We start from the raw sequence: 72089 nt of genomic DNA, 5'->3' as shown, positions 1-72089 counted from the left end.
CGTCCCCAAGAGTCGGGCCACTGAAGAACATCGAAACAACCAGCAGGTGGATCAGGCTGCCAAGATTGAAGTGGCTGAGGTGGATCTGGACTGGCAGCATAAGGGTGAATTATCTCTAGCTTGGTGGGCCCATGACACCTCAGGCCATCAAGGGAGAGATGCAACATACAAATGGACTCATGATCGAGGGGTGGACTTGAACCTGGAGGCCATCATGCAGGTCACCAATGAACGCAAAATGTGTACCATAATCAAGGAAGCCAAGTGTTTAAAGCCTCTGTGGTATGGAGGACGGTGGCTGAAATATCAGTATGGGGAAGCCTGGAAGATCAACTATATCATACTACCACAAAGCACGTTTTATGGCAACATGGCACACCTGAAAGAATTGAGTCAGACACCGGGACTCATTTCTCAAACAACCTCACAGACACCTGGGCCAAGCAGCATGGCATTGAGTGGGCATATCACATCCCCTATCATGCACTACCCTCCAGGAAAATTGAATGATGCAATGGACTGTTAAAGACTACACTGAGAGCAATGGGGAGTGGGACTGGGATACACGTATAGCAGAAGCATTAGGTTGAATCACATTTGTCAGTTCCAGTTGGGCTATTTCTCCCTGCAAGACACTGGTTCTGTGGGGGTCTGGCTTTACCTGCATGGAAATATACCACTTGTATTTTATGGTGCTGGACTGTTGTGCTTTTCCAATTCTATAGTTGCTATCAGTAGACAAAACCCACTGCAGTATAGGCAAGCCCACAATCAGAGTGACAGTCTCTCCCCCAGTGACTCATTCAGTTTCTACTAAAATTCAATATGCAGCCAGTAGTGTTTTATTGTCTGCTTGGCAGCTTCAGGCATAATCTGGCAGGGTCCTTGCCAGATGATGCCTAAAAATTTTACTTCAGTTGCTGGACCTTGCACTTTCTGTATATTAATTTCCCAACCATGTCCTCTCATGGTGTGCATGACACTGCTCGCTGCCTCCCCAGAATCCTGCTCAGTAAGACCAATCAGCAGGATGTATCTGTTATTATCAGTTTAATGCATTTTTTTTTTTTTACCTGGACTTCTCCAAGGCCTTTGATACAGTCCCCACAGTCTCCTCCTGGAGAAATTAATGCATTATGACCTAGACAAGTGGTCTGTGCAGTGGGTGGGGAACTGGCTGACAGGCCGCACCCAAAGGGTAGTGATAAATAGCTCCTTCTCCAAGTGGCAACCTGTCACAAGTGATCTGGTTCGGTGGTTCATTCCCTCCCCCATCCCTTCCCCCGCCCCCCCGGGTTTCGCGCCTCTCGTTGTTTTCCCTTCCATTGCATTTTTGTTATGTTTTTTTTGTTTTGTTTTGGGTTTTTTGGTTTTTTTTTTTTTTTTTTTTTTTTAAATTTTAATTATTAAACTGTTCTTATCTCAACCCGCGAGCGTTACCCTTCTGATTCTCTCCCCCATCCCACCGGTGGTGGAGTGAGAAAGCGCCTGTGTGGGGCTGAGTTGCCGGCTAAATCATGACACAAGGTATGGGTGCTTATGCTGTTGCTTAGTCTCCTCATTAATGTGAATTTTAGGCTTTTCTATTTGCTCTGTGCAATGTATTTTGTCTTAGGTGAGGTTGTGGATGAGTACTATGCAGTTGTTGTTGGTGTAAGCTGTTATAAGTCTAAGCAAATCTCATTTTATAATCAGTAACACTAGATTTCCTCACACACAGAAGGTACTTAAAAGCTTTACACTTGTTTAAGTGTCTCTTCATATGCTTTGGTTCTTTCAAACATGCTGATTTTGTAGTTTGTGGCTTCTGAAAAATCTGCCTTTAATGTGTTACTTCCCCAGTGTGTTCCCAAGTTCCACTAGTTTGTCCGCTAGGTTGCTGTGTCATGCTGCTACTAGAAGGCCCTTTTATTCCCCTGTACACAGCAGCCATCACCCTCCTTCACAGCTTGATACTGCTGACAGAAGGATCAAATAAGGGTAGGGGGCAGTGAATGTTGCGAGCAAGCTATATAGAATGTGATAGGTGCTCCACTTCTCTAGAAGTGAGAAGCAGTGCGTTGATCTAGGCAGCTGCCTGCTTTGAGTTGAGCTATGAGCAGAAGCTAGGATGAGCACCAGTCTAGGTGCCTGAATACATTGTTCTAATCACAAATGGTCCAGAGACAAGCTGGTGGGGTGCCACTCTTTCTTAATAACTCCTTGAACCCCGCTCCGTTTAGTCAACAGTGTGATGTTTTTCTATGCTGGCAGAAAATAGCCAGGAAGAGAAGTTTTCAGTGATGAAAGAAGGGTATGCTGCTACTACAAAACCAGGCTCACTTACAAGGCAATGGTAAATTTTATTTGGGGGGTGATGGTGGTGGTAAGATGATGTTAGAAGAATACTCAGTAGAAAAATGAAGTAGCCTTACTGTATTGGTGGCAAGAAGCAGTGCAAGGCAACTACTATAGATAAAGCATCATTGTCTGTACTCGCATATCATAAATTCCTAGGTTGGAAAAAAAATCTGAAATAACGCTTCAGTAATGTTAGCAAACTTCAACCCCAGGAAAGGAAACAAAAGTAGAGATGGTAGCTTTGTATTTTCCTAGTAGTTAAGAATTTATGCGTAGTCATTAAAGTATTCTCTGACATGGTGCTAAAAATTTCTGTGATATCCTGTGCTTGATGTGAAGTTACTGAAGTGTCTTCTATAAAAGGCCTCTCAGTACAAACTTTGTATCTTCTAGGCAGAGTTAATCTGCACTGTCTGCTCTTCAGCAATCTATGCGGATGAAAAAGAACTCTTGAAGTGAGGAAATACTCCAGCAGGGACAGAAACAAACAAACAAACAATGTTCTAGGCATTGTGCAACAATATCAGAAAACTAAAGAGCAACTTGATGCTGAATAAATCCTTGTTCAAGAAAGTAATTTCAGAAACTGGGAAGGAATGTGCATTCTTAACTCAGGTATTCTTTCTTGACAACTGAAACAACTAATTTCCTTTATCTGTAAAAAAAACTGAATAAAGACCTCAAGAAGAAAAGGTTAAGTGACATTGTCCAGATCTTTTATTATCATTATTATATGATGTTCTTTGAAAGATGACTGATGATGCTTCTTCCAGTAAAGGATTTCTTAGCTCACAGTGAGAGGCAATTCAATAATTGTTCAGATGGTTGAGTTCTGGGAATGTTGCTGTTACTATTCAAATTGAGGAAGTTAGCTGCTTTTGGATGGAGGTGGGTATTTTATTAATCAAGGATATAGTAAAAAAAAAAATACTTAAAACCCAGAAACCTTCCTAGAATTTGTAGTCTCAGTCTCCTGCACAAGCACTTAAACAGTGCGGACTACTGAAAGGTATCCTCTTGGACTTAGCAACTAAAGTTGAATGCATGTTGGGTACCAAACAATAACTTAAGAGGCTTAAGAGGCAGGTCGAAAGCTTATGGGTCGAAAGCTTATCAGAGACGGAAGCAACAAAGGAAACCTCGTGGTTGGTGTCTACTACAGGCTGACTGATCAAGGGGAGCCTACTGACAAAGCCTTCTTCCTCCAACTCCAAGAGGCATTGCGCTCAGTCTGGTGCCATCTGCAAACTTGCTGAGGGTGCACTCGATCCCACTATGTCATTGATGAAGATACTAAATAAACTAGTCCTGGTATGGACCCCTGGGGGGCACCACTCGTCACTGGTCTCTATCTGGACATCGAGCCATTGACCACTACCCTCTGGATGCAACCATCCAGCCAGTTACTTATCCACCGCACAGTCCACCCATCAAATCCGTATCTCCCCAGTTTAGAGAGAAGGATGCTGTGGGGGACTGTGGCAAAGGCCTTACAGAAGTCCAGATAGATGACATCCATAGCTCTTCCCTTGTCCACTGATGCAGTCACTCCATCACAGAAGGCCACTAGGTTGGTCAGGCAGGACTTCCCCTTGGTGAAGCCATGCTGCTGACTGCCTTGAATCACCTCCCTGTCTTCTATGTGCCTTAGCATAGCTTCTAGGAGGATCTGTTCCATGATCTTCCCAGGCACAGAGGTGAGGCTGACAGGACGGTAGTTCCCAGGGTCCTCCTTTGTACCTGTCGTGGTTCAGCCCCAGTCAGCAACTAAACACCACACAGCTGCTCGCTCACTCCCCCCACCCCTGTGGGATGGGGGAGAGAATCAGAAGAGCAAAAGCAAAAAAAACTTGTGGGTTGAGATAAGAACAGTTTAATAATTAGAATAATTATTAATCCACCCATTCCAGCCAGGAGACACTGTCTACATATGAACTTGGAAAGATGGACCGCTGAAGGAAAAGTGGAAAGGACCCTATACTGTACTATTGAAGACACATACTGTGGTTAAGGTAGAAGGAATTGATTCCTGGATTCATTATACATGGGTAAAAAGGGCACTGAGGCCTGATCAAGATACATAGGCCTCCAACCCAACTGGAGAAGGTAGACTTCGATTGACCAGAGACCTTTGATGACCTGTGCTTAGGAAACAGGACTTGCCTCCGTAGAGACTAAGTCCCAATTTTTCCCCACAAGGATAGTTATGGAACCCCCTCGGAAAGCATTGTTAAGCTAACTATACCAACATGATAGTTGTATATTCAGTATTTACCGTCTGTAAAGGAAAATTAATCTTAGAATTTTACCCAGTTACCCAGAATCCTCAATAGCAGCAGTTTGGCTGCATGTCTTCCACTACCAAAATTTATTGCAAACCCCCTAGATTGGGGAATTTTAGTTCTAGATTTAAATCGAACTGTTGAAAACGTGATAGCTAATAATTCAGCGATGCTCGATCTCCCAATAACAGGAGGTAAAGTAATCGCATTCGGATGTTACTACATGGTCATGGGGTCTGTGCATATATAAATATAAATGACAAGGATTTGTTATTTGTTGTGTTCACACCCCAAATGTTACTGAAAATCTAGGTGAACAATTAGAGTAAATAAAACAAGAGGTGAAGTCAAGCCAGGACCTGAGGGCTTCAATGGAAATGGGGTGGTTAAACAGAATATTACATAGACTTGGATTCTCCCCTACTCGATGGTTGCAAATCTTGTTACAGTGTTGTAATTATGATTGTAATTGCTTATATATTATTTGGATGTCTTAAGAGTATGACAGTAAGACAAGTTACGGGAAATTCTGTTTATGAAAAGAAGGAGTAAGAATTATGAGACTCACGAAAAAGGTCTCATAGTCTCAAAGGGGGGAAAACTGATATCCTGCAGAAAATGGAATTTTCTGCTGAGTAATAACAATGAACCATGTGAGCCTGGCAAAACAGGATCTGGCGGTCAGAGGAGGGAGCTGAGAGATAGGGAAGCATTTGGTTTACGACTATATCCTTGAAGAAGAACTGAGAGACTGATAAAAGGGAACATCCCACCTCAGAAGACACCAAAAGCTGAGTGATAATATATGAAGTCAAGGAGGACAACAATTTGGGATGTTTTATGTATGTTGATTAGAATTAAGACTAAGTGTCCTTTAGGTGAACTATCCTCATTATAATACTAAAAATCACGCCCATAGGCCAGAAAAGTCTCTGCTCAAATAAGCCCCTTACTCACTATGCTTGTGTGGTAAATTTAAAGGGAGCTGTACCTTCAAAATGAAGTGAGAAAGAAACTAACCAATCATCAGCTGGGGAGGGAGTGAATATTAGCTGTGACTGACACACTGAACTGTATAAATATCTTGTAGTTTCTCAGTGCAGGGTGCTAGCTTTGTGGGTTACCACCTAGCACCCATCTGTGTGCAAAAATGAATTAAATAAAATACCTCCGCTCTGTGTGTAGTTTGGCGTTTTGCACACCGGGCAAACGAACCTGCTTTTGGGGAAAACAATGAGAATGTCCTTTCTGTTTGAGAAGAGAAATGATGAGTAGAGTTGTTTTCTTTTAAGAAAAATCCTATAATATCTCAAATGACCACAGTGGGGTAATCCTTTCTACAGATGGGGTCTGCACAGTGTGCTGTATATGGCTCAGTGCTCTTCAGTGCTATACAACTCAGGAGCCCAGCATCTAGAGGGATGCAAGATTATATATATTATTGTCTCTTACAGATGGACCAGCACCCCCAGGTGCAAAACATCTGCCTAATATAGATTACATGCTTATAGACAAATAGTTTCCTCTGAATCTTCATATATTAATTGTCATCAGAGGCAAGACAGTCAGGCTTGATTTTAGTATTATACTGTGATAAGCAGCCTCTGTTAAATCAAGCGTATGATGCATTTTTCTCTTGAGGAATGCATTTTTATATACAGTCATTGGTTTATGATCTCATCATTCCAGTTTAATACCCAAGTGATCTAAAATTGATTTGAATTACGGAAGGATAAAACTGAAGTCATGTTGTTATTCATTATCACTGCACTGTGTTTTGTCTGCTTAAAAATAACCAATGAGTGTTTGTCAGTCAAATGCTCTCTGAGCAGGTTCTTCTAGATATTCCACACAAGGAGGGTTTAATGATTTAATGCTAAATTTACTTATTTGAAGATATATGATGTTACATGAGATTTTGATTTAGAAAAGTGATATAGCAATATACCAAAATGACAACACAAGCACAATATAGCAATTGCAGTATACAGTTGGATCGCAATACAAACTTGGTTCCTGTTACCAATCTCTATATGCGCACCATCACGATGCTTAGTTTCCCTAGTTGCTGGGAAGGAATATGTGGGTTGAAGCCAGATGTTGTGCCTTAACCCAGCAGGCACCTAAACAACACACAGCTGTTTGCTCACTCCCTCATCCCACTGGGATGCCACAGCAGGTATACCTCCAAGGCAATTGTGGCCCAAGGATAAATCCATCTTGGCAAAGGTACACCTCAAAGTGTCTGTGGCTGTAGATAAGGCTGTGCTGCAGCAGGTACACCTTGAAGCATCAGTGGCTGTGCATGAGGTCATGCTGGAGCACCTCAAAGTGCACGGCCATGGGTAAGCCCACAACAGAGCAGGTTTACTTCTGGAGGGACTGCAGCCATGGGTAAGGCCATGTTGGAGCAGGTATAGCTCTGAAAGCATTGAGGCCCATGCAGAAGGCCACGCTGGAACAGGCGCACCTCAAAGCGACTGTGGCTCTGGATAAGTCTATGCTGCAGCAGGTGTACCCCTGGAGAGACTGTGGCTCCTGGGAACGGCTCCACTTGGAGCAGGTACAACCCTAAAGTACTGCAGTCTGTGGATAAGTCCAAACCAGGGCAGGGGCAAGGGGAGGAGTTCATTGCAATGTTAAACCTGATGGTCTGGTGCAAATGGACCAGGGGTGGAAATTGTAATGGTTCTACCTTTAAATTGTTCTAACCCAGGATTTGAGTTACATATTATGGAAATTACTGTAGCAGAAACCCCTTGTTGCTAGCCAGGCTGGGAGCAAGGGGAGGAGTTCACTGCAGTGTTAAAACCTATAACCTGGCCCAAAGGGGCCGGGGTGGAGATTGTGATGGTTCTACCTTTAAATTGTTGTAACCTGTGATTTGAGTTGCATGTTATAGGAATTACTACAGCAGGAACCACCCGAACCAATGGAGGACAAGCCTTTCAAGAAGCAGTGCAAGTGCAGCAGTGACCCGACCTGAGCTGGCTTTGGTGCCCAGTAACTCCACGCAACACACCACCTCTCCTGTCCTGAGTGACCACAAGAACAGATGGAGACCAAAGCTGTGGACTAAATGATATCTGTGTATTTTATCAAAGGATGGGAAGGTAGGGTGGACGTTAATGAGGTTGTATTGGATAGTGTGGGACCTGAGCATGATGTAAACGGTATGGAATAAGGGGTGGATACTGTCCTGGTTTCAGCTGGGGTAGAGTTCAATGACTTCATAGTAGCTAGCATGGGGCTGTGTTTTGGAGTTGTGCTGGAAACAGTGGTGATAATGTGGAGATGTTTTAGTTGTTGCTAAGTAGCACTTACACTGGTCAAGGACTTTTTCAGCTCCCCGTGCTCTGCCGGGTGCACAAGAAGCTGGGAGGGGACACAGCCAGGACAGCTGACCCCAACTGACCAATGGACTATTCCATACCATACGATGTCATGCTCAGTATATAATGCTGGGGGAAGAAGAAGGAAGGGGGGGACGTTTGGAGTGATGGCGTTTGTCTTTCCAAGTAACCGTTACACGTGATGGAGCCCTGCTTTCCTGGAGATGACTGAACACCTGCCTGCCCGTGGGAAGTAGTGAATGAATTCCTTGTTTTGCTTTGCTTCTGTGTGCAGCTTTTGCTTTCGCTATTAAACTGTCTTTATCTCAACCCATGAGTTGCCTCACTTTTACTCTTCCGATTCTCTCCCCCGTCCCACTGGGTGGGGGGAGTGAGCGAGCGGCTGCGTGGTGCTTGGTTGCTGACTGGGGCTAAACCACGACAGGGAGAGAATAGGAAAAAAGGGAAAAGTCACGGGTCGAGTTAAAGACTATTTAATAGGACAGAAAAGGAAGGTAAAATAATAATAATGATAAAAGAATATACAAAACAAGCGATGCACAATGCAATTGCTCACCACCCCAATGCCCAGGCAGTTCCTGAGCAGTGGCCGCACCCACCTGTCCAACTCCCCCCAGTTTTTTGTTCAGCATGACATCATATGGTATGGAATATCCCTTTGGCCAGTTTGGGTCACCTGTCCTGGCTTCTTGTGCACCCTCAGCCTCCTTGCTGGCAGTGCAGTGTGAGAAGCTGAAAAGTCCTTGACTAGTGTAAGCACTGCTCAGCAACAACCAAACCAGTGTGTTATCAATATTATTCTCATCCTAAATCCAAAACACAGCACTGTATCAGCTACTAGGAAGAAAATTGACTCTATCTTAGTCAAAACCAGGGCACCAGCTCAAGCCCATTGCTCTCTGCAAAGTTCATTTTGTTGGTTGTTTGATTTTTAATCTCTAGTTTGGGCTGAGACACATATACCCTTCACCCATGTTTGTCTGGCTGGCTCAGGAAGATAATATTTTCTATTGATTATTTTGGGAAAGCCATTTGCATAACCAGTTGACCCACTCAACTGATAGAGTCTTTTATCTACAACAAAGGCCACCTTCTGGTCTCCTTGGTGTTCAGATAAGTTCAGCTTCCTTTATGATGGCTGTGGCCTCTCCTGACATCCTTTTCTGCACTTCATGAGCACATCATTGTCGTGGTTTTGGCTGGGATAGAGTTTATTTTCTTTGTAGTAGCTAGTATGGGGCTATGTTTTGGATTTGTGCTAGAAACAGCAGTGATAATGTGGAGATGCTTTAGTTGTTGTTGGATCTGCTCTCTTAGCTGTGCCCCCTCCCGGCTTCTTGTGCACCTGGCAGAGCATGGGAAGCTAGAAAAGTCCTTGACTAGTACAAGCACTACCCAACAACAACCAAAACATTGGTGTGTTATCAACACTGTTTTCATACTAAGTCCAAAGCACAGCACTATGCCAGCTGCAGTGAAGAAAATGAACTCTATCCCAGCTAAAACCATGACAGTATCCGCCCCTTATTCCATATAATTTACGTCATGCTCAGGTCCCATACTATCCAATGCAATTTCAGTAACCCCTACTGGCCTTTTCATCCTTTAATAGAATATAGAGATTTCATTTATCATACCCCTAGTCTATGGACCACCCCTGTATAATGTCTGAGAAATGGCCATTGAGTTCATTTAGTCCATGACTTTGGGTTCCATCTATTGTACGGTTCTTTCAAAGAGGTGCTGCGTGTGGTGTTGGATTGTTGCATGCTGAAGTCAGTCCTCGTACCATCATCGCTGTACTGTTGGTCCTTGTTCTATCACTGCTGCACTTTGCTTGGTTCAGTGAAAGTTCATTTTTTTTTAATTAATTTGGGAGATTCCCACCATGATACCATTGATATGGCATATAGCAACCATAGTAGTGATGACATACAACGTTATATAGCAATTAACAGCATACCATTCAGTTCATTGGCTGTTTTCACCCAAAATCAAATCCCCTTGAGGCACACACTGGACTCCTCCATCCTCCCGCATCACCCACCAAGTGCACCCAGGTCCTTGAGCAAAAGCAGTCCCGCTGTTGTGGTTTAGCCGGCAATTCAGCCCCACACAGCCACTCGCTCATTCCCCCACCTGTGGGACGGGGGAGCGTCTCAGAAGGGTAAAGCTTGTGGGTTCAGATAAGACCAGTTTAATAATTAAAATAAGACAACACCACCAAAAATGCAATGGAAAGGAGAACAATGAGAGGCGCGAAACCTGGGGCAGGGGGAATGAACCACCAAAACAAACTGCACGTGATGCAGCCACTCACCACCCGCTGACCTGATGCCACCAGGCCCCAAGCAGCAACAAACCCCACGCACCAACTGCCCCCGTTAATATACTGGTTATGGCGTGATATAGTCAATCTGCCAGGCCTCCCCATACTGATATTTCAGCCATCGTCCCCCATACCACAGAGGCTTTACCCGCTTCGCTTGCTTGATTGCAGTGCATGTTTCACACTCGTGGATAGCCTGTGCAAGAGCGTCGATGATCAAGTCCACCTGTATGTTTGTGCTGGTTTTGGCTGAGAAGGGGTTAATTCTCCTCACTGTGGGGGTCGGCTAACTTTCCAGCTTCCCGCACTCTGCCGCGTGGCGGGGGGGGCTGGGAGGGGCAGGGCCATGGTGGGGGAGGCTGACCCCGACTGGCCAATGGCAGGTTCATTCCATACCATGTGACACCATGACCAGTATATTGGGGGGGAAGTGGCAGCACGGAGGCGGCGCAGCGTCGGGTCGGCGGGCGGCGAGCGGCTGCGGCGCGTGCGGTTTGTTTCGGCAGTTCGTTCCCCCTCTCCCCTCCCTTCCCCCTCCCCCGGGGCTTTACGCCTCCCGTTGTTCTCCTTTACATTGCATTTCTGTTGTTGTTTCTTTTAATTTTAATTATTAAACTGTTCGTAGCCCAACCCACAATCATTACCCTTCTGATTCTCTCCCACATCTACCGGTGGGGTAGTGAGCGAGCGGCTGTGTGGGGCTGAGCTGCCGGCTAAACCACGACAATGTTGCATCTCTCCCTTGATGGCCTGAGGTGTCATGGGCCCACCGAGCTAGAAATAATTCACCCTTATGCTGCCAGTCCAGATCCACCTCAGCCACTTCAATCTTGGCAGCCTGATCCACCTGCTCTTTGTTTCAATGTTCTTCAGTGGCCTGACACTTGGGGACATGAGCATCCACATGACATACCTTTACAGCCAGGTTCTCTACCCAGGCAGCAATATCTTGCTGCAACATGGCAGCCCAGATGGCTTTGCCTCTATGCTGCCAGTTGCTCTGCTTCCACTGCTGCAGCCAGCCCCACAGGGCATTCGCCACCATCCAGGAATCAGTATAGAGATAGAGCACTGGCCACTTTTCCCGTTCAGCAATGTCTAAGGCCAGCTGGATGGCTTTTACCTCTGCAAACTGGCTCAATTCACCTTCAGCAGTTTCTGTTACTTGTCGTGTAGGACTCCATACAGTAGCCTTCTATCTCCGGTGCTTTCCCACAAGACGACAGGACCCATCAGTGAACAGGGCATACTGCTTCTCCTCTTCTGGCAGTTTGTTATACAGTGGGGCTTCTTCAGCACGTGTCACCTCCTCCTCTGATGATATTCTGAAATCTGTGCCTTCTGGCCAGTCCATGATCACTTCCAAGATTCCTGGGCGACTGGGGTTTCCTACTCGAGCCCGCTGGGTGATCAGTGCAACCCATTCACTCCATGTAGCATCAGTTGCATGATGTGTAGAGGGGACGTTTCCTTTGAACATCCAGCCCAGCACTGGCAGTCGGGGTGCCAGGAGCAGCTGTGCTTCAGTACCAACCACTTCTGAAGCAGATCAATTCCCTTCATATGCTGCCAATATCTCTTTTTCCACTAGAGTAAAGCAGGCTTCGGACCCTCTGTATCCCCGACTCCAGAACCCTAGGGGTCAACCTCGGGTCTCCCCTGGCACATTTCTGCCAGAGGCTCCAGGTAGGGCCATTCTCCCCAGCTGCAGTGTAGAGCACATTTTTTACATCTTGTCCTGCCCGGACTGGCCCAAGGCCTACTGCATGAACTATCTCCTGTTTATTCTGTTCAAAGGCTTGTTGTTGCTCAGGGCCCCATTTGAAATCATTCTTTTTCTGGGTCACTTGATAGAGAGGGCTTACGATCAGACTGTAATTTGGAAAGTGCATACTCCAAAAACCCACACCACCTAAACAAGCTTGTGTTTCCTTTTTGCTAGTTGGTGGAGACATGGCCGCTCTTTTGTTGATCACATCCATTGGGATCTGACGATGTCCATCTTGCCATTTGATTCCTAAGAACTGGATCTCTTGTGCGGGTCCCTTCACCTTACTTTGTTTTATGGCAAAACCAGCCTTCAGAAGGATTTGGACTATTTTCTCTCCTTTCTCAAAAACTTCTGCTGTGTTGCCCCACACGATGATGTCATCAAAGTATTGAAGGTGTTCCGGAGCTCCACCTTGTTCCAGCGCAGTCTGAATCAGTCCATGACAAATGGTAGGGCTGTGTTTCCACCCCTGGGGCAGCCGATTCCAGGTGTACTGGACACCCAGCCAAGTAAAAGCAAACTGTGGCCTGCACTCTGCTGCCAGAGGGATTGAGAAGAATGCATTAGTGATATCAGTTGTGGCATACCACTTGGCTGCCTTGGACTCCAGTTCGTATTGAAGTTCTAGCATGTCTGGCACAGCAGCACTCAATGGTGGAGTGACTTCATTCAGGCCACGATAGTCTACTGTTAGCCTCCACTCTCCACTAGACTTCCACACTGGCCATATGGGACTGTTTAAGGGTGAGGGGGTCTTACTGATGACTCCTTGGGTTTCCAGTCGACGAATGAGCTCATGGATGTGAATCAGGACGTCTCGGTTGGTGCGATATTGCCACCGGTGCACTGTTGTGGTGGCAATCGGCGCCTGTTGTTCTTTGACCTTCAGCAACCCCACCACAGAAGGGTCCTTTGAGAGGCCAGGCAAGGTAGACAGCTGTTTAATTCTCTCCGTCTCCAAGGCAGCTACACCAAAAGCCCACCTGTACCCTATTGGGTCCTTGAAATACCCTCTCCTGAGGTAGTCTATGCCAAGGATGCACAGAGCCTCTGGGCCAGTCACAATGGGGTGCTTTTGCCACTCATTGCCAGTTAGGCTCACTTCGGGATCCAATACAGTTAGCTCTTGGGATCCCCCTGTCACTCCAGCAATGCTGATGGGTTCTGCCCCTTTATAGTTTGATGGCATTAAGGTTCACTGTGCACGGGGGATGTCCACTAAAGCTTTATACTCCTGTGGGTCAGATGTGCCAGGCCATTGGATCCACACAGTCCAGTAAAGTCAGTTGTCCCTTTCCTCCACCTGGCTGGAGGCAGGGCCCCCGAGTCTTGGTCATGGCATTCACAACTCACTTCCTGTAAATGGGAATCAAGAGTCTCTCTATTAAGCTCAGAAATAAAATCAGCACTTCTACTCCTCTGTCTGGGGACTTGCTCAATGGAAACTGGAGCAACAGCTTTCCTGGAAGAACCCTCCATGAGTGCTTGTTCTTCCTTGCAGCTCACGTACCCGTGCCTCTAGGGTCAAGGTAGGTTTCCCATCCTACTTCTTCATGTCCTCTCCATGGTCACACAGGTAAAACTATAGGGTGCCCTGTGGTGTGTACCTTCTCTCTTGAGCAAAGGGGAGCTTACTCCTAATGGCTGAGATACTGGTCCGTACTCGTGAGGAGTAGAACATATCCTCTTCGAGCTGCTGAACCTTCTGGGACAGTTTCTCCACAGCCGAGATGAGGGAGGAAGAAATATTTCCTTCGTACTCCCAGAGTTTATCAATCACCTCTGCTACCATTGGTGCCTCGTCATCTTTCCAGGACATAATTGCCAATGAGTTTCCATGCATCGATGGTGCGCGCCGTGCAAACTTCCGCCACACAGGTTGTGTGCACTGGGCTTCATCTGAATCTTTGGGTTACCATAAACCACCTCAAGCACGGCTAGTTCCCTCAGGTACTGGATACCTTGCTCCATTGTCATCCATTTTCCTAGGCAAAATACACTATCTTCCTTGAAGGGGTACCTTTCTCTCACACCTGACAGGAGTCGCCTCCAGAGGCTGAGGGCTTGTGCCCCTTTTCCAAATTTTTTGTCAATGCCTCATTTCCTAGAAAGGGATCCCAGTTGTTTGGCTTCCTTCCTCTCTAATTCCGGACTGCTGGCCCCGTTATCCCAGCATGGAAGCAGCCAGGTGACAATGTGCTCACCTGAATGACAGCCGAAAGCTTTTCACATATCTCAACACTCACTCAAGGATAGGGATCAGGTAGTTTCCATTTCTTGTACGAATTGTTTCTCTTCCTCTTCCTCTCCTTGTGATGGCCCTGATATTTCATCATCTCTTTCTAAATGAGTTGACTTTCTCTTCCAGGATTTCTTCTTGTGTATAGGGGCAACTGATACTGGCATGGGTTGATCCTCTGATTCAGCTGCAACGCTTGTCACAGGGGTTGGAGTAGCCGCATGTCGTGGTTCAGCCTCAGCAACTAAAAACCACGCAGCCGCTCGCTCACTCCCCCCACCCCTGTGGGATGGGGGAGAGAATGAGAAGAGCAAAAGCAGCAAAAAAACCTTGTGGGTTGAGATAAGAACAGTTTAATAGTGAAAATAAAATAATAATTATCATAATGATGATTTTAATAGTAATAACTATAATGATAATATAATAAAAAGGGAAAGGGAAAAATGGAAAAAAAACCAGAAAGCAAACAATACAACTGCTCACCACCCACCGACTGACGCTGCCGGTTCCCGAGCCGCGATTGCTGCTTCCCTCCCCTGGCCAATTACTCCCAGTTACCATACTGGGCATGACATTACATGATATGGAATATCCCTTTGGCCAGTTTGAATCCGCTCTCTTAGCGGTGCCCCCTCCCCTCCCGGCTTCTTGTGCACCCGGCAGAGCATGGGAAGCTAGAAAAGTCCTTGACTAGTACAAGCACTACCCAGCAACAACCAAAACATCTGTGTGTTATCAACATTGTTTTAATGCTAAGTTCAAAGCACAGCACTATGCCAGCTTGCAGTGAAGAAAATTAACTCTATCCCAGCTAAAACTATGACAGTGTGTTATGGATGCATCCTTTCCACAGGGTGCAGTCCTTCAGGAACAGGGTGCTCCAGCATGGGTCCCCCACGGGGTCCCCCGTCCTGCCAGCAAGCCTGCTCCAGCGTGGGCTCCTCTCTCCATGGGCCCAGAGGTCCTGCCAGGAGCCTGCTCCAGCGTGGGCTTCCCATGGGGTCACAGCTTCCTTTGGGCACATCCACCTGCTCCGGCATGGGGTGCTCCATGAGCTGCAGGTGGATATCTACTCTATCGTGGACCTCCATGGACTGCAAGGGGACAGCCTGCCTCACCACAGGCTGCAGGGGAATCTCTGCTCCGGTGCCTGGAGCACTTCCTCCCCCTCCTTCTTCACTGACCTTGGTGTCTGCAGAGTTGTTCCTCTCACATATTCTCACTCCTCTCTCTGGCTACAGTTGGCCAGGACTGGAACATGGCCAGCTTTCTGTGGGAACAGTCTCCGTGCCATTTGCACGTGCTGATTTGGTTTTGGGGCAACAATAAATGCCCAGACTGTGGGATGATCCGGAGAAGGTGATACAAACTATATGCAGCATCTTCTGCGTTTATAGCCCTACCTGAGCTGACGTGCAGCAACTATTTGACACTGTCTTTAATCCTGATGAAAGAATTAAAATCTGGGAAACAAATCACAGATCAGCCGGGTAAGCACAGGGCAGAAGCCCATGGCCAGCCAATGACCCAGGTCGGTCCCCCAAATTTACCAGCCAATAGAGGTATGCTGCAAAGCGCGAGAGGGGGACTGTTAGAATCCTTAGAACTGGCAGGAAGGAAGACTCTAAATTGGGCTAAGGTCCAAGAATGCCAGCAAGAAGATGCTGAACATTCTTCTGAATATTACGCTTGATTGGTTAAACAAGTGAGAATGTTCGAAGGGATCAACCCGAAGGGATCAATGGCTGTGTGAGGCTTAGTTGCCAGCTGGGGCTAAACCACAACAAATGTGCTAGAATAAGCTAGTTTAGTATCAGTAAGAATTGTGTAACCAAGCAAAAAGTGAACTGAGGAGGCCCAAAGACTGAGTTCAACCAGTGGACACGGTGAGGAAGACTATCGATGACCACCAGAGGACCCTGGAAGACCACCAATGAACATGAATGTGCATGCATTAAGGACACTTGCACATAATAATGAGTTCCAAGACTAGTATGAATATGGTAATTATTTCCTAGAAATCTAATATGTATATTTTGATTGCATAGAACCCCTGTAGTAGAGCAACTCGGCGCACACACTAGGTGGAGTGATCCCCTGTGCACCTGGCGCTGCAATAAAGAATGCCTGCTTTCTAAAACTACAAATTGGGTTTTAGAGGGTTCTTATATTTGCCAGCTTAGGGTATCAGCCCCACTTACCCTGAAGGAACCAATAATTTCCTTGCTAGGAGCTGCCGTGGGAAAACCAGTGTTGGAAGGGTGTTATTCTATGGCTAGGACAGCTTGGCAGTTATCAGACTGAAGAAGAGGAGCTGGAGCTTGAAGCATTTCAAATGCAACAGCCGAAGGAAAAGGTTACTTGGCAAGAGATGCTTCCGGCACTAATACAGGCAGGAGTGTCTAGGGAGCAGAGAGAGAGGGCAAGCCAACTCCTTATTTGTGGATCCTGTATAAGAAAGTAAAAGCAAGGGGGAAGGTGCAAAAGGAAGTGCAAAGCACCAGGGTTAGGAATGAGGGCCCGGTCGTGGTGAAAGTGCCTTTTTCAATCGCAGACTTTCAATCCAGTTATTTAATAACTGGAAAATAGCTGCCGGTAGCTATAGGGATGATCCTGAGCATGCGGCTAATACTTTTGAGATGATGATTAAAACTCAGGATCCAGATTGAAAGGATATTGGAACCGTCCTGCAAGTATTATTTGATAGTACAGAAAGGGAAATGATTCGTAAAGCTGCAAGAACACAGGTTGAGGGTCAGGTGGCATCAGGGGTATTGCAAGGACGAGTAGAACAACACTTTCCCTTAGTAGATCCTGACTGGGACCCTAATGATCATGGAGATAAATTGTTATTGGAGCAATATCAGAGGTTGTTTTTGGTCGGTATAAGAAATGCTATACCGAAAGCAACAAATTGGTCAAAATTATATGAAATCAAGCAAGATGGAAAAGAGTCTCTGACTGATTTTCTAAATAAATTGAAAGAAGCTGCCCGGAAGTACACGACCCTTGAGCCCAAGTCAGAAGAAGGGAGAGGTCAGTTAGTGACTTTGTTTACTGGGCAGTCTGCTGATGATATTCGGAGAAAGTTGCAAATGATACAGGGAGCAGATGCTAGAGACTTGGGTGGTTTATAGACATAGGGATCAGCAGAAAGAAAAGGGGAATGCCAGACTAATAGCTGCGCTAGGAGGGACCTATGGTCCTCGGTGAGGACTTGGGGTGGATTTAGAGGTGGTTACCGAGGAAGAGGACGTGGCAGAGGATTCCCAAAACCCCAAGTAGGAGAGACTCAGTGTGCTTATTGCAAAAAAGGAGGGGCACTGGAAGCAAGAATGTCCAGCTTTGCAGAAATCTGAGGAATCAGACACTGCCGTGATGGCTATAGAAGCTAGGGACTGAAGGAGACCGGAGGGATCTTCCCCAGCAGAGCCTCTGGTTAAGATTAAGCTGGGGGAAGATGAAACAGAGAGAGAATGTTTAGTTGATACAGGGGCAACCTATTCAGTTTTAAATACAAAAAGGCATGAATTAGGATATGATACTGTAAGAATTATTGGTGCAACAGGAAAGGCAGAGACACGGCCCTTCTTTAAACTTATGTAATTTAAAATTGTAAAGCAGTGGGTAACACATCAATTTCTGTATTTATCAGGTGCACCAGACCTCTGATAGGCCGAGATTTATTAGAAAAATTAGAAGCTGAGATAAAATTTAAAAATGGGGAAGTGGAAGTAATACTGCCTGAGTCTAAATTTGTCCAAGCTTCAATATTGTTATTGCAGGAAATTGAACAGGTGGAAAAGAAAATCCCAGCTGAAGTTGAAAATGAAGTGATAGCCATTGCCTGGGCAGGAGAGGTACCAGGGAAATCAAAGAGAGCTGAACCTGTAAGGATAGACCTTAAACCAGGATCAGCACCGATAAGAACTAAACAATATCCTTTAAAACTAGAAGCGAGAATTGGCCTAGTACCAATAATTCAGAAAATTTTGAAATACAAATTACTGGTAGAATGTGAGTCAATAAATCAGATAGTACAAGACACACATCCGGTGGTTGCAAACCCATATACATGACTAATTACCCTCACTAGTGAACAAGGCTGGTTTACAGTTTTAGATTTATAAGATGCCTTTTTCTGCATACCTCTTGATTCTGAAAGTCAGGAACTTTTTGCTTTTGAGTGGGAAAATCCTGAAGACCCAATATACCTGGACAGTGTTACCACAAGGATTCAAAAACAGTCCGACAATTTTTGGAAATCAATTAGCAAAAGAATTAGAACTGTGGAGACAAGACAATAAGAATGGGATAATGCTATAGTATGTTGACGATATACTGTTAGCTGGAAACTCCCGAGCGGTATGTCTGGAACTGACAATCAGTTTATTAAATTTCCTTGGACTTAGTGGTTATTGAGTGTCAAAGGAAAAAGCTCAGATTGCACAAGAAACTAACATATTTGGGTTTTGGAATCCTGAAAGGACAGAGACAGTTAAGTAATGAGAGAAAGGAAGCTATTTGTCATCTTCCAGAACCTCGAAATGTCCACGAACTGAGAACCTTTTTAGGAATGGTGTCGCTTGTGACTTGCTAATTATGGACTGATGGTGAAGCCCTTGTATGAACTATTGAAATCATTGAAGGGCCCCCTGCAATGGACAGATGAAAATCAGAATGCATACATTCAACTTAAAAGAGCCTTGATGAAAGCTCCAGCTTTAGAGCTGCCTAATTTAGAAAAGCCTTTTGAACTGTTCACCTATGAAAGGCAAGCCGTAGCCCTTGGTGTTTTAACCCAATGCTTAGGAGAATATAAACGAGCAGTGGCATATTTTTCTAAGCAATTGGATCCGGTGAGTCAGGGATGGCCTGGATGTTTATGAGCAGTAGCTACAACAATATTATTAATACAAGATGCTCGGAAGCTTACCATGGGAAAGAAGATAACTGTTTATGTTCCACACATGGTAACTACAGTATTGGACCAGAAGGGCGGACATTGGCTGTCCTCTAGTAGAATGCTAAAATATCAAGTGGTACTGATAGACCCAGATGATGTGACCCTAAAGACTACTGCCGTGGCTAACCCTGCTATGTTCCTCTCAGCTTGACAGGAAGAAGGAAAGCCTGAAAACGACTGCCTGCAGACCATTGAGGAAGTTTATTCAAGTAGGCCTGATTTAAAGAATGTTCCCTTGCAGGATGCGGATTGGGAACTGTACACGGACGGCAGTAGCTTTATGAAAGAAGGAAAACGAATATCAGGATATGCAGTTACCACGGTCAATGTGGTGGTAGAAGCACAAGCACTGCCCACCAAAACATCGTCCCAAAAGGCTGAACTGATTGCTCTTACTCGAGCTTTGCAGTTAAGTGAAGGCAAACGTGTAAATATTTGGACTGATTCAAAATATGCCTTTGGGGTAGTGCATGCGCATAGAGCCATTTGGAAAGAAAGAGGACTATTATCAGCACAAGGAACTGAAATCAGGCATGCAGCACAAATACAAGGATTACTAGAGAACATCTAAAAACCGATGGCAGTTGCAATAATGCATTGCAAAGCCCACCGAACAGGAAAGACCCCACCAGAAATAGGTAATCAATTGGCAGATAAAGCTGCCAAAGAGGCTGCAGAAACAGGCATCATGGCATTATTACCAGAAAAAGAAACAACTCTACCTAAGACACCACCTAAATATGATAATAAAGATGCCAAATTAATAAAGACCTTACGGGCACAGGAACAAACGGCTGATAAAGGGAGCTAGCTGAGGGGACTGCTGTCCACGCATTCTGCTTGTAATACCCTGGAGTCGGCATAATAAACAACAGGTGATGGCCCTGATAGACACCAGAGCATAAGTAACCCTAATTCATGGAAATCTGTCCCATTGCCCCAAGAATAAACTGATAAATATTAATGCATTCAGGAGAAGGAAAGAACCAGATTGAGAAGTTCCTCTTATCTTGCAACTAGAAGGATACCCACTGTTTTCGGCTTAAGTATGGAGTATGAGAGTGCCTGAATACGTCATAGGGCATAATCTGTTAGCAGGCAAGACTTTTTATCCCACTGGGGGAAAATAATTCCGTCGGTATCCAATCAGCTCGGATATGGGAGGTTATAGCAGGGAGGACTGTGGCTCCCCCTCACCAAGCCTACAGCCTTAAAACAATACCATCTGCCGGGGGCAGAGGGGGTGCACACTGACGTCTCAAACTATTAAATGGTTGTTAGAAGCAGGGGTTATCCAACAGACGTATTCACCTTTTAATAGCTCTATTTGGCCTGTGAAGAAGCCAGATGGGTCCTGGCCTATGACTGTGGATTACCAGCTTTTGAATAAAGGTGCCCCTCCCATGGCTGCGGTCCTGCCAGACACTGTCACCCAGTTAGAGTAACTGGAAACCGAGGCAAGAGCCTGGCATGCCATAACTGACTTCACAAATGCCTTCTTCAGTATTCCTCTTGCTGAAGAGTCACAGGACTAGTTTGCCTTTTCCTGGGAAGGCCAGCGGTACACATTTACGGTACTACCTCAGGGATACCTGAGGCATCTGATCTCTCCTCTCTGGTGACCAATGACAGAACCCGAGGGAACGGCAGGAAGATGTGCCAGGGGAGGGTTTGGTTGGATATTATGAAAAGGTTCTTCCCCCAGAGGGTGGTGGAGCACTGGAACAGGCTCCCCAGGGAGGCAGTCATGGCACCAAGCCTGACAATATTCAAGAAACACTTGGACAAGGCCCTCAGAGATAGGGTGTGAATTTGGGGTTGTCCTGTGCAGGGACAGGAGCTGGACTCAATAATCCTTGTGGGTCCCTTCCAACTCAGGATATTCTGTGATTCTATGATTCTATGATACCTGCATGGCCCAACAATTTGTCATGGGATTGTGGCTCATCACTTGGAGGAGTACAGCCTGTCCCCAAGGTGTAAACTGTTGCATTACACTGATGACATCACAGACTCACAGAATCACAGGTTGGAAGGGACCTCAGGGATCATCTAGTCCAACCTTTCTAGGAAGAGCAGAGTCTAAACAAGATGGCTCAGCACCCTGTCCAGACGACTCTTGAAGGTGTCCAATGTGGCCAAGTCAACCACTTCCCTGGGGAGATTATTCCAATGGCTGACTGTCCTCAATGTGAAAAATTTCCCTCTGGTGTCCAATTGGAATCTCCCCAAGAGCAACTAGTGTCCATTCCCCCTAGTCCTCTCCATGCGACTCCTTGTAAAAAGGGAGTCTCCATCTTCTTTGTAGCTACCCCTTAAGTACTAGTACATGGTCATGAGATCCCCTCTGAGCCTCCTTTTCTCAAGGCTGAACAATCCCAGTTCTCCCAGCCTATCCTCATATGGCAGCCTTCCCAGTCCTTTGGAAAGAAGGAGGACTATTATCAGCACAAGGAACTGCAATTATTGTGGACAACAAGGCCACCATTGGAAATGGGAGTGCCCAGTATGAGCAAAAAAGAAAAAAGAAAAAAGAAAAAAGAAAAAAGAAAAAAGAAAAAAGAAAAAAGAAAAAAGAAAAAAGAAAAAAGAAAAAAGAAAAAAGAAAAAAGAAAAAAGAAAAAAGAAAAAAGAAAAAAGAAAAAAAGAAAAAAAGAAAAAAGAAAAAAGAAAAAAAGAAAAAAAGAAAAAAAGAAAAAAGAAAAAAGAAAAAAGAAAAAAGAAAAAAGAAAAAAGAGAAACAAGAAGAAAGAAAGAAGAAAGAAAGAAGAAAGAAAGAAGAAAGAAAGAAGAAAGAAAGAAGAAAGAAAGAAGAAAGAAAGAAGAAAGAAGAAAGAGAAAGCCTCCCAAAAGGAACTCTCAATCCTATGGTGCAGTCTTGCCCTGCTCTATTCAACAGGGGCAGCTAGATTTCACCCAGGATTGACGGTTAGCAGGCATCTATTGTGCAGTCACTACAGCAGCCTCTGAATACAAAATATTTTTCTCCTTCTTCTTATGAGAATCTGGTCTTAAACCTTTTATTTAATGAACATAATTACCCCTGTCTAATACATACATGGGCAACTTCTTCATCCAGGCTCTCAATACCTTTTTGCATTTACTTGTGGAAAGATACAGCTAACATAGACAAGGCTCCCTCAGGGCTTCGCTGGGTCCTCCACTATTTTTCTAAAATGTTAGTAAAAGATTTTCAGAATGATGTGTTTAAAAAAAAGGATCTGTTTTTGATACAATATATTGATGAATTATTAATAAATCAAGGAATTTTGTATACCTGACACCCATGCCTTATGTCATGGTTTTAGCTGGGATAGAGTTCATTTTCTTCACTCTAGCTGGCATAGTGCTGCGCTTTGGACTTAGCGTGAAAACAATGTTGAGATAACACACCAATGTTTTGGCTGTTGCTGGGTAGTGCTTGTACTGGTCAAGGACTTTTCTAGCTTCCCATGCTCTGCCGGGTGCACAAGAAGCCGGGAGGGGAGGGGGCACAGCTAAGAGAGCGGATTCAAACTGGCCAAAGGAATATTCCATGTCATGTAACATCATGCCCACAGGGGTGGGGGGACGTGAGCGAGTGGCTGCATGGTGTTTAGTTGCCAACTGAGGCTGAACCACGACACCTTACTGTTTGCCTTAGCTGAGAAGGGCCATAGGGCTTCTCCACATTAAGTTACAATTTTTATAAGAGAAGTGTAAAACATCAGCAAGAGGAGTGGCATTTATCTGAAAACCATATTAAAGCCATTAAAAATCTTCCCTGACCAGTTACAAGAAACAAACATGAGCCTTTTTAGGAGCTGTAGGATTCTGCCAACCCTGGATAGTTGCTTTCAAGGAAATGACAAAACCACTGATACAGATTACTGCTCAAGATGCTGGAGAACCCATTCACTGGACAACAGACAAGGTAAAGACATTCAAGCTTTTGAAGCAAGCTGCACTTGCTCTGGGATTGCCAGACTACAGTAAGCCATTTATCTTGTTGTACATGAAAGGAAAGGAATAGCCTCAGGGATGTTAACTAATATGCTGAACCCTGCTACTCTACTCCCTTTACCTGGGGAAGAAACTCCACTCCACAGCTGTGTAGTAACAACCCATGAAGCTGAAAAGACTTGAGAAGATTTAACAGATGTGCCATTTCTAGATCCCGATCTGGAACTATTTGTTGACAGATCCTCATATTATCTGAATGGCAACTGGGTTATAGGTTATTCAATAACTACTGTGAATGAAGTAGTGGAGGCTTCACCACTCAGTCCAAAGCTGAGTGCACAAGCAGCAGAATTAATTGCATTAACAAAGGCCTGTCAGCCAACCAAAGAAAACACTGTAAATATTTATACTGATTCTCAATACGTATTTGGAGTATGCCACGCTACTGGGCATTTATGGAAGCTGCATGGGTTTATAACTTCTAGTGGAAGTAAAATATCAAATGCTCCACAAATTACTGAACTATTAAAAGCTATACAATTGCCAGAGAATCTTGATGTCGTTCATCAGCCAGCCCATACCAGCAGAAGGACAAAAGAAGAGATGAGAAATAGTCTAACAGATATTGCCACTAAAGCCGCAGCACGACAGCCGTACGAACCACTGGGCTTACAAGCAGTCCAATGGTCTGACCTGGTATTACCTGCTCCTGAAAAGATATGTTTGACTGTTCCTGCTGCAGAAATTGACTCTTGGAAGAGGTATGAGGTGACCAAAGGCTCCCAGAGAATATGGAGAGCAGGTATGGAAAACCTTCCTATTTTACCTAAGCAACACCTTATTCCCATAGCAAATATGCATTACCATCTAGGGCATTTTGGGACTGCTGCACTAGCCCAGACAGTGCTGAAGAATTGGTTTGTGCCAGGAATTTATGCTACAGCCAAATAAGTAACTGTGTCTTGCACACACTACCTTTAGCCTTCATGAATTCAAGAGACCGATGCAACTCCCCGGAACTTATGTACCTGCTCATGTAAGTTTATTAGCAGGAAATTAAAATGTGACCCAGTATATTTTACAGGTTCAGAAATTATTAAAATACAGTCAGGTCCAGGCACAGCTAGTACAACCAGTACCTCTAGAAGGGGCTCTGCACCCCTTCAATCTAGGAAATTATGTTTGGGTAAAAGTACACAAGAGAAAGGATAACTTATCTCCTTGGTGGGAGGGATAATTTTTGGTATTGCTAACCTTTCTCAGCAGTAAAGGTGGAAGAAAAATCTACTTGGATCCATCACTCCCACCTGAAAGCTGCAACCAGTCTAGAATTGGAACCAGGAAACCCTCCTGCCACCAAGAGAACATCCACCACTGCAGAGACAAAATTACCTGTGGCCAGGAATTTACACAGAGCTAGTGGATCGGCTGTGGACTTGCTAACCTTGCTTAAAATTTGACAACAAGAAAGTGGAAAGTAATTTGATATTTATGAATTGCCCATGGACTGAACTATATCCTTACTTAAAATTAGCGTGTAAGCAAGAGATAATTGTCTTTGTTACAGTATGCTGTTTGTTTTTTTCTTACTATTAATAGTTTTAAAAACCCTTACACAAAACCTATTATAATGAGACATCACATTGTCGATTTGTTCTGGGATGGAGTTTATTGGGCTCTGCAAACTGCAAAACAATGTTCACAGATAGATTAACCTGGTATTCTGTAGGAAGCCATAATCAAACTAAAGATAATTGTAAAATTTTGGTTTCCACTATGGGCCTATGAGAACCTGATTGCTCTGAGTCATCTAATCTGGGTCCAAACCTTACTGGTTTACCTAAACAACCAGATCCGGCACATGCTAACCCTTTTGCATGAAATAGTTTACATGATTAAGAATTATTTGAGGATTATACTACCCTATTTACACAACTACCAGGGCAATATTGGATATGTGGAGAAAGGGCATTTAAGTATTTACCCTCAACCTGGGATGAGAAGTGTATGCCAGGTGCATTAATAAAACTGCAGATAATATTGTAGCCCTACAGAAAAAGAAAATCAAATTATTATCAGAAATGGTAATACAGAATCGATTAGCCTTAGACTACCTATTAGCAGCACAGGATGGGATATGTGCATTATTGAACAATAGCTGCTGGTTTTATGTAAATCAGGACAAGAAAATTGAAACTAATATAAACAAGATAAAACTCATTTAAAAGTCTTACATGAAGTAAGACAGGAATCTCCCCTAAATCTATTTAGGTGGTGTGTGAGCCGGCACAGGCAGGATGCAGGAATAACCACAAAACCACGGATGAAATGCAAAGAGTAAATTTATTTTCGTTACCTCGCCAACCAGGGGATCCCCGAAGCAGCACCCAGGCATTGGCACACAAGCGGGGACACAGGCACCACGGAGCTCGGTCCACGCTAGAGGATCTCCAGACCTGCTGTTTTCGCCTCTTTATCAGGGATTCGCGCAGGCGTAGTTTACCACTGTGCTTTGATCTATCTCGCAGCAGGGCAGGAATCTCAAGTATGTTCGATAGGGTGCCTCTAAGTCTATCCCAGGCCTATGTGATCTAAACACAGATGTTCTACTTGTCCAACACACAAGGCTAAACAACAATTAGAATGACAGATGTGTTTTTCTACACCCCAGCTGCAAGTCACTTGAGAGTGTTTACAATCCTCCTCACCAGTCTTCCAACCTCTTGGCTCCCAGACCTAAGTATAGGACTGTGAACTAAAAGGATTTTGGCTGTTGTATTCAGTAACTTATTTTGCTTTGTAATTATATATGTCTATTTGCAGTTTTGTATTACCATATGCACTCGACTTATGTTGTGGTTTAGCCCCAGTCGGCAACTAAACACCACGCAGCCGCTCGCTCACTCCCCCCACCCATGGGATGGGAGAGAGAATCGGAAGAGCAAAAGCAAGAAAACTTGTGGGTTGAGATAAGAAGAGTTTAATAATTAAAATAAAATAGTAATGATGATAATAATAATTATAATAATAATATAATTAAAAGGGATTAAAAAACCCACAAGCGATACAACCGCTCACCAACTGCCAACCGACGCTGCCCATCCCCGAGCCACAATTGCTGCCTGCCTCCCAGCCAGCTCCCCCCAGTTAACATACTGGGCATGATGTCATATGATATGGAATACCCCTTTGGCCAGTTTGAATCCGCTCTCTTAGCTGTGCCCCCTCCCCTCCTGGCTTCTTGTGCACCTGGCAGAGCATGAGAGGCTGGAGAAGTCCTTGACCAGTACAAGCACTACCCAGCAACAACTAAAACATCCGTGTGTTATCAACATTATTTTCATACTAAGTCCAAAGCACAGCACTATGCCAGCTAGAGTGAAGAAAATGAACTCTATCCCAGCTAAAACCATGACAACTTACTACTAAAATAATATATAATATAATGTGACCCTGATGGCCAAAATAAAAGGAGGGACTGTTATGAAAATTCATGTCCCTAACTACTCTATCAACCAGTCTTTATAGTATGAAAGGGTATTAACTTTGGTAATATATATATTGGTTCCCATTATACACTGTAATGTTATGAGGTAGTGGAGTTTTACTGGAGACTTCGGTATTGTTCATGCTTAAGTAAAACAAACTAAAGGACAGCCTGGCCCTGGAAATAAGGACTTTGCTTCTTGGAAGCTTAGAGCTGTCCATGAAGGATAAAGGATACCCCTGGACAACCAAGATAATGCCAGCATCCTAGCCCCTTTAACACATCTTTGAAACCCTCCCAGCATCATCTGGCATTGTAACTAACTAACTATAGTTAATTATAGCAAGACTGACTCCAGGGACATCTGGGTCAATAGACAAGCAGCAAGAATGCTGCAAAACTATAGCTGCTTTGCAAAATTTTACTATGATTAGTAGCGGGTAGTGTGCTAGTGATTAGTCAAATCATGTTCTACCTGAACGTTTGAAGGGTATAAGAACCCTGTGCAAAACCACAGTTGGGGTGCCCCAATTTGGCTGGGGAACCTCATGTGCATGGATAAATATTTACCCTTGTAATCCTACACTTTGTGCCCTGGCCTCTCTCCTCAGTTAGCACAGGCCAGTTGTGAATTTCCATGACAAGGCCATTGGGGCTCCCATCCCTCCCCACAGGCACAGCAACACACTGGAGCCCCCACACCAGCCCCTTCACCCCGGCCTATATCATGGGTGGGCAGGGAAGGTCTGCCTATGAGCTGCAGGTGCTGAAGGCCTTCATGGCTGTCTCTCCCACTAAATGAAGGAGCATCTAATCACCTCCTTCAATTCAGCAGTAAACCGATCTATTTCTGAGGAGGAAACACTCCCTTTTCTTTCTCCAGACCGGGCAGTTTTTGCATCCCTCTGCAAGGGATGAGTTTATTGCCCGGAGCTGCTGAGCAGATCCACACATGGCCGGCCGCGAGGGTTTTCCTCCTGCAGCCCTGCGGGGTTTTGCCGCTCTCCATGGAAGCGCCCCTCCCCCGGTACCGTGCGCCCCCACTGTCCCCTCACCCCTGCGACATCCCTCCCCGCCGGTGCACGCTCCGCTGTAGCGCTGCTCCGCCCTTTGTTTTATTCTAGAGAAAGGAAAATAAGGCACGGGCTGGGGAAAAGAAAACCCCCTACCTGATCCACACACACCACAGCTAACCCAAACCTACCTCCCCGCTGCGTTCTCCAGCCCACCCGCGCTGTAGCAGAGGGCAATGCGGGGCTCTCGCCTGCTCCCCTAGCGGACAGCTGCCGCATCACCACCGCCCGACAGCACCGCCCCGCTCTCAGCATAGCTTGGGCGGCGGCGTAGTCCCGCCCCCACCCTGCTTCGAGTGGCTGGCGGCGCTCGGGCGTGTTTCTCATTGGGCCTGGTGGCGGCCGGGATATGCTTGGTAGGTTCCGCTGTGCCTGGGTGCCGGGTCAGTGGTGGAGGCTAGTTGCTGTGGGGATTGGTCTGTCATGGAGGAGCTGGACGGAGTGCGGGAGGTGGCGGGCGCTTTCGTGTTAGGGTGGCTTCGGCGGGAGAGAGCCGGTGGCGTCCTGGGAAGGTAGCCCGCATCCTTGGGTCCTTCCTCACCGATATGTTCTCTGTGGGCGGTGGCGGCGGTGCTACTGCCTCTCCAGCTCCGGGCAGGCGGTGGAGGCCGCCCTGTCGTAGCGGTCGTGTGGGGAGCGGCTCTGAGGGAGCTGGGAAGGGGTTTTGGGGGCCCTGGGGTGGTATGGGGGGGTTGCCCAGAGGTAGGGAGCGGGTGCTTGTTGGATTAGGGATGGAGAAGAGGGGGGCGATCTGAAGGGAGGCATCGGGGGTAACCCTGGGGGGGTAGGCGGCTTTGGGGTGGGAGGCAAATATAGTGTGGTCCTGAAGGAGGAGATTTGTCGGTCGGGGGGGGGCCTTTGGGCAGGCTGAGGGTGGTTGTGGTGGAAGGGCAAGTTCAGGGTTTTGGCAGTGTCTGATACTAAATCAAACGACTGTGGCAAGGACGTGTTTTGTCTTTCCGGTCAGGCTCTGAATTTGCTCCCCTGCCCGTAGGGTGGAGGTAGCATGGCGGCGCGTCTGTGAGCTTGGGGTTCTGCAGAGGACCTGAAGGGATTGGGGGGGGGGGGGGGGGGGCTAATGGTTCTTTGCTTAGGCTGTGCTTAAAAGCAGAAGTTGATATAAGTGTACGGTTTGTTATGTTGTGAGGGGAAAGTGTTTTCTTGCAAATGGTACGGGTAACGCACTGCTAAGATCAGGCTTCCTGCTCAACATCTTTCCATAAGGGGCACCGTGCAGTCCAGGGAAGTCCCATGGAAGGCCGCTGGATGTTGGTGCACCACAACCAGTGGCTTGTTTGAGTATAGCTGTAGAAAAATGTAATTGCATATACTTATTTGAGAAGTAGAAGGTAAAAACATTCAGAATTCTTTTCTTTTGCAGAGTTATCAAGTGCAGCCTGTACTTGGTCAGGACCTCATTCAGAGTCTCCATGTTGTCCCATCTGCCTGATCTGAGAAAAAGTTGGGGATGCTCTGTTTGGGCTGTGTGTTTCTAATAAGCTTTTGTTTGCGACTGAAAAAGGCAGGTGTGTATCCTTCAAGAAATAGAGGTGCAGACTAAATGGATCTAAAGACAGCAGTGTTCAATGCAGCTTGTGATGGCAAGCTGCGGCTCCTTTCCAAGTTACTGGCAAGCAAAACCAGAGAAGAGGTGGCCTTACTAATGTCAGAAAAAACCAATGGTGCCACACCGCTTTTGATGGCAGCCCGTTATGGGCATGTTGACATGGTGGAATACTTGTTGGACTATTGCTCTGCTTCTATAGAAATTGGTGGTTCAGTTAATTTTGATGGTGAAACTATTGAGGGAGCTCCGCCATTATGGGCAGCATCAGCTGCTGGCCACTTGAAGGTGGTTCAGTGTCTGTTAGATCATGGTGCATCTGTCAACAACACAACTCTAACAAATTCAACTCCACTTAGAGCTGCCTGTTTTGATGGTCACCTGGAAATAGTAAAATATCTTGTGGAGCACAAAGCAGACTTGGAAGTATCAAACCGTCATGGGCATACGTGCTTGATGATCTCATGTTACAAAGGCCACAAAGAAATTGCTCAGTATTTACTTGAGAAAGGAGCTGATGTTAACAGAAAAAGTGTTAAAGGTAAGTTCATCGCTTCATTGTTCCTTGTAGTAAATAAGGGTGAAGTTACTCATGTGTTCTTTAGGAGACTGACATCCAAAAATATTCCTCTAGTCTCATAATGTGAATGTTTTTTCCAGTAAGAGATGATGTGTATTTAGCTACATTTTTATGAGGTTTTTTCAGCATACTCATTTAATACTGGCTATAAAATGTAATTCTAAATTGATACATTTTAATCTAAAGACTTTGTATTTATGCATGTGAAAAAAGCTAATCAACTTTTGCTGAGAACTCCTATTTGTAGCAGGTTTGTGTAGTAATAAATATATGAGCATACATTGTGTAAAATTTAGGATGTTTTTCATACTGTTTTTTAACAAACCAAATATGCTGTACGTAAAATTCGCTTGTGCCATTAAGACTAGAATAGGGAAAGATGCATAAAGGAGAAGAATTCTCTTCTACATTGGAAATGAATAATCACTTTGCTCTTTACTCCTCCTCTCCCTCAAATTCTTGAATAATTTTGGATCTTATTTTCAATGTTAGTAAACAAAAATGTATTTTAGAATTAAGGAAATAAAGGTTTATATGACTGTGATCACAACAGAAAGACTTCTGGTGGTGCACAGATCATGAAGAACAGCTGTTTGCCTCTGTTTACAATTATCCTGACACATTGTTCAAAGTGAAGACTTACGTCCTTTTTGCTGTGATCATAATTATGTGGACCTCTTATTCTAATTGTTGGCTTTTGTTACATCTCAAACTTGTATGTGAATATGATATTGGCCTAAAAAGCATATTGATTATTGCAGGTTATGGTTGACTTTTTAGCTCATTGAGCCAGGATTGTGTGTCAGCAGCTTATTTTTTATATATGTTTATTAATAATAAATCTGCTAATCTTTCTGTAGCATAATACTTCAGTTGCCCTTTTCTGGCTAATTAAAATTCTAACAGTATAATATACTTAAAGTATATTTTGACAGAAAAACCTGTAGTGCCTGGCTTACTGCACAATATTGTTAAATGTCAAATATGAGAGTAATCGCTTTGAAAAAGTTGTTCAGTTAAATATGCCTTTTTTCTGCAAGTCATGGAGTTATGTGGATTTAATATAAAGAAAGCTAAACTAAAAATTTGTCATAGAGGTGGGTGGAGCAAAACACATTTTTCTTGTAAGGATTTAAGGATGTAAGCCTATGAATCATGGACTTGTGATAGGATAAAAAGGTCATGTTTCTAGACTGGGTTCTTGGAATAACAATGTATATAAAATATACATTATTTTTAGTTTAAAAGTCACCCTTTTATATGGTAGGTATGAACAGAGTAGAGCTGCCTAAATATCTGATGTAACAGGAAAGAAAAAAAACAACTGTGGATCACTTATTCCTCATTTTTGTGTCAGTGGAGTAGGCTTTAATTTACTCATCGTTATTATTCACTTTACTAGTGCATTACTTTAATTTTTATTTGTTGTTTAAATGACTGAATGGCAGCTGTGCACTCCTGAGGATTTTCTCACTGCTCTCAGGTTTCTTTTTTATCTTAATTCCTTCCTCTCTGCTCCCTTCAGTTTGTGTGACTTTCAACTTAGGAAGTTTTGCTCATGTGCCTAAGGTATTAACTGATTCTTATTTTTTAGTAATAAAAAAATGTTGGATTGGATATGTTTTAGCTCATAAAAATTCATTTTATCTTTTGGACTACAGTGTGTACAAATGCATGTGTACACATATATCTATTAGTCAAGTATGGACTGCCTTTTCATGTTTGGAAAACAATGCTCCTCTCTGATATGACATGAGCATACTTTTTGGCATCATGAAGCAGTCTGGTCTCTGAAGTTATTAAATAAGCAGTGACAAACTAAAGGAAGAGAGAAAGAAAGTGCTATAGTCGTGGTTTAGTCCCAGTCAGCAACTAAGCAGCACAGAGCCGCACGCTTGCTCCCGCCACCCCTGTGGGATGGGGGAGAGAATTGGAAGGGCCAAAGTAAGAAAACTTGTGGGTTGAGATAAGAACAATTTAATAATGAAAATAAAACAGTAATTTTCCTTTTCATTATATTATTATTATAATGAGAGAGAGGTGAAACCTTGGGAGGACGGAAAAAAACCAACCAACCAGTGATGCAACTGCTTGCCACCCGCTGACTAATGCTGCTGGTCCCCGAGCCATAATCACTGCTTCCCCTGGCCAACTTCCCCCAGTTAATGTACTGGGCATGATGTCATATGATATAAAATATCCCTTTGGACAGTTTGGATCCACTCTCTTAGATGTGCCTCCTCCCTCAACCTCAATAACCACCACCACCCTGCTTCCCATCCTTTGATAATATACACAGAGATCATTTATCATCCCCTTAGTCTATGGACCACCCCAGTAAAATGTCTGTAGAGGGTCCACAAATGGCCACAAAATGTCTACTGAGTTCATTTAGTCCATGACTTTGGGCTCCATCTATCGTACGAGTCTTTCAGGGCCGGAGAGATGGTGTGTATAGTGTTGGATAGTTGCATGCTGAAGTCAGTCCTTGTTCCATCACTGCTGCACTTTGCTTGGTTCAATTAAAGTTCATTTTTCATTAATTTGGGAGATTGTTACTATGATACCATTGATAGGACATATAGCAACCATAGCAGTGATGACATACAACATTAGATAGCAATTAACAGAATATCATTCAGTTCATTGACTTTTCACCCAAAATCAAATCCCTTTGAGGCACACATCAGACTCCTCCATCCTCCCGCATCACCCAACAAGTGCATCCAGGTCTCAGAGCAAATGCAAGTCCACAAATGGGTTTGCCTTTCCCTGAGGCAGGAAGAACCCAGACTGTTTTCGCCAGCATATTTTTTCAATGCACTACAGGGACTCTATCCCCTTCCACAGTATGTAAGGGTTCTGACTGGGTAGGGCTAGCTCGATTGGCAGATCCCCTCGTGTTGACTAACCAGGTGGCTTTTGCTAAATGTGTATCCCAGTGTTTGAATGTTCCACCCCCCATTGCTCTCAGTGTAGTTTTTAACAGTCCATTGTACCGTTCAATTTTCCCAGAGACTGGTGCATGATAGGGAATGTGATACAACCACTCAATGCCAAGTTCTGGGGCCCAGGTGTCTATGAGGTTATTTTGGAAATGAGTCCCATTGTCTGACTCAATTCTCTCTGGGGTTCCATGTCGCCACAGGACTTGTTTTTCCAGGCCTAGGATACTGTCCCGGGCGGTGGCATGGGGCATGTTTCCAGCCATCCAGTGGTTGCTTCCACCATTCTAAGCACATGGCGCTTGCCTTGGCGGGTTTGTGGGAGTGTGATATAGTCAATTTGCCAGGCCTCCCCATATTTATATTTCAGCCATCGTCCCCCCATACCACAGAGGCTTTACCCGCTTCGCTTGCTTGATTGCAGCGCACATTTCACATTCATGGATAACCTGTACAGTAGCATCCATGGTCAAGTCCACCCCTCGATCACAAGACCATCTGTGTGATGCATCTCCCCCTTGATGGCCTGAGGTGTTATGGGCCCATCGAGCTAGAAATAATTCACCCTTATGCTGCCAGTCCAGATCCACCTCAGCCACTTCAATCTTGGCAGCCTGATCCACCTGCTGGTTGTTTCAATGTTCTTCAGTGGCCCGACTCTTGGGGACGTGAGCATCCACATGCCGTACCTTTACAACCAGGTTCTCTACCCCGGCAGCAATATCTTGCCACAATGTGGCGGCCCAGATGGGTTTGCCTCTACGCTGCCAGTTGCTTTGCTTCCACTGCTGCAGCCACCCCCACAGGGCATTTGCCACCATCCAGTAGTCATTATAGAGATAGAGCACTGGCCACTTTTCCTGTTCAGCGATGTCTAAGGCCAGCTGGAATGCCTTTACCTCTGAAAACTGGCTCAATTCACCTACTCCTTCAGCAGTTTCTGCGACTTGTCGTATAGGCATCCATACAGCAGCCTTCCATCTCTGGTGCCTTCCCACAAGGCAACAGGACCCATCAGTGAACAGGGCATATTTTCATCCTGCCTGGACTGGCCCAAGGGCTACTGCATGGACTATCTCCTGTTTATTCTGTTCAAAGGCTTGTCATTGCTCAGGGCCCCGTTTGAAATCATTCTTTTTCTGGGTCACTTGATAGAGAGGGCTTATGATCATACTGTAATTTGAAATATGCATACTCCAAAAACCCACACCACTTAAACAAGCTTGTGTTTCCTTTTTGCTAGTTGGTGGAGACATGGCTGCTCTTTTGTTGATCGCATCCATTGGGATCTGACGACATCCATCTTGCCATTTGATTCCTAAGAACTGGATCTCTTGTGCGGGTCCCTTCACCTTACTTTGTTTTATGGCAAAACCAGCCTTCAGAAGGATTTGGACTATTTTCTTCCCTTTCTCAAAATCATCTTCTGCTGTGTTGCCCCACACGATGATGTCATCAAAGTATTGAAGGTGTTCCAGAGCTCCACCTTGTTCCAATGCATTATGTACTCGTTTTGAATTTCTAGCATGTCTGGCACAGCAGCACTCATTGGTGGAGTGACTTCATTCAGGCTGCAATAGCCTGCTGTTAGCCTCCACTGTCCATTAGACTTCCACACTGACCATATGGGACTGTTAAAGGGTGAGGGGGTCTTACTGAGGACTCCTTGGCTCTCCAGTTGACGAATAATCTCATGGATGTGAATCAGGGAGTCTCGCTTGGTGCAATATTGCCGCCGGTGCACTGTTTTGGGCGTGATCGGCACCTGTTGTTTTTTGACCTTCAGCAACCCCACAACAGAAGGGTCCTTAGAGAGGCCAGGCAAGGTTGACAGCTGTTTAATTTCCTCTGTCTCCAAGGCAGCTATACCAAAAGCCCACCTGTACCCTTTTGGGTCCTTCAAATACCCTCTCCTGAGGTAGTCTATGCCAAGGATGCACGGAGCCTCTGGGCCAGTCACAATGGGGTGCTTTTGCCGCTCATTGCCAGTTAGGCTCACTTCGGGATCCAATACAGTTAGCTCTTGGGATCCCCCTGTCACTCCAGCAATGCTGATGGGTTCTGCCCCTATATAGTTTGATGGCATTAAGGTGCACTGTGCGCCAGTGTCAGCTAAAGCTTTATACTCCTGTGGGTCTGATGTGCCAGGCCATCGGATCCTCACAGTCCAGTAAACTCAGTTATCCCTTTCCTCCACCTGGCTGGAAGCAGGGCCCCTCTAGTCCCGATCATGGCATTTGCGACTCACTTCCTGTAAATATGAATGAAGATTATCTCTATTAAGCTCAGAAATAAAATCAGTGGTTCTACTCCTCTGTCTGGGGACTTGCTCACTGGAAACTGGAGCAGCAGCTTTCCTGGAAGAGCCTCCCTGAGTGACTGTTCTTCCTTGCAGTTCACATACTCGTGCCTCTAGGGTCGAGGTAGGCTTGCCATCCCACCTCATCATGTCCTCTCCATGGTCATGCAGGTAAAACCGTAGGGTGCCCTGTTGTGTTTATCCTCTCCTTTGAGCAGAAGAACGCTTATTCCTAATGGCTGAGACACTACTCCATAGAGGTGGGGAGCAGGACATATCTTCTTTCAGTTGCTGGACCTCTTGGGACAATTTCTCCACAGCAGAGATGAGGGAGGGGGAGAGGTTTGCTTCATTATCCCCGAGTTTATCATTCACCTCTGCCACTGTTCGTGCCTCGTCCTCTCTCCAGGACATTACTGCCAATGAGGTTGCATATGAGGATGGTGCGCTCTGTACAAACTTCCACCACATGGGTCGTGTGCACTCAGCTTCATCTGGATCTTTGGGTGTCTGTTGATCGTCCAGGTCACCATAAATCACCTCAAGCACGGCTAATTCTCTCAGGTACTGGATGCCTTTCTCACAGTTGTCCATTTTCCTAGGCGATATGTAACATCTTCTTTGAAGTGATACCTTTCTCTCACACTGGACAGGAGTCGCCTCCAGAGACTGAGGGCTTGTGTTTTATTTCCAATTGCTTTTACAATGGCCCCTTCCCCAGAAAGGGATCCCAGTTGTTTGGCTTCTTTTCCCTCTAATTCCAGGCTACTGGCCCCGTTATCCCTGCATCGGAGCAGCCAGGTGACAATGTGCTCACCTGAATGACGTCTGAAATATTTTCGCATATCTTGCAAGTCACTGAAGGACAGGGATCGGGTGGTCTATATTTCATTTATGACTTCTTCCTCCTGTCCTCGTGACGGCCCTGCTTTTTCATCATCCCGTTCTAAACGACTTGACGTCCACTTCCAATATTTCTTCTTGTGTATGGGGGCAACTGATACTGGCACGGGTTGATTCTCTGAGTCAGGTCCAGTAGTTGTCATGGGGGTTTGAGTGGCCGCAGTGCCTGTCACTTTGCCTTTCAATCCAGAGACCACCTCTTCCCCTTGCGAGCACCGAATACTGTTGAGCAGGGCTTGGTACACATGGGCCAGGCCCCAGCACGTTGCAGTGATCTGTGTCTCTCTGGAATTGCTGGGGTGATAACATACTTTCTCCAAATATTCTACTAGTTTTTCAGGATTCTGCACTTGTTTGGGGGTGAAACTCCAAAACACTGGGTGTGCCCACTGCCCTAGGTATTTGCCCATGCTATCCCACATGCCCTGCCACTCGTAACTATCAAGCCTTGGGGAAGATTCCTGGATGATATTCTTAAGTAGCTTTCTAACCTTAGTCAAAACTTAAGCAATATGTCCAAAAACTAACAATAAGTATATCTTAACTACCCAAGGATGTTCAAGATACAAAAAGGTTGTTGCAATAAAGGCGGAGACATCATAGAAGAAAGTTGCAAAGATACCATTCTGTATTTCCTCCATATAAAGTCTCTCCGAGGAGGAAGTATAATTGCTAATTGCCTCAACAAGGTGGTATCCAAAGTACAGTAATGGTTTCAGCAAAAACCCCAAATACCAGATAAAGCTGAAACCAGTGTTTGCATAACAAATCTCTTAGGCAAAACATCACTAATCACAGCAGAACACAACAGACTAAACTAACCCATACCAATCTTATCACATACTGCAAAAATGGAGCATTGTGCTGTGACCAGCAGCTGTTATCATCCCAAACCCTTTGAGCCCCACGCTGGGCACCAAAAGAGACTGTTGTGGTTTGGCCAGCAACTCAGCCCCACACTGCCGCTCACTCACTCCCCCACCGGTGGGACAGGGGAGAGAGTCAGAACAATAAAGCTCATGGTTTGAGATCAGAACAGTTTAATAATTAAAATAAAACTATAACAACAACAGCAACAATAATGCAATGAAAAGGAAAACAATGAGAGATGCATGAAACCCGGGCCAGGCAGGGGGAAGGGAGAATGAACACCCCAGAGCCCTTCACGGGCCTCTTGCCCAGGTGGCAGAGCATGGGAAGCTGGAAAGGTCCCTGATTACTACAGGCACTACAGTGAAGAGAATTAACTCTTTCTCAACCAAAACCAGCACAAAGTGATAAACAAGATAAGAAAATTCTTCTTTTTCTTCTTTTAAAATTGTGGAAAATAGCAAAGGTACCTGTAAAATTAAAGACATTTTTAGAAAAGCAGAAAGTAGCTCAAGCAATGCTTTCAATATGAGTTAATTTGTCATTGTCTTCCTAATTTAGAGGCTTTTTCAGTACATTGCTCCTGGTTTGAGAAGCTTCAGGTCAAAACTAACAGAACTTGATATATTTCGCTGGTATGAAACAGAGGTCTCGAACAGCAAATTAATTTTGGGGTTTTTTTTTTGAGAGTTGGGGGTTTTTTTTCATTTTTTTTTTAAAAAAGCTTTTTAAAATTTTGCTTTTTAAACAAGGAATGGTATGGATAATACTGTAGTGGCAGAAACCTGAGTTTATTCATGAGGAGGAAGAACCCTAGAACTAAACTCTGAATGAGGTACAGACCACCTACCCATGTGCTTGGATCAGGAGGAACGTTCTGCATTTTGGCTGCATGCAGTTTTCTATTCTGCTGCATTGTGAAGCCTGCCAATGATCTGTAGTTAAAGGGTAGTGCTCCCTTACAGTGTTAATAGACTTCTGGAGTCTTGATTAGTGTTTTGCTGATGTGTTTCTGTGCAGTCTTCTTTGGGCTAGTCAGTGTTTGTGTGGGGGTGGGGGAGATGCTTGCTCTTGTAATTCAAGTGATAGCAGGCTTTGCGCCTCAAAATTATGGATTTGGGCTTTGTTGGTGATGTACCTGGGGCTGTGTTTGTTGGAACTGAATTTTCTGTTTTAAATTAATTTAATTTCCAAAACAGAGATATTTTGCATGCAAACCATTTTAAAGGGATGTTATACCTCTAGTCTAACTCCAGACAGAATACTTGGATGTTGCACTTTGAGAAATTGCAATGCATGTTTTGATATTTTGCATAATCATAGAATCATTGAGGTTGGAAAAGACCTCTAGAATCATCAAGTCCAACCGACAACCCAACACCACCAGGCCTCCTAAACCATGTCCCAAAGTGCCATGTCTACACGTTCTTTGAACATCCCCAGGGATGGTGACTCCACCACCTCTCTGGGCAGCCTGTTCAGTAAAGAAATTGTTCCTAATATCCAATCTAAACCTCCCCTGACGTAACTTGAGGCCATTTCCTCTCGTCCTATCACTAGTAACTTGGGAGAAGAGACCAACAACCACCTACTTGCTCTCTAGACCCTTCAACAGATTCGTTGCCCTTCTTTGGACACGCTCCATCAACTCAATTGTCCTTCTTGTAATGAGGGGCCCAAATCTGAACACAATATTCAAGGTGTGGCCTCACCAGTGCCAAGTACAAAGGGACGATCACATCCCTACTCCTGCTGGCCACACTATTCCTGACACAAGCCAGGATGCTGTTGGACTTGTTGGCCACCTGGGCACACTGCTGGCTCATGTTCAGCCAGATGTCAATCAGCACCACAGGTCCTTTTCTGCCAGGCAGCTTTCCAGCCACTCCTCCCCAAGCCTGTAGCATTGCATGGGGTTGTTGTGACCAAAGTGCAGGACCTGGCACTTGGCCTTGTTAAACCTCATACAATAGGCCCCAGCCCATCAATCCAGCCTGTCCAGATCCATCTGCAGAGCCTTCCTACCGTCGAGCAGATCGACACTCCTGCCCAATTTGGTGTCGCCTGCAAACTTACTGAGGGTGCACTTGATCCCCTCATCCAGATCGTTGATAAAGATATTAAACAAGACTGGCCCCAACACTGAGCCATGGGGGACACCGCTCGTGACCGGCCGACAACTGGATTTAGCTCCGTTCACCACAACTCTCTGGGCTCAGCCATCCAGCCAGTGTTTTACCCAGCGAAGAGTACACCCATCCAAGCCATGAGCACCCAGCTTCTCTAGGAGGATGCTGTGGGAGACAGTGTCAAAGGCTTTGCTAAAGTCCAGGTAGACAACATCCACAGCCTTTCCCTCATCCACTAGGCGGGTCACCTGGTCATAGAAGGAGATCAGGTTGGTCAGGCAGGACCTGCCTTTCATAAACCCATGCTGCCTGGGCCTGATCCCCTGGTTGTCCTGCACATATCTGGTGAGCTCACTCAAGATAAATTGCTCCATAACCTTCCCCAGTACCGAGGTCAGACTGACTGGCCTGTAGTTCCCTGGATCCTCCTTCCGGCCCTTTTTGTAGATGGGCATCACATCATCAAGCCTCCAGTCATCTGGGACCTCCCCTGTTAACCAGGACTGGTGATAAATGATGGAGAGTGGCTTGGCAAGCTCCTCCGCTAGCTCCCTCAGCACTCTCGGGTGGATCCCATCTGGCCAAATAGACTTGTGAGTGTCCAGGTGGCTCAGCAGGTCGTAAACTGCTTCCTCCTGGATTATGGGGGGTTTATTCTGCTCCTCGTCCCTGCCTTCCAGCTCAGGGGGCTGAATACCCTGGGGATAACTGGTCTGACTTAAAGACTGAGGCAAAGAAGGCATTTAGTACCTCATCCTTCTCCTCATCCTCGGTGGCAATGTTCTCCTCCGCGTCCAATAGAGGATGGAGATTCTCCTTGGATCTCTTTTTGTTGCTAATGTATTTGTAAAAACATTTCTTGTTATCCCTTATAGCCATGGCCAGGTTGAGTTCTAGCTGGGCTTTTGCCTGTCTAGTTTTCTCTCTGCATGACCTAATGAGATCCCTGTACTCTTCTTGTGTTACCTGCCCCTTCTTCCAAGAGCGGTAGATTCTCCTTTTTTTTCCTGAGTCCCAGCAGAAGCTCCCTGTTCAGCCAGGCCGGTTGTCTTCCGTTCCAGTTCATCTTGCAGCACCTGGGGACAGCCTGTTCCTGTGCCTGCAACACTTCTTGAAGAAAGCCCAGCCTTCCTGGGCCCCTTTGCCCTTCAGGACTTCCTCCCAAGGGACTCTCCCAACCAGTGCCCAGAACAGGCCAAAGTCTGACCTCCAGAAGTCCATGGTAGTAGTTCTGCTGACCCCCCTCGTTACTTTGCTTTCTCCCTTTTCATCAGAGCTGCTCTAATAATGGAGGCTCGTTCCCTTCCTTTCTGCAATTAAGTTGTTAAGCTATAGATCAAGTACACAAGCTTTGATAGCCAGGATGGTGTGTTCATAATGGCGCAGGGAATAAGGACTCTTTTTCAAAAAATAATTATTTGAAAGGCAGATTTTTTTTCTGAATGTGGCTTGTAACTCTTTCCATTGCTGAGTTGCTTGGAACGTGGTCTCTTTCACATCAAGAAGATACTCCTGGGTTTTACTGATGGTCTTTACTACCTCTGTCTCCCGTCAGTTGTTAACAGACACATCTGCTAGCTAAAAGACTATTTTTTCCCCCTTCTAAGTATTAGAAAATATAAGAACTGCTGGACTAATCCAGCAGTATTCATTTAGATACCTCTTGAGATCTGCACAAGAACGTTTGGTTGGAAACCCTTTTTTTTGTTGTTTATCATACTCCATACTACCATAAAAGTTAGGGGAATTATGTATTTTGAAAATGCAAAATAATGCTATGACTCGAAGTCTTGTTGTTCTTAAATACCATTAGCTATGGTGCAGTAATTGATTATAATGGCTTTGTAAAATAATGTGGCGAATGAGGCTTGTTTGGTTTACTTGCTCATTTTGGAAAGTTTAGAAGTACACAGACCTCAGTCTCTATGAGTACCTTATCAAGGTTATACATATAGTAGTACTATATCAAGAACTAGCACTATTCCAGTGTTATCATTTATGTGGGAGACTGAAAAGCATAATACTCAAACCTGCTTGGGGGGGCAGGGGGAGTTTTTTACAGACTTGGCAGACCAAGAAGTAGGGGGATTATATGGATGCACCATCTTTGCTGTATGACCAGTGTGGTTTAGTATACATGAAAATTAATTAATCTTCCCTTGCAGTAAACATCAAGGAATCTGACAGATTTGTTGAGTTTGGTGGGTTTTTTTGGTTGTGGGGGTGTTTTTTGTTTTTTGTTTGTTTGTGTCTTGTCTGTTTGGCAAGATTAATTTTGGAAAAAACAAGCAAAAAAACAAATTTAAAAATTCTGCTCTTTTTTTCCCTTGTGAATAAAGGCCTTATTCCATCCAGTCAAACTGAAGTGAGGTGCAGCCACTACTGTATATCAGTAGTTGTGAAGCAATTTTAAGAACTTTGGTGTTACTAGTGGATTTTGATTTGTTTGTCTTTAAGATGCTTTTATGTTATGACTTTTCTAATATCTTGAAAATATTGACTTGAAGGTAGAAAATAGAGGATTGTGAGTGATAACATATAAAGATGAAATAGCTGTGACCTAAGGATGACTAGTATTTTAACAAGTACAGTATGGTCTGTATTAAAACATTTTTGAGAGGGTTTTTTATTTTTTAAATCAACTAACACCTCAAATACAACTTAAACTATGTACACTAATATTTTGAAATTTAAATGTTAAATGTAAATTTGCCCAGCTAACACAAGATTCTGACATATATTGGTGCAAACACTTGTAGTTCTGATTCTTTTTCATCCCAGGCCATGTCTAGACTGGCATTGGAATTGGCACCCTCCAAAAAGAGCTTTCTTGTGTTTCAGAGCTCTGCTGATAGTGAGGTAATATGGACTTGAATACACCCTAAACTGGCTACATTAACTGGTGGCTCAGCCTCCACCCAGACGGATCTGGTTTTGGCTTCATCACTGAGTGTTCCAGAAGTGCAGATGGCCCGAGGAGCCAGTCAGTATTTACGTCTGGTTTGACAGCTATAGTTAAATTTTAACTAGACTTTCTCCAGCACAGCAAGATGACCGTCATGGTTTTAGCTGGGATAGAGTTAATTTTCTTTACTGTAGCTAGCATAGTGCTGTGCTTTGGACTTAGTATGAAAACAATGTTGATAACACGCCAATGTTTTGGTTGTTGCTGGGTAGTGCTTGTACTGGTCAAGGACTTCTCTAGCTTCCCATGCTCTGCCGGGTGCAAAGAAGCCGAGAGGGGAGGGGGCACAGCTAAGAGAGCAGATTCAAACTGGCCAAAGGGGTATTCCATATCATATGATGTCATGTCCAGTATATTTACTAGGGGGGAGCTGGCCGGGGGCTCAGGATCTGGCAGCATCGGTTGGCAGTTGGTGAGCGGTTGTATCGCTTGGGGTTTGGTTTTTTGTTTGTTTGTTTGTTTGTTTTTTCTGGGCTTCATTTATCTCTCTCGTTATTTTCCTTTTTATTATATTATTATTATTATTACTACCATTATTACTATTAATATTTTATTTTAATTATTAAACTCTTCTTATCTCAACCCACAAGTTTTTCTTGCTTTTGCTCTTCTGATTCTCTCCCCCATCCCACAGGGGTGGGAGCAGTGAGTGAGCAGCTGTGTGGTGTTCAGTTGCCAACTGGGGCTGAACTACAACAATGACTTTTATAATGTGTCTGTGTATTGGCAAGCTGGTTCTGTGTATTTGTCTGCTTTTGATCTCTTTCCACCTTAGGAATTTAAAGGTCTCATGCTTGTCAATTGGGATGTATGAACAGTTTTCTTTATAGAAAGAAGGAATTATAATTAATAAACTACAGTTGACAAACCAAATTTTTAAGCCACCTAAATTTGTAAAAATATCTGTTCCTGTTACTGGTAATTTTGTTGGACTCGGTAGAAACTGTAGTGTGACTAGACCAGTTTATAGGTGAAGCTCCTGTCACTGACGACTTAATGTTCCATTAGTGACAAAGATTGCCTAGGAGTTTTGAGACTGAAAATCACTTCCTATTAAGACCTGGTTTTAGTTTCATGAGTCTTGACCTAACAGATAATTTTGGGTGCCACTTTGCATGGGGTGTCTTCTTCAGCCTACTTTTTTTGTAAGTGATAGTAAAATAGTTGGCCACTATTCAGAAATGTACTAGAAAAAGAACATTTAGCAAGTTAAGCTCACTGTATGTTAATAAACAATCTAATGCTTTGTGGGTTGGATTTTGGTTGTTGGTTTGGGTTTTTTGGGGGGGGAGTTGGGGGTTGGGTTTTTTTTGTGGGGGGTTTAATGCTTGGAACTTGCACTTAAAAATTGTTTGAGGGGATAAAATGGGATCACGGCTCCTGTTTTACTATAATTGTAAAAACCTGTTAACCTTTAGTCATAGTCTTTTGAAAATAGCTTTTTGCACGCCTTTGGTATGAATTTGATTAGTGTGGTAGCTAAATTCTTATTATCCAGCATGCTTGGATTGAGACTCGGTTTATCTTGAATAACTACTGTTCTTCCTTACCACTGTCTGGTTACTGGTATTGAGAGCAATAAGCAAGTCTTGAAATGTGCTGTCAGTTCTTCCTCTGATGGTCCACAAGCAAGTTTGAGGAAGAAGCAGCAGATTAATTTGCATGTAAAGTTTCAGGAATTGAAAGATTAGAAGAGAAAGTGAGGAGGGGACTGCTGGAATACTAGCAGAGGAACAGAGGCTGTTCTGTGCCCACTAGAACACTTTCATCTAAATAAACCTTGAGTTTCTACATCCTTCTGCTGTATACCAAAACTCACAAAACTCTTAGATACGCTTGTTCTCATCCTAGTGGTTTATCTACAGAAGATAAAAGCAAGCTACTACTTCATAATCTAAGTCAAAAGACAGGATAGAGGTTTGATTGTAGATCTAAAGTATCTAGTTCTGCTGGTGATAAGTAGGTATTGAATTTAGAGGACAGTCAGGTTTCACCAGATATTTCTGAATTTTGCTTTTTTTTTCTTCAAACTCTCACTTCATATTCCCTTACCAAGTTTCTCATTAAAAATGAAATAAGAATGCTGTGAAGCCAAAAGCTAGAAGATACCAAGATTATTTACATAAACTTAATTCAGGTTCTTATAATTGAAATAAGAACAAGGAACAAAATTTTCTATTTCTGAAATGTATTTAACTAATACGAGTCTTTTTTTTTCTTGTAGATAGATATATACATGTACCAACTTCAAATATTTTTGCATTTGAATTTAACCTATTTAAGACAGCATAAACAATACATTCTGGGCAGAAAGAATTTGTTAACGGAAAGCCTTTACCTCCGTCTTATTTTCAGTTTATTTCAATTCAGTGTTCAGCTTTTAAGAGAAATCTCAGGCATGCTTTAGGGACTGATTTGAATTTTACTGGCTAAATACTCTTTATATTAGAGTGAACTGCATGTTCTAGAGATCAGCACCTGGGGAAGGGGGGAGTGCATTAAGAAAATGTACAAAGGTCATTCTAAGCTGTTGATCAGGAGGCTGTATACCTACAAAAATGCACTTTTCCCAAACATCAGCTGAAGAGTTAAAGACTACTGCTTTGTTTCCCTACCTACTTCAGTTCTGTTATAGATCTAGAAATACAACAGCAAAGCCCACTGAAAATCAGTGTTTTGTTGGCATAGAAAAAAAGCCTGCCAAAAAGGCAAATGAGGAAGTTTTAGGAAACTTTTTAAAAGCTGAATCAGATGACTATGAATGTACAGAATCCTTGGAAAAGGAGGTCTCACTTGAGAATGTGGAAGCTTGCTGATGATGTAACAGATACTGATGATCTGATGGCCGGTAAATAAGAATTTGCAAGGCTAGTGGTATAGGACATTTTAGTTGGGGGGGTGGAATTTTTACATGGATGTGCTGTTAATTATTTTCATGCTAATGTAGTGGGAGACTGAAAAGTTGGTATGCCTGAATCTGTAGTATACATGAAAAAGAATCTGGGTTTAAATTGTGTAGTTCTAAAAGCAACCACACAAGAAGCTTTATTATGTTGGGGGGGAGGTGGGGAGTTATTGGTCATCCGTCTTCCCATCTCCCCCAGTGAAATACTCATGTATGATCTTAAGCAAAATTTTCTTCTACTTGAAGCATAGTAGTTAAATATTTAACTATGCTGTGCAATGTTTTCTTTTTAATTTGCTGCAAATATGTTTTTTGGTCAGGTGGCACTAGTGCTTGCTGGAAATATCACTACATAGTGTGAGTGTCACCTGAATGCCTTTAGCATGACATTGCATGTTCTCTTAATGAGAAATAATCTTAATGTAAATTATAAGACTTATAAGACAAATGGCCGCATGTTGTGTGTTGAAGGCATTGTTTGGATTTTTTTTTTTTTAATCCTGAGCAGAGGGGTTAATGTGAGACTTCAGGATAAAGACCTAATAAAGTACTCAGAATAGTTTGTCTGTGTGTATACATAGGATTGACAAAATAAGCAGGTCCCTCAGAATATTCTGGCAGTCTCTGAGGCCCCAGCTGAGATGAAGGGCCTGTTGTGATGAGTTGTATTTGCCTTTGTGTACAATTATTACCTTGGAACACTTTAATCAAAGGCTTTGGATGAAAGAGAGAAGAGGAGGCACAGTGTGGAGGTGAGCAAGACCAATGTTGAGTTATCATAGCTTTAATTTTTATACAGATTTTTTTTTTTTATGGTGGATGGTGATAGGGAGGAAGGAAGGAAATTTGACAAGGGAAGAAGGGAAAATATAACCACTTAAGATGACAAGCTTAGGTTTCTGTTTTATACTTGAAAGCAGATACAAAATTGTTCATGTAGTAGACAATTCTGGTTTAATTTTTGAATAATGAGACATAAGTGTCCTTAAAATCTGTTTAATTATTTTGGGTAATAATGTCAAGCATTTTTATTTGTATAACTGCCTGGTAGCCTTGATGCTTTAATCAGTTCTTGAATGTTTAAACTCATCATTTAATCCTTTCATAGTCTGTAGATGTCAAAACAGTTTTTATTTTTATTTTTGTAACTATTAGTGTGGTGATATTTCTACTATAATTTGATTATGATTTATGTAATTGTTTTTCTTCTTTTGCTAGGAAACACTGCATTACATGACTGTGCAGAATCTGGAAGTTTAGAGATCATGAAGATGCTTCTCAAGTATTGTGCTAAGATGGAAAAGGATGGCTATGGGATGACTCCCCTTCTGTCAGCCAGTGTGACAGGCCACACAAATATTGTGGACTTTCTGACCCAACATGAGCAGACCAGTAAGATAGAATGTATAAATGCTCTGGAACTTCTAGGAGCAACATTCGTGGACAAAAAGAGAGATTTGCTTGGTGCTTTGAAATACTGGAAGCGAGCTATGGAAATGAGATACAGGGATAGGACTAGTATCCTGAACAAACCTGTGCCACAAACACTAATTATGGCCTATGATTATACTAAAGAGGTAAACAGCTCAGAAGAGCTAGAAAATCTTATTGCAGACCCTGATGAGATGAGAATGCAAGCACTATTAATTAGAGAACGTATTCTTGGTCCTTCTCACCCAGATACGTCCTACTATATTAGATATAGAGGTGCTGTCTATGCAGACTCTGGAAACTTTAAGCGATGCATCAACTTATGGAAATATGCTTTGGACATGCAGCAGAGCAATCTAGATCCACTGAGCCCTATGACAGCCAGCAGTTTACTATCATTTGCTGAACTCTTCTCCTTTATGCTGCAGGACAGGGCAAAGGGCCTGCTAGGTACTACTGTTACATTTAATGATCTCATGGGTATACTGTGCAAAAGTGTTCTTGAAATAGAGCGGGCCATGAAACAAATACAGTGCCCTCCTGATCCAATACAACTGAACAAAGCCCTTTCTATCATTTTGCATTTAATTTGCTTGTTGGAAAAAGTACCTTGCAGCTCAGAACAGGAGCATTTTAAGAAACAGACTATTTACAAGTTTCTTAAGCTTCAGCCTAGAGGGAAGAATAACTTCAGTCCACTTCACCTTGCTGTTGACAAGAATACTACATGTGTGAGTCGCTACCCAGTTTGTAAATTCCCTTCTCTACAAGTTACTGCTATCCTGGTGGAGTGTGGTGCTAATATAAATGTCAGAGACTCTGATAACAACAGTCCTTTACATATTGCTGCACTGAACAACCATCCAGGCATCATGAATTTTCTTATCAAGTCAGGTTCACACTTTGATGCCACAAACTCTCATAAACAAACTGCTAGTGATTTGCTGGATGAGAAGAAAATAGCAAAAAACTTAATCCAACCTATAAATCATACTACATTGCAGTGTCTTGCTGCTCGTGTTCTAGTGAATCATAACATATGCTATGCAGGGCACATCCCTGAAAAACTAGAGAAATTTGTTTTGCTCCATAGATAATAGTGTGCAGTACCAGAGTGCTGTTGTTGAAGCATGACATGGTGACAATGTTTTTCTTGAGCACTGTTGTGATATACCAATATTCCCTTAGTTTGCTCCATTTTGCTCTCATTGGCTAAAGTGTTGTTAGCATTGCATCTGCAGAGTTGGTTAACCAATATTTGAATGTGCCATATATTATATTTTGTGGAATATTTAGAAATGTAGTGCCATATTTAGACTAAAAATTGTTTGCCAAAGGCTTGTCTATTCAGGTCTTATTTGCCTGGTGGAAGTGTTTAGGACTGAGTTGAATATTTTCCACTGATGTCTTTTTACTACAACTGTTGTGTGAATTTTATACAGTTGGAGGGTCATCTTTTTTTATTTTGCTTGAGCATTTCTACTATTACTCTATTCTTTTTCTATGGACTTCTTAAACTGTGAAAGTTGTATAGACTTGTTAACATTTGCAAATACCATAAGTGCTTTTTATCTTCTCTATGCACTGACTTAAATGTGACTGTTGTGTGTGAACATATTTCCGTGCAGCAGTTGGTCAATTTCAACTTAAATGCCCATTTTGATTTGCAGTTTTGTTTGGAGCTCTTTTTGAGAATGCTGCCTTCATAGCATGACAAATTTTAGAGCTACATATCACCTTTCCGAACTGGGGTTTAACTTTTTTATTCTAGCTGTAGGCTAAGGTTGCTTTCCTCTTGATCCTCTGGAAATCTGTGCTATATTTGGGAGAAGAAAATCTCTCTTGTTCTCATGGTAATCCACTTGAAAGTTTAATCTGATAATCGTTCTCTCACATCATGCAGTTAGGGGAAGAGTCCTCATCATGTACAACTGACAGCTTCCCTTTTGCACTAATGTCTTGCTTGTGTTGGTTATGTGACTAGATGTAAAGTTTGTTCAAAGTTGAACCTCAAACTTAATGATACACTCTAATGAGAAATAGATTAAATGTATGCCATAGTTTAAATTTACAAATCAACTTCTTTAGCTACAAAAGAAACTAAAGCACGTTGGTGGTGTGATGCTTATCAGTCCAGAAATATATATAGGCACCATCTAGTATCATTATAATATAGTAAATGGCTGTATGCCAGAGTAATAGAAATTGTCTCCTTCATTTTAAATATCTTTATAAATGCATGTTTCTTTCCATCTCTATTAGCTGTCAGCTGTACTTAAAGAAAGTTCTGTTGTGTATATATAGCTCCCAATTAAACATACCTATTTTTATAATATTTCCATAATAGCTTAACTTTTACAACAGAAAGGGCTCTTTTGACTTGATAAGAAATCTATAAAAGAATTTCATAAAGGAGAGCGAGATTCAGATATTTAATATAATTCAGCACTTTACTGTTGATTAATAGTAGAATTTATTATGGCACATTAGCCCTGCAAATGTCTAAGTGAAATTAATTTGTGTTGAGTAGAATACAGTTTACCTACAAATTTAGTATTCTAGCATATTGGATATTGTTGACTTGACATTTCAGTGATGGGCAGTAAATGGGTTTCTTGCTCCAGAAACTCAACAAGTTGATTTAGGCTTTTGTTGGTGACCGAGATATTTAAAAGCCAAATTAAGTAGATAAAGGAAAAAAATATTTAGGAGGGTTTTTTTAAATTTGATGTCGGAGTATTTTTCTTTTGTGAATTAAGTTGAAGAAGAATGTCTTGAGAGTATAAAAGAGTATATATATAAAAAGAAGTAGTTCATCCTTGCTTTTTGGCTGGTTTAGGTTTTCTCTTAGTGTACAGGGTGGAGTCAACAAGCTTAGCCATTCTTGGGGAAAATATTGGGATACTTTTAAACAAAGATATGCTGAAAGTAGTGCTATTTGTATATTGCCACTTTCAAACTCTTATTTTGAAACAATTTTCACCTGTTTGTCCCATGGCATACCTATACTGTATGAAATTCTGTGTATAAGGAAATCCTATTTGTTTCTCTTGCAAATGTGCAGCAGTAAACTTCTATTAAATTGGCTGATTTTTTTTCCTGATTTGTAATGATTAAACTACACACCACCCAGGCTGTCAGTTGTGAGAACAAGTAGCTTGATTTTTGTATTTCTTATTTTTGATATGCTTCTCTACTACTCTGTAAGTTGGTGTAATCAACAAATCATACCATGCTAGAAATGACCCACATTATACTTCAAGTAATAAAAAATAGTCTTTATATAGGTCACAGAGAAAGGGATTTCTAGATCACTGTTTTATACTCTGAAATCTGTACTGCTCTTTAGTGCTTGCAATTTGAATTTGTCTTTATAACTGTATAATATCCTGTTTAAAATAAGTTACTTTGAGATTATTAGTCCAGAAATAGAACTAAAAATTTATGGTAGTATGTCCTGCTATTGTTAGCAAAGTTTTGAATGGAAAACACTCCAGAAGAGAAAGCATATAACTATCTAATATGTGTAAATCTAGTGAAAATTGCCAGGCCTTACAGGGCTTATTTTTAGCTACTTGGGTTTTGGGGGTTTTCTGTTTGTTTTTAACATATGAAGTACTGATTTACTGTATGTAATTCTGTCTTAACCTTTAGGATTGATGTGTATTGGTAGATATTATCACCTATATTCATAATTTAATTTTGCAAGGTTATGAGGCTATCTGCTGAATTCTTAACTGTGATGATGTCAGATATTCAAGCTTAGGTGACCAGATGGATAAGTTAATGCATTTAATTCCACTTTCTATTTAACCCTGTATGTGTACATTACCCCCATTTAATTTTTGCTTCATTTTAAAAGAAATTGGTGTAGAGCCTATGCTGGGTAATGTGTTAGGGGTTAGTTAAGGATTTACTGATTGGGAAGGAGCATAAAGACAGTAGGCCCTGTCTGAGATGTCTGTGCCACTATGGCCAGCGCTAATGGGTAGTAGCAGTTTTGCCCCCTCAGCCCCTAATTCAAACCAGGAATATCTCCACTTAAGTATAGATACCAACTTTCTGGACCAGTTTTTTTGTTGTTGTTGACTTTTTTTTATTCTTATTACCCATTCAGAAATTGGAATAAGATTATTTTACTGAAACATGTTGATGCTAAATGCAATAGTGTTGCTAGCTGAACACAAACTATAGTAAGGCCAAGGAGATAAAGAGCATTCAGAACACACAGAACTGTTATTGGTTTTTGTCATATTAACTCATTCTTTTTATGTTCTTATCTTCCCATTTGTTTTTTTTTCTGATTAAAACTACTTTTTCAGAGCTGCCAACCCATAAAGATCTTAAGAATATTGAGGAAAAAATTGTATGCCCTGTGGGGGTGAAATAGATTTAAAAATAGATTAAATAATTTGCAGGTATGTATTTTTAAAGACAAGAATACTGATACCCCCTTGCTTGTTTAGACCTCTGAAGTTAGATTTATTTTTTTAATAAATACTCAAAGCACTCTTTCTTCTAATCTTCTTGGTCTTCCACTGAAATACTTCAGCCAGGAAGATGAAAAGTATTGTGTTTAACAACAACAACAAAAAGCCGTTCTTGCCAAATACTAAAAGTAGATTGCTATTTTTATATCGCTTATGTCAGTAACGATTCCAGCTGTCTGTGGTGTCTCTGAGGTTCTGACTGTTAAGCACATGGTATAAAGGCACTTTTTAAAATGCAAGGCAACAGCATGGTGGGTTTTTTTTTTTATGTATACTCTGCAACAGTCCTTGGATAGGAGGTATTTTTATATATTACCTAAATACCAAAAGTTCTCTTTTAACAACTGTTTTGAAACTGGTTGAAATTAAACTCTTTCCACTTATATAAAATGTTATCTTATAGAAGGAATGGAATGCTATAGCAAAATTTTTACTAAAGGATTAAAAAAGGATAAAAACCTTAACAGAAAAGACATGTGCCTCTCCAGTTTTACATCAACTGCAAGTTAATAGTGGCAGGATATGGCTACTCTGGAAATAGCTTCCTTGTGCTTTGAATTGTAGAGTGGGATGACTGCTAGACTCTAAAATATTGACAAATGTGAGTACAAAGACTTAAAACTAATTTCTGTGTTCTGTGACTACAATGAAGTGAAGTGGTATTTAATGCTTCAAAGTAACTTTGAGGAATATGATGAAGAAATACTAGACAAATATAGTTTGGTTTACATTGTTCAAATATCTTTGCTTTGGGTGTGAAAGTAACTGTTGAACCCTCAGTGAGCAGAATGAAAAGTTACTGATCATTTGGTTTTAACTAACTCTGTATTTGTGTTCCATTCTATCACAAAGACTTCCTGTGCAGGGGAATTCCAAGTAATTGAAATATTTCAATTATAAATTCAAATATATCAATTCCATATATTGAAATACTGCATTTTCTTTTTTTAGTTTAGCTTCAATTATAATGTAAAAAAAGGAATAACAAATATATTTCTCTGCTCTTACTCTCTTTAGTCTCCAAATGCAGATTACATTAAAAAAGTGTTTTGGATAACACCTGTCTGAGTCTATATATCTGTTTTCTTTAGGGTTACTCTAATACCAGTTGCTAAACCTCTTTTTTCAGTTGAGTATGAATAGTTAAATGTGAATGCTGCAGCTTTAGACTTTGATCTTCTTGTTGTTAATTATTATACCTTAAACAGACTATCATGTTTCATTCTCTTCCTATGAAATGGCGGTCCAGCCAAACCTTTGAATTCTGGTGATGGGCAGTAGTAAGGAAAAGGCTTAAACTGGAGGATACAGGAGACACACTCACAGTTTTTCTAGAAAATGCAGTTGGTCATGCTGTTAACTCAGTTAAAACATAGTAGTGTTTGTTTATAGCATAAACAAAAGTAACTAGCAAGATCTTGTAATAAATAAGCAACAGACACTTTTCCAAGAATGTTGCACAAATTAATTTTTTAATAGCTTTTGAAGTATCTTCCCTATTGCTTCCATAATTTAAAAAGAGTAAAAAAAAACCACTCCAAGGGTGAGACAGTTACGGCAAGATCCTTATTAAAGAAGTCTTCAGAAGTCTTCTGTTCTGTAGAACGTTACTATCAGAATTTTGAGATCTTTACAGTTATGCACAGTAGTCAAAAGGCAGTGTACACTTCATTTCAGAGTTTATTTAGATTAATTCTTAATTGGTAACAAACAGCATTAAGATGAGGCACTGGATGAGGAAAATTGGTCCAGAGCTTTCACAGTAAGATAATTGCTATATAGATGACTTACTGAATCAAGTATAGTTTTCTCTGGAAAGAATCACATCATTATTCATCTCTGTATTGGATTTGTGTGGCACAGTTTTGGTAGTGGGGGGGCCTGCAGGGGTGGCTTCTGTGAGAAGCTGCTGAAAGCTCCAAGATGAACCCACCACTGGCCAAGGCTGAGCCCATCAGCAACGGTAGTATTGCCTCTGGGATAACATATTTAAGAAGGGGGGGAAAACCAGACAGAGGGAGGAGTGAGAATATGTGAGAGAAACAACCCTGCAGCCACCAAGGTCAGGGAAGAAGGTGCTCCAGGTGCTGGAGCAGAGATTCCCCTGCAGCCCTTGGTGAAGACTATGGTGTCCCCCTGCAGCCCATGGAGGTCCATGGTGGAGCAGATATCCACCTGCAGCCTGTGGAGGACCCCACACCAGAGCAGTTCACAAAGAACTGTAGCCTGTGGGAAGGACTCACATTGGAGAAGTTCATAGAGGACTGTCTCCTGTGGGAGGGACCCTATGCCGGAGCAGGGGAAGAGTATGAGGGGAGAGAGAGAGAGTGTCTGCATGTGTCTGTGTCCACAAGGAGGAAGGAACAGCAGAAATAAAGCATAATGAACTGACTGCACCCCCCATTCCCCATCCCCCTGTTCCAGTTAGAGGGGAGGAGGTAGAGAAAATCAGGAGTGAAGTTGAGCCTGGAAAGAAGGGAGGGGTGGGAGGAAGGTGTTTTAAGATTCAGTTTTCATTTTCTCATTACCTTACTCTGATTTGATTGGTAATACATTAAGCTAATTTCCCCAAGTCAAGTCTGTGATGGTAACTGCTGAGTGATCTCCCTGTCTTTATCTTGACCCATGAGCCCTTCATTATATTTTTCTCTCCCCTGTTCAGCTGAGGAGGGGGAGTGATAGCATGGTTTTGGTGGGCTCCTGGCATCCAGCCAGGGTCAACCCACCACAATCTCTCTGCAGTTGCAGATGATGATAGATGTTTAGCCCAGAAGTGTCTGCTGGCTATCTAAACTGTGCCTATGCAAAACCTGTCATCTCTGTCCATACCTGAGATGAATTTTCCAACTCTGATTCTTTGTGCAGAAGTGTTTCTCCAGATGTGATGATTTGCCTTCACACCCACTGAACTCAGCTGTCCACTCTGCCTCTCCCATCTGCCCTTATGTTGCACTGCTAGTTGGAATCAGCTGCCAAATAAGTCAGCCCCTTTCTGCTGATGAAAGTCTGGTGCAGAGGATGAGGAATGGTGTCTATTCAAACATAAAGACCTATGAGTTCAAATTTCCCTCTACCTCTGATGACCCTTTTCTAGCCATTCCATTGTTTCACATTGTGTTCTCTGTCTCTACTGTTCCCAATTGCTCCCAGGTGTTTCCTGTTTCCCAGTGTTTGCCACAGCTGTGGCTGACTCCAAGCCCATGCTGAAATGGGAAGCACTTAGGAATATTTGGCCCACGCTTATGCCTTAAGCAGTTCATGCTGGTTTTAAATGGTATTAGTTAGGAAGTGAGAGAATTGGAAGTCATGCCAGGTTCACCTTGTTTGTCTATTATACATCTGCCTGGTTCTTCAAACAAGGTGTGCTGGTTTTGGTGGAGAAGGGATTAATTCTTTTCACTGTGATGCCTGTCATAGTTGGGGATACCTTTCCAGCTTCCCACTCTCTGCTGCATCGGCGGGAGGCTGGGAGGGGCAGGGCCACAGTGGGGGCAGCTGACCCCGACTGGCCAATGGCATGGTCATTCCATACCATGTGACACCATGACCAGTATATTAATGGGGGCAGTTTACAGCTTGAAAAAAGGCGTGGCATTGAGTCGGCAGGCAGTGACTGGCTGTGTTGTGTGTGGTTTGTTTTGGCGGTTCATTCCCTCCCCCCTCCCTTCCCCTGCCCCCCCGGGTTTCGCGCCTCTCGTTGTTTTCCTTTCCATTGCATTTTTGTTGTGTTTTTCAAGGCCGCGCTTTGAATACTGTGCTCAGGTTTGGGCCCCTCAGGACAAGAGGGGCATTGAGGTGCTGGAGCGTGTCCAGAGAAGGGCAACGAAGCTGGTGAAGGGTCTGGAGAGCAGGTCTTATAAAGAGAAGTTGAGGGAACTGGGGTTGTTTAGTCTGGAGAAGCGGAGGCTGAAGGGAGACCTTATTGCTCTCTACAACTACCTGAAATGAGGTTGTAGCGAGGTGGTTGTTGGTCTCTCCTCCCAAGTTACTAGTGATAGAACAAGAGGAAATGGCTTCAAGCTGCATCAGGGGAGGTTTAGATTGGATATTAGGAAAAATCTCTTTACTGAAAGAGTGGTCAGGCATTGGAACAGGCTGCCCAGAGAGGTGGTAGAGTCGCCGTCCCTGGAGGTATTTAGAAGAAGGGTAGATACAACACTTCAGGGCATGGTTTAGGAGGCCTGGTAGTGTTGGGTTGATGGTTAGACTTGATGATCCTAGAGGTCTTTTCCAACCTTAATGATTCTATGATGATAAACCATCTGGATGACAACTTCTTGGTACAAGTACTAAGGGAACTGACCAGGAAGGTTGCCTTCCTCGACTTGTTACTTATTAACAGCCAGGGCCTCGTGGGTGAAGTGGCCACTTTGGCCAGAGTGACCATGAAGCAGTCAAGTTTAAAATCTATTGTGACAGGAGGAAAACTTCCAGTAAGCCCTCAACTCTGGATATGAGGAGAGCAGACTTCAGGTTGCTCAGGGAACTGCTTAGTAAGGTCCCCTGGGAAAAAGCTTTTGAAGGTACTTTCTTCAAAGCACTTCCACACTGGCCATATGGGACTGTTAAAGGGTGAGCGGGTCTGATCACTCCTTGGCTCCCCAGTCAACGAATGAGCTCATGGATGTGAATCAGGACGTCTCGGTTGGTGCGATATTGCCGCCGGTGTACTGTTGTGGTGGCAATCAGCACCTGTTGTTCTTTGACCCTCAGCAACCCCACAACAGAAGGGTCCTTTGAGAGACCGGGAAAGGTAGACAGCTGTTTAATTCTCTCCGTCTCCAAGGCAGCTACACCAAAAGCCCACCTGTACCCTTTTGGGTCCTTGAAATACCCTCTCCTGAGGTAGTCTATGCCAAGGATGCATGGAGCCTCTGGGCCAGTCACAATGGGGTGCTTTTGCCACTCATTCTTGGTTAGACTCACTTCGGGCTCCAATACAGTTAGCTCTTGGGATCCCCCTGTCACTCCAGCAATGCTGATGGGTTTTGCCCCTATATAGTTTGATGGCATTAAGGTTCACTGTGCATGGGGGATGTCCACTAAAGCTTTATACTCCTGTGGGTCAGATGTGCCAGGCCATCGGACCCACACAGTCCAGTAAGCCCGGTTATCCCTTTCCTCTACCTGGTTGGAGGCAGGGGCAGGGGTCCCTAGTCCTGATCATAGTATTCATCAGTTACTTCTTGTAAATACAAATCACAAGTGTCTCTATTAGGATCAGAACTAAAATTAGCGCTTCTACTCCTCTGTCTGGGGAATTGCTCACTGGAAACTGGAGCAGCAGCTCTCCTGAGTGATATTTTTTTCTTTGCAGCTCACATACCTGTGCTTCTAGGGTCAAGGTAGGTTTTCCATCCCACATCCTCATGGCCCCTCTATGGTCACGCAGGTAAAACCTGCGTGGCCCGTGGCGTGTATCCTCTCTCTTGATCAGAGGGACGCTTACTCCTAATGGCTGAGATACTGGTCCGTACTGGTGGGGAGTAGAACATATCCTCTTCGATCTTCTGAACCTTCTGGGACAGTTTCTCCACAGCTGAGCTAAGGGAGGAAGAGATATTTGATTCATACTCCTGGAGTTTATCATTCACCTCCGCCACCATTGGTGCCTTGTCATCTTTCCAGGACATTACTGCCAATGAGTTCCCATGCGTCAATGGTGCGCTCTGTACAAACTTCCGCAACACAGGTTGTGTGCACTGGGCTTCATCTGGATCTTTGGGTGACTGTTCATCATCCAGGTCACCATAAACCACCTCAAGCATGGCTAGTTCCCTCAGGTACTGGATACCTTTCTCCATGGTCATCCATTTTCCTAGGCAAAATACACTATCTTCCTTGAAGGGGTACCTTTCTCTCACACCTGACAGGAGTCGCCTCCAGAGGCTGAGGGCTTGTGTCCCTTTTCCAAATTTTTTGTCAATGCCCCCTTCCCTAGAAAGTGATCCCAGTTGTTTGGCTTCTTTTCCCTCTAATTCCAGGCTACTGGCCCCGTTTTCCCAGCATCGGAGCAGCCAGGTGACAGTGTGCTCACCTGAACGATGGCTGAAATCTTTTCACATATCTTGCAGCTCACTCAGGGATAGGGATTGGGTAGTTTCCGTTTCTTATATGAGTTCTTCCTCTTCCTCCTCCTCTCCTCGTGATGGCCCTGCTTTTTCATCATCTCTTTCTAAACGAGTTTACTTTCTGTTCCAGGATTTCTTGCATATGGGGCAACTGATACTGGCACGGGTTGATCCTCTGATTCAGCTGCAACGCTTGTCGCAGGGGTTGGAGTAGCCGCAGTGCCTGTCATGGGGGTTTGAGTGGCTGCAGCGCTTCTCCCTTTCCTTGTCTTTCTCTTTTTAGATCCAGAGGCCTTCTCTTCCCCTTGAGGGTACTGAATAGTGTTAAACAGGGCTCGATAGGCATGGGCCAGGCCCCAGCACGTTGCAGTGATTTGTATCTCTCTGGGATTGCCTGGGTGACAACATACTTCCTCCAAATATTTTAATAATTTATCAGGATTCTGCACTTGTTCAGGAGTGAAGTCCCAAGACACTGGGGGTGCCCACCATCTTAGGCATTTGCCCATACTATCCCACATAGCCTGCCACGCATAGCTATCGAGCCTTGGGGCAGATCTCTGGATGATATTCTTAAATTGCTTATTAACCTTAGACAGAACTGAAATGTTCTGCCAAAGCAATATCAACAGCTATACCTTAACTACCCAAGGATGTTCAAGATACTGAAAAGTTGTTGTCATGAAAGAGGAGGCATTATGGAAGATGGTAGCTAAGGTGCCATTCTGTATTTCCTCCATAAAAATCCTCTCAGAGCGGGAGGTATAATTGCTAAGTGTCTCCATGAGGCTTTACCTGACGTACACTAACGGCTTCAATATAAACTTCAAATACCAAATAAAACTCAAGGCCGATGTTTGAAAACCAACTCTCCCAGGCAAAACATCACCAATCACTGCAGAGCACAGCAGACCACAAAAACCAACACCAATCTTTAACAGACACAGCAAGTACAAGAGCATGGTGCAGATCGGTGTGCTGGTTTTGGCTGAGAAGGGGTTAATTCTCCTCACTGTGGGGGGGTCGGATACCTTTCCAGCTTCCAGCTCTGCCGCATGGCGGGGGGATGGGAGGGGCAGGACTATGGCGGGAGCGGCTGACCCCGACTGGCCAATGGCATGTTCATTCAATACCATGTGACACCATGACCAGTATATTAAGGGGGGACAGTTTGCAGCTCGGGGAGCGGCGCGGTGTCAGGTCAGTGGGTGGTGAGCGGCTGCGTCGCGTACGGTTTGTTTCGGCAGTTCGTTCCCCTCCCCCCTCCCTTCCCCCCTCCCCCGGGGTTTTGCGCCTCTCGTTGTTCTCCTTTACATTGCATTTCTGTTGTTGTTTCTTTTAATTTTAATTATTAAACTGTTCTTAGCCCAACCCACGAGCATTACCCTTCTGATTCTCTCCCCCATCTACCGGTGGGGGAGTGAGCGAGCGACTGTGTGGGGCTGAGCTGCTGGCTAAACCATGACAATCGGATAAACTAATATTGAGAACAGATGAATCAATGCTGTGACCAGCAACTGTTATTATCTCAACTCTTCGAGCCCCACGTTGGGCGCCAAAAAGGACTTTCGTGGTTCAGCCCCAGTCCTCCAACTAAACACCATGCATCCGCTTGCTCACTCCCTGACCCCTGTGGAATGGGGGAGAGAATCTGATGAGCAAAAGCTAAAGAAAAAACAACTTCTGGGTTGAGATAAGAACAGTTTATTATTTAGAATAAAATCATAATTATAATAATGATTATGTTAATGCTAACAATAACGATAATAGAATAAAAAGGAAAAGGGAGAAAGGGAAAAAAACAGAAAACACAAACGATACAACTGCTCACCACCCACTGACCAACGCTGCCGGTCCTCGAGCCGCGACTGCTGCTTCCCTCCCCCAGCCAGCTCCTCCCAGTTAACATACTGGGCATGACATTACATGATATGGAATATCCCTTTGGCCAGTTTGAATCTGCTCTCTTAGCTGTGCCTCCTCCCCTCCTGGCTTCTTGTGCACCTGGCAGAGCATGGGAAGCTAGAAAAGTCCTTGACTAGTACAGGCACTACCCAGTAACAACTAAAACATCGGTGTGTTATCAACACTGTTTTCATACTAAGTCCAAAGCACAGCACTATGCCAGCTTGCAGTGAAGAAAATTAACTCTATCCCAGCTAAAACCATGACAGTTGGCAGGACCTGTTGCCCATGGAGAGAGGAGCCCATGCTGGAGCAGGTTTTCTGGCAGGACTTGTGACCGCGTGGGGGACCCACGCTGGTGCAGTCTGTTCCTGAAGGACTGCACCCTGTGGGAAGGACTCACGCTGGAGCAGTTTGTGAAGAACTGCAGCCCATGGGAGTTACCTATGTTGGAGCTGTATGTGCAGGACTGTCTCCTGTGGGAGGGAGCCCATGCTGGAGCAGGGGAAGAATGTGAGGAGTCCTCCCCCTGAGGAGGAAGGAGCGGCAGAGACAATGTGTGATGAACTGACCACACCCCCCCATCCCCTGTCCCACTGTGCTGCTCGGGGGGGGGAGAGGAAGAGAAGCCAGGAGTGAAGTTTAGCCTGAAAAGAAGGGAGGGGTGGGGGAAAGGTGATTTAATATTTCTTCTTATTGCTCATTATCCTACTCTGATTTGATTGGTAATAAATTAAACTAATTTCCCTGAGTCGAGTCTGTTTTGCCCATGATGGTAATTGGTGGGTGATCTACCTGTTCTTATTTTGACCCCCGAGCCTTTATTCAGATTTTCTCTCCCCTGTCCACATGAGGAGGGGGAATGACAGAGCAGCTTGGTGGACACCTGGCAGCCAGCCAAGGTCAACCCACCTCAGCTGGGCTGGATGTTCAAAGGGAGTGTCCCCTCTATGCAGCATGCAACCGATGCTACATGGAGCAAGTGGGTTGCACTGATATCACAATGGCCTTGAATGGGAAGCCCCAACCCCCCAGGAGTCCTGGAAGTGATCATGGCCTGGACAGAAGGCAGAAATTCAGAGTGTTGCCAGAGGAGGTGACCCATGCTGAAGAAGCCTCACTGTATAATAAATTACAAGAAAATGAGAATTGTTATGCCCTGTTCACTGATGGGTCCTGTCGTCTTGTGGGAAAACATTGCAGGTTGAAAGCTGCTGTGTAGAGTCCTACAGGATGTGTTGCAGAAACTGCTGAAGGAAAAGGGGAATCTTGCCTGGCCTCTCAAAGGACTCTTCTGTTGTGGGGTTGCTGAAGGTCAAAGAACAACAGGCGCCGATTGCCACCACAACAGTGCACCGGTGGCAATATCGCACCAACCGAGACTCTCTGATTCATATCCATGAGCTCATTCGTCGACTGGAAACTCAAGGAGTCATCAGTAAGACCCCCTCACCCTTAAACAGTCCCATACGGCCAGTGCGGAAGTCTAATGGAGAGTGGAGGCTAACAGTAGACTATCGTGGCCTGAATGAAGTCACTCCGCCGTTGAGCACTGCTGTGCCAGACATGCTAGAACTTCAGTGCGAAGTGGAGTCAAAGGCAGCCAAGTGGTATGCCACAACTGATATCGCTAATGCAGTCTTCTCAATCCCTCTGGCAGCAGAGTGCAGGCCACAGTTTGCTTTTACTTGGCTGGGTGTCCAGTACACCTGGAATCGGCTGCCCCAGGGGTGGAAACACAGCCCTACCATTTGTCATGGACTGATTCAGACTGCACTGGAAAAAGGTGGAGCTCCGGAACACCTTCAATACTTTGATGACATCATCGTGTGGGGCAACACAGCAGAAGAAGTTTTTGAGAAAGGAGAGAAAATAGTCCAAATCCTTCTGAAGGCTGGTTTTGCCATAAAACAAAGTAAGGTGAAGGGACCCGCACAAGAGATCCAGTTCTTAGGAATCAAATGGCAAGATGGACATCGTCAGATCCCAATGGATGTGATCAACAAAAGAGCAGCCATGTCTCCACCAACCAGCAAAAAGGAAACACAAGCTTGTTTAGGTGGTGTGGGTTTTTGGAGAATGCACTTTCCAAATTACAGTCTGATCGTAAGCCCTCTCTATCAAGTGACCCAGAAAAAGAATGATTTCAAATGGGGCCCTGAGCAACAACAAGCCTTTGAACAGAATAAACAGGAGATAGTTCATGCAGTAGGCCTTGGGCCAGTCCGGGCAGGACAAGATGTAAAAAATGTGCTCTACACTGCAGCTGGGGAGAATGGCCCTACCTGGAGCCTCTGGCAGAAATGTGCCAGGGGAGACCCGAGGTCGACCCCTAGGGTTCTGGAGTCGGGGATACAGAGGGTCCGAAGCCTGCTTTACTCTAGTGGAAAAAGAGATATTGGCAGCATATGAAGGGAATTGATCTGCTTTGGAAGTGGTTGGTACTGAAGCACAGTTGCTCCTGGCACCCCGACTGCCAGTGCTGGATGTTCAAAGGAAAGGCCCCTCTACACATCATGCAACTGATGCTACATGGAGTGAATGGGTTGCCCTGATCACCCAGCGGGCTCGAGTAGGAAACCCCAGTCACCCAGGAATCTTGGAAGTGATCATGGACTGGCCAGAAGGCACAGATTTCAGAATATCATCAGAGGAGGAGGTGACATGTGCTGAAGAAGCCCCACTGTATAACAAACTGCCAGAAAATGAGAAGCGATATGCCCTGTTCACTGATGGGTCCTGTCGCCTTATGGGAAAGCACCAGAGATGGAAGGCTACTGTATGGATTCCTATACAACAAGTATAGGGCTCGAGGGCTCGAGGGAGAATCCGGGTAACTATAGGCCCATCAGACTTACTTCAATCCCTGGGGAAGTTATGCAATGAATCCTCCTGGGGGCCATCACAAGTCAATTGAAGCACGTGATTGGGAAAAGCCAACATGGCTTCACTAAAGGCAGATCGTGCTTGACAAACCTGGTGGCCTTCTATGACAAAGTGACTTGCCTGGTTGACATGGTGCGGGCGGTGGACATTGTTTACCTGGACTTCTCCAAGGCCTTTGATATGGTCCCCCATAGTCTCCTCCTGGAGAAATTGATGTGTTATGGCCTAGACAAGTGGTCTGTGCAGTGGGTGGGGAACTGGCTGACAGGCCGCACCCAAAGGGTGGTGGTAAATAGCTCTTTCTCAAACTGGCAAGCTGTCACTAATGGAGTACCCCAGGGATCGATATTGGGCCCAATGTTATTCAACATCTTCATAAGTGATCTGGACAACGGCATCAAGTGTAGCCTGATGAAGTTTGCAGGTGACACCAAGTTGAATGGGGAAGTAGACACTCCAGAAGGGAGAGCTGCTCTGCAGGAAGATCTGGATAGGCTGGAGGAGTGGGCCAGCAAGAACCTTATGAAGTTCAACAAGAAAAAGTGTAAGGTCATGCACCTGGGAAAACATAACCCGGGAGTGCAGCACAGACTGGGATCCACCTGGCTGGAAAGCAGCTCTGTGGAAAGGGACCTGGGGGTCCTGGTGGACAGGAAGCTCAACATGAGCGAACAGTGTGCTGCTGCGGCCAAGAAGGCCAACAGGATGCTGGGTTGCATCAAAAAGGGCATCGCCAGCAGAGAGAAAGAAATCATTATCCCACTCTACTCAGTGCTTGTCAGGCCACACCTGGCATACTGTGTACAGTTCTGGTCCCCGCTATACAAAAAGGATGTGGCCAGGCTGGAAGGGGTCCAGAGAAGGGCCACCAAGATGATCAAAGGACTGGGAAGCTGCCATATGAGGATAGGCTGGGAGAACTGGGTTCGTTCAGCCTTGAGAGAAGGAGGCTCAGAGGGGATCTCATGACCATGTACCAGTACTTAAGGGGTAGCTAGAAAGAAGATGGAGACTCCCTTTTTACAAGGAGTCGCATGGAGAGGACTGGGGGAATGGACACTAGTTGCTCTTGGGGAGATTCCGATTGGACACCAGAGGGAAATTTTTCACAGTGAGGACAGTCAGCCATTGGAATAATCTCCCCAGGGAAGTGGTTGGCTCGGCCACGTTGGACACCTTCAAGAGTCGTCTGGACAGGGTGCTGGGCCATCTTGTTTAGACTCTGCTCTTCCTAGAAAGGTTGGACTAGATGATCCCTGAGGTCCCTTCCAACCTGTGATTCTGTGATTCTGTGAAGTCACAGAAACTGCTGAAGGAGAAGGTGAATCGAGTAAGTGTGCAGAGGCATAAGCCATCCAGCTAGCCTTAGACATTGCTGAATGGGAAAAGTTGCCAGTGCTCTATCTCTATACTGACTCCTGGATGGTGGCGAATGCCCTGTGGGGGTGGTTACAGCAGTGGAAGCAGAGCAACTGGCAGCATAGAGGCAAAGCCATCTGGGCTGCTGCATTGTGGCAAAATATTGCTGCCTGGGTAGGGAATCTGGTTGTGAAAATACGTCATGTGGATGCTCACGTCCCCAAGAGTCGGGCCACTGAAGAACATCGAAACAACCAGCAGGTGGATCAGGCTGCCAAGATTGAAGTGGCTGAGGTGGATCTGGACTGGCAGCATAAGGGTGAATTATCTCTAGCTTGGTGGGCCCATGACACCTCAGGCCATCAAGGGAGAGATGCAACATACAAATGGACTCATGATCGAGGGGTGGACTTGAACCTGGAGGCCATCATGCAGGTCACCAATGAACGCAAAATGTGTACCATAATCAAGGAAGCCAAGTGTTTAAAGCCTCTGTGGTATGGAGGACGGTGGCTGAAATATCAGTATGGGGAAGCCTGGAAGATCAACTATATCATACTACCACAAAGCACGTTTTATGGCAACATGGCACACCTGAAAGAATTGAGTCAGACACCGGGACTCATTTCTCAAACAACCTCACAGACACCTGGGCCAAGCAGCATGGCATTGAGTGGGCATATCACATCCCCTATCATGCACTACCCTCCAGGAAAATTGAATGATGCAATGGACTGTTAAAGACTACACTGAGAGCAATGGGGAGTGGGACTGGGATACACGTATAGCAGAAGCATTAGGTTGAATCACATTTGTCAGTTCCAGTTGGGCTATTTCTCCCTGCAAGACACTGGTTCTGTGGGGGTCTGGCTTTACCTGCATGGAAATATACCACTTGTATTTTATGGTGCTGGACTGTTGTGCTTTTCCAATTCTATAGTTGCTATCAGTAGACAAAACCCACTGCAGTATAGGCAAGCCCACAATCAGAGTGACAGTCTCTCCCCCAGTGACTCATTCAGTTTCTACTAAAATTCAATATGCAGCCAGTAGTGTTTTATTGTCTGCTTGGCAGCTTCAGGCATAATCTGGCAGGGTCCTTGCCAGATGATGCCTAAAAATTTTACTTCAGTTGCTGGACCTTGCACTTTCTGTATATTAATTTCCCAACCATGTCCTCTCATGGTGTGCATGACACTGCTCGCTGCCTCCCCAGAATCCTGCTCAGTAAGACCAATCAGCAGGATGTATCTGTTATTATCAGTTTAATGCATTTTTTTTTTTTTACCTGGACTTCTCCAAGGCCTTTGATACAGTCCCCACAGTCTCCTCCTGGAGAAATTAATGCATTATGACCTAGACAAGTGGTCTGTGCAGTGGGTGGGGAACTGGCTGACAGGCCGCACCCAAAGGGTAGTGATAAATAGCTCCTTCTCCAAGTGGCAACCTGTCACAAGTGATCTGGTTCGGTGGTTCATTCCCTCCCCCATCCCTTCCCCCGCCCCCCCGGGTTTCGCGCCTCTCGTTGTTTTCCCTTCCATTGCATTTTTGTTATGTTTTTTTTGTTTTGTTTTGGGTTTTTTGGTTTTTTTTTTTTTTTTTTTTTTTTAAATTTTAATTATTAAACTGTTCTTATCTCAACCCGCGAGCGTTACCCTTCTGATTCTCTCCCCCATCCCACCGGTGGTGGAGTGAGAAAGCGCCTGTGTGGGGCTGAGTTGCCGGCTAAATCATGACACAAGGTATGGGTGCTTATGCTGTTGCTTAGTCTCCTCATTAATGTGAATTTTAGGCTTTTCTATTTGCTCTGTGCAATGTATTTTGTCTTAGGTGAGGTTGTGGATGAGTACTATGCAGTTGTTGTTGGTGTAAGCTGTTATAAGTCTAAGCAAATCTCATTTTATAATCAGTAACACTAGATTTCCTCACACACAGAAGGTACTTAAAAGCTTTACACTTGTTTAAGTGTCTCTTCATATGCTTTGGTTCTTTCAAACATGCTGATTTTGTAGTTTGTGGCTTCTGAAAAATCTGCCTTTAATGTGTTACTTCCCCAGTGTGTTCCCAAGTTCCACTAGTTTGTCCGCTAGGTTGCTGTGTCATGCTGCTACTAGAAGGCCCTTTTATTCCCCTGTACACAGCAGCCATCACCCTCCTTCACAGCTTGATACTGCTGACAGAAGGATCAAATAAGGGTAGGGGGCAGTGAATGTTGCGAGCAAGCTATACAGAATGTGATAGGTGCTCCACTTCTCTAGAAGTGAGAAGCAGTGCGTTGATCTAGGCAGCTGCCTGCTTTGAGTTGAGCTATGAGCAGAAGCTAGGATGAGCACCAGTCTAGGTGCCTGAATACATTGTTCTAATCACAAATGGTCCAGAGACAAGCTGGTGGGGTGCCACTCTTTCTTAATAACTCCTTGAACCCCGCTCCGTTTAGTCAACAGTGTGATGTTTTTCTATGCTGGCAGAAAATAGCCAGGAAGAGAAGTTTTCAGTGATGAAAGAAGGGTATGCTGCTACTACAAAACCAGGCTCACTTACAAGGCAATGGTAAATTTTATTTGGGGGGTGATGGTGGTGGTAAGATGATGTTAGAAGAATACTCAGTAGAAAAATGAAGTAGCCTTACTGTATTGGTGGCAAGAAGCAGTGCAAGGCAACTACTATAGATAAAGCATCATTGTCTGTACTCGCATATCATAAATTCCTAGGTTGGAAAAAAAATCTGAAATAACGCTTCAGTAATGTTAGCAAACTTCAACCCCAGGAAAGGAAACAAAAGTAGAGATGGTAGCTTTGTATTTTCCTAGTAGTTAAGAATTTATGCGTAGTCATTAAAGTATTCTCTGACATGGTGCTAAAAATTTCTGTGATATCCTGTGCTTGATGTGAAGTTACTGAAGTGTCTTCTATAAAAGGCCTCTCAGTACAAACTTTGTATCTTCTAGGCAGAGTTAATCTGCACTGTCTGCTCTTCAGCAATCTATGCGGATGAAAAAGAACTCTTGAAGTGAGGAAATACTCCAGCAGGGACAGAAACAAACAAACAAACAATGTTCTAGGCATTGTGCAACAATATCAGAAAACTAAAGAGCAACTTGATGCTGAATAAATCCTTGTTCAAGAAAGTAATTTCAGAAACTGGGAAGGAATGTGCATTCTTAACTCAGGTATTCTTTCTTGACAACTGAAACAACTAATTTCCTTTATCTGTAAAAAAAACTGAATAAAGACCTCAAGAAGAAAAGGTTAAGTGACATTGTCCAGATCTTTTATTATCATTATTATATGATGTTCTTTGAAAGATGACTGATGATGCTTCTTCCAGTAAAGGATTTCTTAGCTCACAGTGAGAGGCAATTCAATAATTGTTCAGATGGTTGAGTTCTGGGAATGTTGCTGTTACTATTCAAATTGAGGAAGTTAGCTGCTTTTGGATGGAGGTGGGTATTTTATTAATCAAGGATATAGTAAAAAAAAAAATACTTAAAACCCAGAAACCTTCCTAGAATTTGTAGTCTCAGTCTCCTGCACAAGCACTTAAACAGTGCGGACTACTGAAAGGTATCCTCTTGGACTTAGCAACTAAAGTTGAATGCATGTTGGGTACCAAACAATAACTTAAGAGGCTTAAGAGGCAGGTCGAAAGCTTATGGGTCGAAAGCTTATCAGAGACGGAAGCAACAAAGGAAACCTCGTGGTTGGTGTCTACTACAGGCTGACTGATCAAGGGGAGCCTACTGACAAAGCCTTCTTCCTCCAACTCCAAGAGGCATTGCGCTCAGTCTGGTGCCATCTGCAAACTTGCTGAGGGTGCACTCGATCCCACTATGTCATTGATGAAGATACTAAATAAACTAGTCCTGGTATGGACCCCTGGGGGGCACCACTCGTCACTGGTCTCTATCTGGACATCGAGCCATTGACCACTACCCTCTGGATGCAACCATCCAGCCAGTTACTTATCCACCGCACAGTCCACCCATCAAATCCGTATCTCCCCAGTTTAGAGAGAAGGATGCTGTGGGGGACTGTGGCAAAGGCCTTACAGAAGTCCAGATAGATGACATCCATAGCTCTTCCCTTGTCCACTGATGCAGTCACTCCATCACAGAAGGCCACTAGGTTGGTCAGGCAGGACTTCCCCTTGGTGAAGCCATGCTGCTGACTGCCTTGAATCACCTCCCTGTCTTCTATGTGCCTTAGCATAGCTTCTAGGAGGATCTGTTCCATGATCTTCCCAGGCACAGAGGTGAGGCTGACAGGACGGTAGTTCCCAGGGTCCTCCTTTGTACCTGTCGTGGTTCAGCCCCAGTCAGCAACTAAACACCACACAGCTGCTCGCTCACTCCCCCCACCCCTGTGGGATGGGGGAGAGAATCAGAAGAGCAAAAGCAAAAAAAACTTGTGGGTTGAGATAAGAACAGTTTAATAATTAGAATAATTATTAATCCACCCATTCCAGCCAGGAGACACTGTCTACATATGAACTTGGAAAGATGGACCGCTGAAGGAAAAGTGGAAAGGACCCTATACTGTACTATTGAAGACACATACTGTGGTTAAGGTAGAAGGAATTGATTCCTGGATTCATTATACATGGGTAAAAAGGGCACTGAGGCCTGATCAAGATACATAGGCCTCCAACCCAACTGGAGAAGGTAGACTTCGATTGACCAGAGACCTTTGATGACCTGTGCTTAGGAAACAGGACTTGCCTCCGTAGAGACTAAGTCCCAATTTTTCCCCACAAGGATAGTTATGGAACCCCCTCGGAAAGCATTGTTAAGCTAACTATACCAACATGATAGTTGTATATTCAGTATTTACCGTCTGTAAAGGAAAATTAATCTTAGAATTTTACCCAGTTACCCAGAATCCTCAATAGCAGCAGTTTGGCTGCATGTCTTCCACTACCAAAATTTATTGCAAACCCCCTAGATTGGGGAATTTTAGTTCTAGATTTAAATCGAACTGTTGAAAACGTGATAGCTAATAATTCAGCGATGCTCGATCTCCCAATAACAGGAGGTAAAGTAATCGCATTCGGATGTTACTACATGGTCATGGGGTCTGTGCATATATAAATATAAATGACAAGGATTTGTTATTTGTTGTGTTCACACCCCAAATGTTACTGAAAATCTAGGTGAACAATTAGAGTAAATAAAACAAGAGGTGAAGTCAAGCCAGGACCTGAGGGCTTCAATGGAAATGGGGTGGTTAAACAGAATATTACATAGACTTGGATTCTCCCCTACTCGATGGTTGCAAATCTTGTTACAGTGTTGTAATTATGATTGTAATTGCTTATATATTATTTGGATGTCTTAAGAGTATGACAGTAAGACAAGTTACGGGAAATTCTGTTTATGAAAAGAAGGAGTAAGAATTATGAGACTCACGAAAAAGGTCTCATAGTCTCAAAGGGGGGAAAACTGATATCCTGCAGAAAATGGAATTTTCTGCTGAGTAATAACAATGAACCATGTGAGCCTGGCAAAACAGGATCTGGCGGTCAGAGGAGGGAGCTGAGAGATAGGGAAGCATTTGGTTTACGACTATATCCTTGAAGAAGAACTGAGAGACTGATAAAAGGGAACATCCCACCTCAGAAGACACCAAAAGCTGAGTGATAATATATGAAGTCAAGGAGGACAACAATTTGGGATGTTTTATGTATGTTGATTAGAATTAAGACTAAGTGTCCTTTAGGTGAACTATCCTCATTATAATACTAAAAATCACGCCCATAGGCCAGAAAAGTCTCTGCTCAAATAAGCCCCTTACTCACTATGCTTGTGTGGTAAATTTAAAGGGAGCTGTACCTTCAAAATGAAGTGAGAAAGAAACTAACCAATCATCAGCTGGGGAGGGAGTGAATATTAGCTGTGACTGACACACTGAACTGTATAAATATCTTGTAGTTTCTCAGTGCAGGGTGCTAGCTTTGTGGGTTACCACCTAGCACCCATCTGTGTGCAAAAATGAATTAAATAAAATACCTCCGCTCTGTGTGTAGTTTGGCGTTTTGCACACCAGGCAAACGAACCTGCTTTTGGGGAAAACAATGAGAATGTCCTTTCTGTTTGAGAAGAGAAATGATGAGTAGAGTTGTTTTCTTTTAAGAAAAATCCTATAATATCTCAAATGACCACAGTGGGGTAATCCTTTCTACAGATGGGGTCTGCACAGTGTGCTGTATATGGCTCAGTGCTCTTCAGTGCTATACAACTCAGGAGCCCAGCATCTAGAGGGATGCAAGATTATATATATTATTGTCTCTTACAGATGGACCAGCACCCCCAGGTGCAAAACATCTGCCTAATATAGATTACATGCTTATAGACAAATAGTTTCCTCTGAATCTTCATATATTAATTGTCATCAGAGGCAAGACAGTCAGGCTTGATTTTAGTATTATACTGTGATAAGCAGCCTCTGTTAAATCAAGCGTATGATGCATTTTTCTCTTGAGGAATGCATTTTTATATACAGTCATTGGTTTATGATCTCATCATTCCAGTTTAATACCCGAGTGATCTAAAATTTATTTGAATTACGGAAGGATAAAACTGAAGTCATGTTGTTATTCATTATCACTGCACTGTGTTTTGTCTGCTTAAAAATAACCAATGAGTGTTTGTCAGTCAAATGCTCTCTGAGCAGGTTCTTCTAGATATTCCACACAAGGAGGGTTTAATGATTTAATGCTAAATTTACTTATTTGAAGATATTTGATGTTACATGAGATTTTGATTTAGAAAAGTGATATAGCAATATACCAAAATGACAACACAAGCACAATATAGCAATTGCAGTATACAGTTGGATCGCAATACAAACTTGGTTCCTGTTACCAATCTCTATATGCGCACCATCACGATGCTTAGTTTCCCTAGTTGCTGGGAAGGAATATGTGGGTTGAAGCCAGATGTTGTGCCTTAACCCAGCAGGCACCTAAACAACACACAGCTGTTTGCTCACTCCCTCATCCCACTGGGATGCCACAGCAGGTATACCTCCAAGGCAATTGTGGCCCAAGGATAAATCCATCTTGGCAAAGGTACACCTCAAAGTGTCTGTGGCTGTAGATAAGGCTGTGCTGCAGCAGGTACACCTTGAAGCATCAGTGGCTGTGCATGAGGTCATGCTGGAGCACCTCAAAGTGCACGGCCATGGGTAAGCCCACAACAGAGCAGGTTTACTTCTGGAGGGACTGCAGCCATGGGTAAGGCCATGTTGGAGCAGGTATAGCTCTGAAAGCATTGAGGCCCATGCAGAAGGCCATGCTGGAACAGGCGCACCTCAAAGCGACTGTGGCTCTGGATAAGTCTATGCTGCAGCAGGTGTACCCCTGGAGAGACTGTGGCTCCTGGGAACGGCTCCACTTGGAGCAGGTACAACCCTAAAGGACTGCAGTCTGTGGATAAGTCCAAACCAGAGCAGGGGCAAGGGGAGGAGTTCATTGCAATGTTAAACCTGATGGTCTGGTGCAAATGGACCAGGGGTGGAAATTGTAATGGTTCTACCTTTAAATTGTTCTAACCCAGGATTTGAGTTACATATTATGGAAATTACTGTAGCAGAAACCCCTTGTTGCTAGCCAGGCTGGGAGCAAGGGGAGGAGTTCACTGCAGTGTTAAAACCTATAACCTGGCCCAAAGGGGCCGGGGTGGAGATTGTGATGGTTCTACCTTTAAATTGTTGTAACCTGTGATTTGAGTTGCATGTTATAGGAATTACTACAGCAGGAACCACCCGAACCAATGGAGGACAAGCCTTTCAAGAAGCAGTGCAAGTGCAGCAGTGACCCGACCTGAGCTGGCTTTGGTGCCCAGTAACTCCACGCAACACACCACCTCTCCTGTCCTGAGTGACCACAAGAACAGATGGAGACCAAAGCTGTGGACTAAATGATATCTGTGTATTTTATCAAAGGATGGGAAGGTAGGGTGGACGTTAATGAGGTTGTATTGGATAGTGTGGGACCTGAGCATGATGTAAACGGTATGGAATAAGGGGTGGATACTGTCCTGGTTTCAGCTGGGGTAGAGTTCAATGACTTCATAGTAGCTAGCATGGGGCTGTGTTTTGGAGTTGTGCTGGAAACAGTGGTGATAATGTGGAGATGTTTTAGTTGTTGCTAAGTAGCACTTACACTGGTCAAGGACTTTTTCAGCTCCCCGTGCTCTGCCGGGTGCACAAGAAGCTGGGAGGGGACACAGCCAGGACAGCTGACCCCAACTGACCAATGGACTATTCCATACCATACGATGTCATGCTCAGTATATAATGCTGGGGGAAGAAGAAGGAAGGGGGGGACGTTTGGAGTGATGGCGTTTGTCTTTCCAAGTAACCGTTACACGTGATGGAGCCCTGCTTTCCTGGAGATGACTGAACACCTGCCTGCCCGTGGGAAGTAGTGAATGAATTCCTTGTTTTGCTTTGCTTCTGTGTGCAGCTTTTGCTTTCGCTATTAAACTGTCTTTATCTCAACCCATGAGTTGCCTCACTTTTACTCTTCCGATTCTCTCCCCCGTCCCACTGGGTGGGGGGAGTGAGCGAGCGGCTGCGTGGTGCTTGGTTGCTGACTGGGGCTAAACCACGACAGGGAGAGAATAGGAAAAAAGGGAAAAGTCACGGGTCGAGTTAAAGACTATTTAATAGGACAGAAAAGGAAGGTAAAATAATAATAATGATAAAAGAATATACAAAACAAGCGATGCACAATGCAATTGCTCACCACCCCAATGCCCAGGCAGTTCCTGAGCAGTGGCCGCACCCACCTGTCCAACTCCCCCCAGTTTTTTGTTCAGCATGACATCATATGGTATGGAATATCCCTTTGGCCAGTTTGGGTCACCTGTCCTGGCTTCTTGTGCACCCTCAGCCTCCTTGCTGGCAGTGCAGTGTGAGAAGCTGAAAAGTCCTTGACTAGTGTAAGCACTGCTCAGCAACAACCAAACCAGTGTGTTATCAATATTATTCTCATCCTAAATCCA

At 44.0% G+C, this 72089-nt stretch overlaps 1 protein-coding gene and 1 long non-coding RNA gene across 3 annotated transcripts; both read left to right on the top strand.

Moving 5' to 3' along the window:
• Window positions 1-7323: 7323 nt before the first annotated feature.
• On the top strand, window positions 7324-8284 carry LOC135310447 (uncharacterized). Its single transcript, XR_010370511.1, has 2 exons — window positions 7324-7735; window positions 8142-8284. It is a non-coding gene; the product is annotated as an uncharacterized LOC135310447 (long non-coding RNA).
• Window positions 8285-29189: 20905 nt separating this feature from the next.
• On the top strand, window positions 29190-66329 carry LOC104045056 (protein fem-1 homolog C). 2 transcript variants are annotated; one of them, XM_064438226.1, is made up of 3 exons: window positions 29190-29887; window positions 46161-47104; window positions 66033-66329. In XM_064438226.1, the coding sequence occupies exons 1-3, from the start codon at window positions 29344-29346 to the stop codon at window positions 66096-66098; spliced, it is 1554 nt and encodes a 517-aa protein (XP_064294296.1). In that variant the 5' UTR covers window positions 29190-29343; the 3' UTR covers window positions 66099-66329. The 2 variants fall into 2 exon arrangements, with proteins under 2 accessions (XP_064294296.1, XP_009503278.2); XM_009504983.2 differs by lacking the exon at window positions 66033-66329 and having other exon boundaries at window positions 29191-29887; window positions 46161-51920.
• Window positions 66330-72089: the final 5760 nt, after the last annotated feature.

Source organism: Phalacrocorax carbo, chromosome Z (assembly GCF_963921805.1).
Source record: "Phalacrocorax carbo chromosome Z, bPhaCar2.1, whole genome shotgun sequence".
NCBI lineage: Eukaryota > Metazoa > Chordata > Aves > Suliformes > Phalacrocoracidae > Phalacrocorax > Phalacrocorax carbo.
This window is presented reverse-complemented; position numbering and strand designations above follow the sequence as displayed.

What these genes read in the sequence shown, in the direction of transcription:
- LOC104045056 (XM_009504983.2), top strand. Translation starts at nt 29,344, where the DNA reads ATGGATCTAAAGACAGCAGTGTTCAATGCAGCTTGTGATGGCAAGCTG. An exon ending in TAACAGAAAAAGTGTTAAAG is followed by an intron (nt 29,888 to 46,160) that starts GTAAGTTCATCG and finishes TTCTTTTGCTAG; the next exon opens with GAAACACTGCATTACATGAC.